The following is a 72,089-nucleotide window of genomic DNA, read 5'->3' on the forward strand; positions in this document are numbered from 1 at the left end:
AAGATCTGTCCCTGTTCATGTTCAGGCACACAACGTATAATAACACCATCTACTCCTTCCTTATAAAGGTGAGGATCATCCCAAAAGTAGTGTCTCAAATCAAAGAAGAATTTCTTCAGATGCTGATAGGTGAAACTGGGTGGTATGTATTTGGCTACGATATAGTTTGCGTAATCGGCATACCACGGTGCACTATGTGAAGTCCGGATGACATTTAATTGCTCATCAGGAAAGTTGTCATCAATAGGTAGTGGGTCATCAAGGACATTCTCTAGCTTGGACAAGTTATCTGCTACAGGGTTATCAGCACCCTTCCGGTCAACGACGTGCAAATCAAATTCCTGTAGCACGAGAACCCATCTGATCAGCCTAGGCATAGCGTCCTTCTTCTCCATAAGGTACTTAATAGCAGCATGATCAGAGTGAATAGTGACTTTGGAATCAACTATATAGGATCTGAACTTTTCACATGCAAACACGACTGCTAAAAACTCATTTTCCGTAGTGGCATAGTTTCTTTGGGCACTGTCTAGAGTTATACTAGCGTAGTGAATAACATTCAACTTCCTGTCAACTCTTTGTCCTAGAACAGCACCAACAGCATAATCACTAGCTTCGCACATGATTTCAAAGGGCAAGTTCCAGTCAGGTGGTTGAACAATAGGTGCGGTTATCAAAGCCTTCTTAAGTATTTCGAAATCTTCCTCACAATCCTCATCAAAAACAAAAGGAAAATCCTTCTGCAAAAGGTTGGTAAGAGCCCTAGAAATCTTAGAGAAGTCTTTAATGAACCTTCTATAGAAACCATCATGACCTAGGAAACTTCGTATACCTCTGATATCCGTGGGGCAAGGCATTTTCTCAATTGCATCAACCTTAGCCTTATCAACTTCAATGCCTCTCTCAGAAATTTTGTGTCCTAAGACGATGCCTTGATTAACCATAAAGTGGCACTTCTCCCAATTCAAGACGAGGTTGGTATCTTCGCAAATTTGTAAGACTCGATCGAGGTTGCTGAGGCAATCAACAACGGAAGACCCGTAAACGGAGAAGTCATCCATCAAAACCTCGACAATCTTTTCACAAAAGCCAGAGAATATAGCCATCATACATCTTTGAAAGGTGGCGGGTGCATTGCATAAGCCAAAAGGATACATCTATAAGCAAAGGTACCGAAGGGGCAGGTGAAAGTGGTCTTCTCCTGATCAGATTGTACAACAGGTATTTGCGAGAAACCTGAATAACTGTCTAGAAACCAGAAGTGTGTGTGTTTGGATAGCCTTTCTAGCATTTGGTCGATAAACAGCAAAAGATAATGATCTTTCCTGGTTGCCTTGTTCAGTTTCCGGAAGTCTATCACCATCCTATAGCTAGTAATAATCCTTTGTGGGATTAGTTCATCCTTTTCATTAGGAACGATGGTGATACCTCCCTTCTTAGGTACGCAATGTACTGGACTTACCCAATCACTATGAGCAACAGGATAAATGATTCCAGCTTCCAGAAGCTTTAATATTTCTTTTCTAACGACCTCTTTCATCTTAGGATTTAATCTCCTTTGATGATCAGCAACTGGTTTGAAGTCAGGATCAGTTTTAATCTTGTGCTGGCATAGAGTAGGACTAATACCCTTAAGATCATCAAGAGTATATCCAATAGCAGCACGGTGCTTCCTCGGAGTTTTTAGTAACTTCTTCTCTTCGTGCTCTGAGAGGAGAGCACTAATAATAACGGGATATATCTCCTTCTCATCAAGATAGGCATACTTAAGAGTATCAGACAATTGTTTAAGCTCGAACACAGGATCACCCTTTAGTGGGGGAGGATCCACAAGGAGTTCAACAGGCAGATTATTCTTGAGAATAGGATATTGTTCTAAGACAATTTTATCTATCTCATCTCTTTCCTCCATATGCATATCATTTTCATGCTCAAGCAGATATTGCTCTAAAGGATCCGTAGGAGGTACGACACTAGAGGCAAGAGCAATGATTTCATCCCTACCAGATGACTCTTTTTCATGGGGTTGTCTTCCAAACTTGGAGAAGTTAAATTCATGAGACACACCCTCGAAACTAACTGTGACGGTCTCCTTAATGCAATCAATGTGAGCATTGACAGTGTTGATAAAGGGTCTACCAAATATTATGGGACAAAAGCTATCTTGTGGAGTACCAAGGACGAGGAAATCAGTAGGATACTTCTTCTTACCACACAAGACTTCTACGTCTCTCACAATTCCCAGAGGGCAGATAATATCTCTATTAGCTAGCGTAATAGTGAGATCAATGGGTTCTAACTCAGCACGTGCAATCTCATCTTTGATTTCATCATATAGAGAACGGGGTATTGCACTAACACTAGCTCCCATATCACATAAACCATGGTAACAGTGATCTCCTATCTTGACAGAAACAACAGGCGGGCCAATTACAAGTCCGTGTTTGTCTTTCGCGTGAGGTTTAGCAATTCTAGTGGAGTCCTCACAGAATTTAATAACATGCCCGTCTACGTCTTCAGCTAAGAGATCTTTGCTAATAGCAACACTAGGTTCAACTCTAATCTCCTCAGGGGGTGCAAGTGGTCTAATGTAACCCCTACATATCACAGTTGGAGCTTTAGAATAATCCTTTATCCTAGCAGGGTATGGTGGTTTCTCAGTGTAACAACAAGGAACAACAGGATCACTAGAAGCAATGACTTTCTCCTCAACTAGATTGGTTTTTTCTATGTTGCTTTCTACAGGAGGATGATACTTAAACCACTTCTCTTTGGGAAGATCAACATGAGCAGCAAAAGATTCACATAGAGAAGCTACTATCTCAGAGTCAAGTCCATACTTAGCGCTAAAATCTCTAGAAGTGTTTGTCTCAACAAAAGATTTAACGCAATCAAACTGGAAATTCATACATGACTCCTTACCTTCCTCCAGCTCCCAATCTTCAGAGTTGCGTTTGATTATTTCCAATAAATTCCACTTGTGATCAATATCCTTCTTCATAAAAGAACTGGTACAAGAAGTGTCAAGCATGGTACGATCTTCATGAGAAAGCCGAGCATAAAAGTTTCGAGTGATAATTTGTCTCGAGAGCTCATGATTGGGGCATGAATATAGCATTGATTTAAGCCTCCCCCAAGCTTGAGCTATGCTTTCCCTGACATGAGGCCAAAAGTTATAAATAAAGTTCCGATCACGATGTACTAAATGCATAGGATAAAACTTTAGATGAAATTCCAATTTCAACCGATTGTAGCCCCATGATCCAGTATCATCAGATAGCCTATACCATGTCAACGCCTTATCCTTCAAAGATAAAGGAAATACTTTCTTCTTTACCTCATCCTCTAGCAAACCTGCAAGCTTAAATAAACCACAAACTTCATCTACATAGATCAGACGCAAGTCCGGATGTGAAGATCCATCTCCTGTAAAAGGATTAGCCAGCAGTTTCTCAAGCATACCCGAAGGAATTTCATAAAAGATATTTTCAGTAGGTACCTCAGGTTGAGGAACAACTCCTCGTGCTTATGTTCGTGGTGAAGATACCCCGAACAAACTCCTCAAAGGAACATTTTCCATAGTGACAAGTGACAATAAATTTCAGCACAATATAAAAATGTTTCCTTACCAGTTTCCACTTACCAAAGGCACGTCACTCCCCGGCAACGGCGCCAGAAAAGAGTCTTGATGACCCACAAGTATAGGGGATCAATCGTAGTCCTTTCGATAAGTAAGAGTGTCGAACCCAACGAGGAGCAGAAGGCTCTGATAAACGGTTTTCAGCAAGGTAATAACTGCAAGCACTGAAAGTAGCGGTAACAAGTGATGGTGTAGTGAGGTGAAACGTATCAAGCGAAAAGTAACAAGTAACAAGTAGTAGCAATGGTGCAGCAAGTGGCCCAATCCCTTTTGTATCAAGGGACAAGCCTGAACAAAGTCTTATAGGAGGAAAAACGCTCCCGAGGACACACGGGAATTTCTGTCATGCCAGTTTCATCATGTTCATATGATTCGCGTTCGTTACTTTGATAGTTTGATATGTGGGTGGACCGGCGCTTGGGTACTGCCCTTACTTGGACAAGAATCCCACTTATGATTAACCCCTCTCGCAAGCATCCGCAAGTATGAAAGAAGAATTAAGACAACGCCTAACCATAGCATTAAACTAGTGGATCGAAATCAGCCCCTTACGAAGCAACGCATAGACTGGGGTTTAAGCTTCTGTCACTCCAGCAACCCATCATCTACTTAGTACTCCCAATGCCTTCCTCTAGGCCCAAATATGGTGAAGTGTTATGTAGTCGATGTTCACATAACACCACTAGAGGAAAAACAACATACATCATACCAAAATACCGAACGAATATCAAATTCACATGACTATTATCAACATGACTTATCCCGTGTTCTCAAGAACAAAAGTAACTACTCACAAAGCATAATCATAATCATGATCAGATGTGTAATGAATAACATCAAGGATCTAAACATAAACTCTTCCACCAAGTAATCCAACTAGCATCAACTACAAAGAGTAATCAACACTACTAGTAACCTTACAGGTACCAATCAAAGTCGTGAGACGGAGATTGGTTACAAGAGATGAACTAGGGATTGGAGAGGAAATGGTGTTGATGAAGATGTTGACGAAGATGCCTCCCCTCCGACGAGAGGAGTGTTGGTGATGACGATGGCGACGATATCCCCCTCCGAGAGGGAAGTTTCCCCAGCAGGATCGTCCTGCCGGAGCTCTAGATTGGATCTACTCAAGTTCCGCCTCGTGGCGGCGGCGAAACCACGAAAAAGCTCCCTATTGATTTTTTCTGGAAAGAAACCCTTCATATAGCAAAAGAGGGGGCTAGTGGGCCGTCAGGGATCCCACAAGCTTGCCATCCGCCACCAGGGGGTGGCGGTGGCAGGGCTTGTGGCGCCCTGGTAGCTCCCCTCCGATACTTCTTTCGCCCAGTATTTTTATATAATCCCAAAAAAATCCACGTAAATTTTCAAGGCATTTGGAGATGTGCAGAATAGTGGACTAACATCCGCTGCTTTTCCAGTCCAGAATTCCAGCTGCCTGAGTTCTCCCTCTTCAAATAAACCTTGCAAAATAAGAGAGAAAAGGCATAAATATGGTACCACAAAGTAATATAACAGCCCATAAAGCAATAAATATCAACATGAAAGCATGATGCAAAATGGACGTATCAGTCAGCCATGTACCAACAAGACCTACGTTGCTATGAGAGTCGTAGGGTTAAAAGCCGTACTTTTTAGGAAGGCTACTTGGTTCTCCGACTAATCCAAGATCAAACAGGGATGCATAAACTCTTGCTACCTTGGGAAGGCCCGTTTATCGTGAGCAAACGTATCAACAATGGTTCATATTACCTGATCGACCAACGACCTGGTAAGAACAATTCTGAAGCAGAGACAACACGGCCCTGGAACATTGCTCATCTACGGCCCAATTATTCGCAAAGTCACCGACCCATATTTTCTTGTACCTCCCCTAGTTCTTTTACATACTTCTATGATATTCCTAAATAAAAGCTCATCTTTTAGTTGTGAATTGAGCAAGAGCCTTTATTTTTTATGTTATGTGGGGGCTACAAGTCCTAATAAATTATCATGACCAACGGAATTAAGCCGGCTTATCTCGGGCTACTGCTCCCAGGTTGTTTAGCAGTAATAGCATTGTCTTGTGCAGTCCTATGATAGTCCTTTCTATTTTGGTCATAGGTCACTTGGTGGCTTCCAACTCATTGAGTTTAACTTTCTCACCCTCTTGATCGGCAAAGACGGCAAAAAATGGTTAAACCTGCCGATGTGTTTGATGCGACTCTGATAAGATAACTCCATGTACTCTTGACTACTCAATCCATTGTGTACCCTGAATTAGCAAGGTTACAACATTGGTTTCTCATGTGAGGGTCGGCATACTGAAAGCAAGGATAAACCATGGGTTATCATACCCGCTTCATTGAAGCAAGGCTTGAGCTTCTAAAGCCGATCTCTTTTTGCGGTGTCTCACTGAGCCGGATTGTTATTATTACCATCACTAGTTTTCCTTCCGGGTACGAATGATTTTTTATTCTTTTGGCTCATAAAAATTTCTGGATTATGAAATCATAATACTCTGACAAAAACAGTCCAAAATGTTACAAATCGGTAGAGAAAAATCACGAAGAAAGGTTACACAAGGCACCCAATAATGACTCACCTCAAGGTGTTTTGGAGCAATCAGTTTTCTGGTTAAAAGGGTCAGTTTTGAAAGGAAAATGGCTTCAAGAGCAAAGTTTATTTGGCTTATATACAACAAAGAGTAAAGGCAAGTTAACAAGGACTTTCCCAAGCATGATTTATTTGCCATTATCACAAAGTTAAAACAGCTCTCAAGTCAAACACAAAATTTGCGGCACAGCCAAAAACAGTCATTGATTCAAATATATTACACATGCACTTCCGACCCAAATATTAGGAATTCAGAATTCTTATAACTCGGTTTTTACAAGGTTCGGGGTTAAGCTTTATCCCTGGGTTGAGTCGCCTTCGGCTGATCTTCTCCTCGAGTCACCGGCTCCATGATGTGAAGATCATCCAAGTTCCAATCGCAATTGGCCAAGGCTTTGAACATGGCTTCCTCATTGAAGACAAACAATGGATCAACATCGGGGGCAAAGAGTTGCTTGTGGCGTTGTGGAATCAGACTAACTGATTTAAATTGGGGCAATTGAATTTTTGTGTTGTTTCAGTCATAGGCGGGATGATAGCTCTTCAAGGACATATCACTTACAAGCTGGTTGGAAAATTTACAAGCCTCTAGGACACATCGATGATAATCATCATCAATGAAGGATGAGCCATCTGCCTTCAGTTTTGGAAACCCTCCAGAAAATTCTACGAGGTCAAATTCTGATGAGTAAGCCAAAGCACGACTCAAAGTTTATGTGGCTCTAGAAGGAGCAGTTGATCTCTGCAGTTCTCCAATATGTTTGGGGATGGTGGAAAGGAACGCAAGCACATATTTTATAAGCTTGACCAGCTCTTTATTCCCTATGCCGGCTTTGATTGTGCACAAGCTCCCAGTGTACAGCTGCTCAGTTAGAATGTATACAACTTTAAGCTTTAACAAGCAATTATCTTGGAGATTGTGTGTACGTCGGCCTGCAAAGAACCAAGCACATAAGTCGCCACATATTTGGCCTTGGTTAAACAGAAGTTCAGTGGATTAAAGAGGAAGTTTCATAGACACGTACCAAAGATAGCATGAGTCATCTGATCAATATGCCTCTTTAACCCGGAAAGCTCTTCACAGACAATTTTCAATTTATCTTCATCATCATTAGAGCGCTTGGTCAAGATGGTTTTCTCACATTCAAAGGACTCCCTTTCTAGTGCAAAACCGGCCTTGATTTTCTCCGTTTGCTCCAATGATAAATGAAGCTTTTCCTCGAGTTGTACTCGGGCATGTTGTCCTATTTCAAGAACTTTTGATAAATGAGCAATTTTCAATTCGGAGGACTTCAAAGCTTCCTGCACACAAATCAAGATGAAGATAAGCCGTGGGATGAACAAGACAATAAAAACAAGTTCCAAGCAGATTTCAAGAAATATACTTGGCATGTGGGGCTAATGTGTGTCAACTTCTTTCATTACCAAATGATAGAGAAAGACTCGACTCAAAGAAGACGAGCCAACCCTTGGGGCCTACAGGTCGAATTTATCTTCAAAAAATAAAAAAGACCCGACTCATCTCAAAGAAGATGAGCCGGCCCTTGGCGGCTATAGGTCAAATTCATCTTCAAAAAAAAGACCCGACTCATCTCACAGAAGATGAGCTGGCCCTTAGGGGCTACAGGTCAAATTCATCTTCAAAAAATAAAATGACCTGACTCATCTAAAAAAAGATGAGCCGACCCTTGGGGTTACAGAAGGGTACATAGATATGGAATACATAGCATACCTCATATTTAGTTTTCATTGTATTCACAAGTCTAGCTTGCATCTATCGGCTTGAAAAAAGACGTTCAAGATAACCAGCATGCAATTCTTCAATGCTAAAAGCGTCATGATGCACAGACTTCAGTTTAGCTTTTCCTTTGTGAGATTGGACGAATTCCACTTTTGTGGTTTGTTTTTCCAAGACGCCAAAAGGTCTAGGAGCAGTATAACTTGATCCAAGGATGACTACTTCTGTGTTCTATTCACAAGAAACACCTTCAGAAGATTTTTGAGGATAGACGAGGCAACAACTTTTCCTACTTCGAGGTGAGGTAAGTCAACTTGAATATCTTGATCTTTGATTCGTCCTATGGCTCTGGAAGCCGTTGTATACAAATTCTATGGATCACGAGTGGTAAAGGAACCGCCAAGATTCCTCTTCTTGGCCCTCGCACTGCAATATAAGAAGACAAGATGAAGTTTCAGAAGTCTCAACATGCAAACATATGCTACTAAAGAAGGAAAAGCTTACCCTTGATTAATAACAAAAGGAGGAAACTTCAAAGTAGATGAGTCGCCAGATGAGGGAGAGATTCCTCGTAATTTGAGTCAGCACGATTGAGAGGTTATTTAAAAAGACTAGCTTGGGGACAAGATGGAGTTGGACTATGAGGCACCTCATCTTGAAGTTTCCGGGTAGCTGACTAGTCAGATACACTAGCTTACGGAGACTCGCCCCGAAAAGTTGAAGTAGTAACATCCACTTTACTTTTCTTCTTGGAAGGTATGGCTTTCGATTTACTAGCCGGGGCTTTCCTTTTCCTCTTCCGAAATGAAGAAGAAGCCTACAAGACTCAGGTGAATTAAAATAAAATACTTAAATCTTGGAAGGGTTGTCACAAAGATAATGAGGTAAATAGTTGAAAAAGTTTCATACCGGACGAGCCACGTTGAGAGCATTAAAAGGCTTCAAGCCGACTTGGTCGCATGTTGCCTAAGTTTCGCCCAACAGTTTCTTCACAACCTTATTTACATCATCATCTCGCAAAATCACTGTGCCCTATCTCTGAGGGCCATCTACATGACCATAATACTTGCACATAAGAGCGTTTCGATGGCTCAGCGGGAGGATCATCCAGGATGTCGAGCAACATGTCAAGTACACTCCGGTCAAAACCTGAGACCGGAGAGTCACCACTTTTGGAAAAAAAGGCAAACTTGTCACTTTCTTCTTGAGAAATTTGGCCAGGTAGTTCCAAATCCATTGGAAGACGATTTGGTCTATAACCCGATAGGGGATCTTTGTCTGCTGGGATAACTTGGTAGGGCAGCAGAAGGAAAGTTGCCATTTCTGCGTCTTTGAATTGAAATGCCACCCAGTTCTTGGTTGGGGCCATCCATGCACTCAGTGTGGCGGTTCAGATAGAAGAATTCCAAGAAGAGTGGAATAGTGGGTTCCATTTGCAAGTACACCTCGCATAAGACTTGAAATTGGCATAAGTTTGATATGGAATTAGGGGCCAAATCTTGTGGATAAAGGTGAAGAAAGTTGAGCACATCCCGAAAGAACTTTGACCCGGGAGGAGAAAACCCTCTCAGAAGGTGATCTGTGAAAACCACAACTTATCCATCATTAGGCTTTGGGCGTGTCTCCCCTTGAGGAACCCACCACCTAATTACTTTCTTTGAAGACAATAAACCTTGATCTGCATATCCCTGGAGAAGTTCTTCTGAAACTTGTGAAGGCACCCAATCACACATGGATGTATTCAACATAATTACACGTCTGGACATTAGTCACAAGATTGCAAAAACATTCGTGTTATGGTCAAAGATAAGACACTATGGACATCTTTAACAGAAGAGTCGCTACAAAGATGAGTCGGTGCCTGAAAGCCGGCAATATTTACATGTGGTGGGTTGAGACAGTGACAATAAAAGGTGCCTTACGCGAGATAAAATCTCTTTATGATTCTCTTGAGTACACGGAAACTAGTTTCCTATCAAAATTCCTACAACTATGGATCTAGAAAAGGTTTGGAAAAGAAAAAATAATTACTGAGCCTAGAACATGGAAATGGCAGTGCTTCATGTTGCAAGTTCTTAAGAAAGGATATGAGCCTGCTACATCGAGAAAAAGAAACCGCTGGGTGCGATACCCCGTTTATGAAGATTCAAAACATGCAAATAGACACCATGGTGACGAACAGATGCGGCACTCTTGGGTTCTCCAAAAGAAGTTCGAAAGATAACTTAGGCAGAGATTTACAAAGGAATCGAAATGACATACCCTTGCCGGTTGGAGGAGATGTGTAAAGACGCCTGAGATAAACCAGGAAGAAGACGGGGAATGGCTGCAACACGACGCAGTTGTCAAAAGGCAAGCGACGACAATAGCGCGGCTGGGTGCTCAGGCCAGAGGAAGAAGAAGAAGATGATGCGAAGAAGGGGGTAAAAGTGAAGAAGAGGATCCATCCACCTATATAAAATGTTTTGAAGTGCCAACGACAAACAACGAGAATAGAGGAGTCGCGGTAAAATCCTGAAGGGACGACGCCACGGTTTTCAGGATAGGAATGCATGCAGAAACTGGTCGTGATGACACCACACAACATTAAATTCTGGAGTGACATCATGGACACTCAATGAACGAAAGATAGGTAAGACAACAAGAGCTACAAGCCGACATTTTTGAAGAGACTAAGAGGGCGATAGAAGGCAAGGATGGTCGGCTCATTGTTCGATTAAGGTAGCTTGACATGAACAAGTTCAAGTCAACCTGGAGCCTAATGTCGGGGATATAACCCTAGGATATAACCCACCTTAAAGGGCCAGGTCAAATCATACAAAAAGACAAGAAGATGGGCCAGAAGATTTATTGAGTAGATAACCTTATGGCCCAACACCAGGAGATGGCGACTCAGGGCCTAGAAGGCATAAGACGCCAGGAGTTTCCCTAAACTTTGGAAGTAAGATAAGATAGGATTATAGTAAGTTACGGGCACTTATTTGACCCGGACTCTGTTGTAAACTTGAGGCCTCTACCTGTATATAAAGGAGAGCCCTCGAGCTAGAAAGATCAAGTAAGAAACTCTTGAGAGCTAGGTTAGCGATTCTGCATCCTTGTAATCGAGATCCCCATCAATATAGACAGAAAAGAAGGACATAGGCTTTTACCTCCATTAGAGGGGCCGAACCTGGGTAAATCGGTCTATCGTCCCCAATCAACCCCTTCAAGTTTCCACACCGTGATGATGGCGTCACCACTAAGTCCTAACTCAAGGACATCTGACGTGACAAAACCACGACAACCACCAAGGATTATATGTTCGGTTCGACCAAACTATGGTCCAAATGACTTCACAGACAAGTACTAGATATCGTTAAGAATCTCTCAAGCTTCAAGCTCACCCATGGCACGACAGCTTCTCAAGACCCCCTATTCAAGGTCTGCCTGCCAACAATAACCACCTTTAAAGGATACTAACACTCCTTCTAAGAAGTATAGGAGAAACTACGGAGATGGAAGAAGGGCGGACGTCAAGTCACCCATGATAGGCCATGGAAAAGGTCGCCTTGAAATATGTTGTTCAAAACAATAGTTCCCTATAAGAGTTGTCTTGGCACCATGAAATATATTAAATATTATTCATATACTTCTTTCACAAGTATCTTTACATATATATGTGTTCTGCTCTCACAGGGTAACACATGGAAGAAGCAGAAGCGGAAGGCCGACGCATTGGGCAAGGCCGAAGTTTCTGTTGTCCCGGGGCAAGGTCAAAATAAATTCAAGCAGAAGAAAAAGTAGGATTGGGTGGCTAAGAAGAAAACCGAGCCCAAGAGCGACCTCTTGGACCGGTCGTGCCAGATCCACACCAAGACGGATGATGATGGGGATCCCATATACCCCAAGCACTCGAATTGAGATTGTCACCTGCTCTGGCAGGAGATGGGTGGAGAACCCTCCGGGGAAAGGACAAAGGTGAAGATGGAGAGGATGCCCATGGGTTTCAAATGTCGAGAAGGCCGACGTGGAGAGCAAGAGTTGATTTGAGGTCATCAATCGGGAGGTAAACATGGTGGTTCCAATTGTCACAAAGTATCTTGATTGGGCGAATACACCCGTCACATTCCACTAGTCCGACCATCCACTCATATTGCCACCATTGGGCAGCAGGCACTGGTTGTAGACTCGGCTACCAATGGGGTCCGACTACGTAGGGTCCTCGTGGATGGCGGCACTAGCCTCAACATCATCTACACCGACACCCTCAAGGCCATGTACATCTCATTTTCCCAACTAAGCAAAAGCAACATGCATTTCCACGGGGTCATCCCCGGGAATAAGGCCTAGTCACTTGGCCAGGTCGCTCCGAACGTCATATTCGATGGTGAAACAAACTACATGAATGAGTGACTGACCTTTGAGGTGGTGGACTTCCGAAGCGCTTATCATGCCATCCTGGGTAGGCCCGCCTACGCATGTTTCATGGCCATACCATATTACATGTATCTTAAACTCAAGATGCCACGACCGAGAGGCGTGATTACGATGACCAACAATCGGAAGATCGCCGAGGAGTGCCGATTTGCTTAAGTCGAAGCGGCCGGCTACTTAATCTACCTCTCAGTTGGCTAGTGAGACCAAACACGTCCACGTTTATCCCAGCAACCTGAATGCCTTTGCGACGAACATATCCACATCACTCGGTGACAAATAGGAAGCCAAGCTTACCAATTCCTCCGTGAGAACTAGGACATCTTCGCATGGAAGTCGTCTGACATGCCGGGTGTTCCCAGGGAGTTGGCTGAGCACTGCCTCCGAGTGGAATCCAAGGTCAAGCCTCTCAAGGAACACTTGCGTTGTTCCTCCATGGAAAAACACAAGGGGATAGTCAAGGAGATCGCTCAACTCCTAGCTGTTGAGTTCATCCCCAAGGTATACCACTCCGAGTGGCTTGCAAGTGTAGTTATGGTGCCCAAGAAGAACAATTCACTTCGAATGTGTATTGACTTCAAGCACCTCAATCGGGCCTGCTCAAAAGACCAGTTCCCCCTACCTCGCATAGATCAGATTGTAGACTCTACTACCGGATCTGAACGAGTGTCGTTCGTGGATGTGTACTACAGGTACCACCAGATCCAAATGTATGGTCCCGATAAAATAAAAATGGCCTTCATCACCCCATTCGGGTGTTTTTGCTACATCACTATGCCATTCGATCTAAAAAATGTTGGGCTACTTTCGAGTGTATGATCCATAAGTGCGTGCAAGAGCATATCAGACAGAACGTGAAGGCTTATATGGATGACATCATGGTCAAGTCCATGAAAGGTTCCGACCTCCTAAATGACCTCTACGAAGCCTTCAGGAACCTGCAACGCTATGGGATCAAACTCAACACGGCCAAGTGTACCTTCGGTGTGCCAACCGGCAAACTACTTGGTTTCCTCGTTTCTGAGCGAGGCATCGATGCCAACCCAGACAAGATCTATGATATAGTCCAAATGCAATGATCAGAGTGCATACATGATGTGTAGAGGCTTACAGGTTGCCTCGAGGCCCTGAGCCGTTTCATCTCGACACTCGGCGAGAAGGCATTGCCTCCTTACCGACTGATGAAAACATCTAACATGTTCGAGTGATTCAATGAAGCGCAAATCACATTCGATCACCTCAAGACTTTGCTTTCACACCTAGCCGGTGTTAGCTGCTCCGGGTAGCCGGGAGCCCTTACTCATGTACATTCCAGCTACTAGCCAAGAGGTTAGCACTGTTCTCATTGTAGAATGTGAGGAAGCAGGCAAAACATACAAGGTTTAGAGGCCCATCTATTACATCTCAGAAGTTTTGACACCCTCCAAACAAAGGTACCCGGATTACCAAAATGTAGTCTATGGTATCTACCTACCTGCGAAGAAGGTGGTGCATTACTTCAAAGATCACTCGATCACCATTATCAACGATGCTCCCTTAGCAGAAATCCTACACAACACAGACAGCACTGGCCGAATGGCCAAATAGGAATTGAGCTCCTCCCGTTGGAGATCAAGTTGGAAGCCAAAAAAGCGATTAAGTCCGAGGCCCTCGTAGACTTCCTAGCCGAATGGATAGAACAAGAGAAACCGGCCTCGAGTGTCCAGAGCATTGGACTATGTTCTTCGACGGATCCAAGATGCTCCATGGCTCGAGGGCTGGAGTAGTTCTCATCTCCCCTAGGGGAGACCGACTAGCCTACGTGCTCTAGATTCACTTAGATTCATCTAACAATGAGACCGAGTACAAAGCCCTCCTATACGGGCTACGTATGGCCATCTCACTCAGTATCCGACGTTTGATGGTCTACGGTGACCCTAAACTCGTCGTCAATCAGCTCGTGAAGTAGTGGGACATTCGAAGTCCGGCCATGACTGTTTACTGCAATGCGATCAGGAAGCTCAAGAAGAATTTTGAAGGTTTGGAGCTGCACCATGTGCCCCGAGCCAAGAACCAGGCAGCGGACGACTTAGCTAAGACCGGTTCCACTCGACGAGCCATTCCAAAGGGTGTGTTACTCGAACACTTGTGTGCCCCTTCAATTAAAGAAGATCCTTTCACTGAGGGTCCCCCACACACAATCTGTCCTGCAAATCCGACTGAGATTGACGTCCTGGTTGTGATCGACCCAGTCCACAAGATCTTCGTAATCAACCCTGAATGGACTCGACCTTATCTGTCTTACTTGCTCCGGCAAGAACTCCTAGAAGACGAAGCAGAAGCCCGTCGAATCGTTCGGCAGTCTAAAGCTTTTAAAGTTTTGGGAGACAAACTATACAAGAAAAGTGCTACACTAGTCAGTCAGAAATGCGTTTCCCTTGAGGAAGGGCTGCAAATCTTGCACGAGATTCATTCGGGGACCTCTGGCCATCATGCGTCCTCTCAGACACTAGTGGTCAAGGCTTTTCGAGCAGGCTTTTATTAGCCCCAAGCTGATGAGGCAGCAAGAAACCTGGTTGAGCTATGTGTCTAATCCCAATTCTACAATAATCAGTCACACAAGCCCGCATCCGTGCTAAAGAAAATTTCGCTCACCTGGCCATTCATTGTGTGGGGTCTCGACATGGTCGGCCCTCTACGGACTGGGTCAAGTGGATTTTCCCACCTGCTAGTAGAGATGGACAAGTTCACCAAGTGGGTTGAAGCGAAGCCCATCAAAAGCCTGGACTTAGCAAGTGCCATTAGCTTCATTCAGCAAATTATCTTCAGATTCGGAGTTCCACACGATATCATCACTGGCAATGGGTCCAATTACGACTTTGATGAATTTCGCGAGTTCTTCCACTCCCAGGGCACTCGGGTGAATTACGCCTCTGTGGCACATCCGCAGTCGAACGGACAAGCAGAGCGAGTGAATGGTATGATACTTCAAGGATTGAATCCCCGATTGATGAGGGATCTAAAGTACGCTGGAGGAGCATGGGTAGAACAACTGTCGTCCATCCTATGGGGCATGCGAACAAATCCAAATAGTTCCACCGGGCCTACCCCTTTCTTAATGGTGTATGGATCTAAAGCTGTTTTGCCGAGTGAATTACGTCACAACTCCCCCCGAGTGAGCAATACGATGAAGCTAAAGTTGAGGCAGCACGTGAAGACGGTCCGGATCTCTTGGAAGAAGAGAGAGAACTATCCCTCATTCAGTTCATGATGTATCTGCAAGATCTGAGTCGCTACCATGATAAGCAAGTCAAAGGGCGAGCCTTCCAGGAGGGCGACTTGGTCCTCCGGCTGGACCAGCAAAAGCCCCACAAGCTGGCACCTCCATGGAAAGGTCCCTATGCAATCTCCAAAGTCCTGCACAACGGAGCCTATCGGCTTTAGAACTTATAGAATGAGGAGGAAGATCCCAGAACCTGGAACGCGGATCTGCTCTGCAAGTTCTATACATAAAACACATATATTTCTTCTTGTAACGAATCCAAATGATTTGACGAATGAAATGTTCTCTTACTTCACCTTTTTTATCAAATTTCTCACTCCGGTGAAACGCCCTTTCTCATTGCCCCCAGTGGGTGAAAATCCTTAACAACAAACCTGCCTTTTCTTAAGGTAAAACCTGCCCCGAGTGAGGATGACCTCCACACTCAGGGGCTTAGCCATGAACCTGCCTTCGCCCATTACCCATGAAGATTTCACTCTTCATCCTTGTTCTTTCTCCTCAGGTAATCCTTAGCGAAATGCTTCCATGGAAGAGGTCCTCCCTCCACACACGATTCTTCAGTCTCCAATATCGTGCTTTCGGCAGATAAGCCTATGCACAAATACTTAAGTTCATACTCACAGTTCTGGGTTTGAAGGCATAGATGTGCCCTTGAAGCTCGAACACTTTGGTTTCTAGTGCAGATATGATTGATCGCACTTCCTTCATCTCCTCCTCATGTTCCCTCTTCAGCTCGGCGATGATATCACAGTTGGCCACGACACCACGCTCGATCATCAACTTGTACTTGAAGACTTCTTGCTCCACTTCTTCCAGCCTGGCCCTAGTGCTCCCCTCCTTGACTGGTCCCTTCAAATCTTCTTTGTGGAGGACACCATCCTCCACCCAAAGTGTTTGAGGGTGTCTCTTTACCTCTGCAAGGTAAGGGTTGATGACGTTGACGAGGAACTTGTCCTTGGGAGATTTTCGGGAAGCCATGGCACCTAAGTTTGCTGAAAGTTCTCCTGGCACAAACAGATCGAAAAGAAAACGCACGGAATCGCAAGATACAAAGCCGGGACGATCCAGGAAAATATATAGCAAAAATTTATGCACCACAAGGAAGGTAACAAGCCAAAGTAGAGTCGGAGACGAACTCCGAGTGGTCCAGGCGGTGTCCTGGCCCGGCCAGCGGCTAGCCCGCGCCACCAGGTCGCTTGGAGCACCTGGAGCTCCTCTCTAGCTCCGCTTTGGCTCGGAATTTTCCTAATTTTGCAAAACCACATAATACGGAACTTTTATTGATGTTCGCTAAGTTTCCTCACCGTATTTCATACCTATTCTTATTCTGCTTCTGCCAGTGTCTGATACAATGTTGCAATATGTTCTTCGTGAGTGGCTACCTGTATCACATCCACCTCTACATTGACGGGGTCTTCAACCATGTAATGCTAGAGTCTTTGCCCATTCACAACATGTGGTTTTGTGCCTTCAAAATTATTAATCTTGATTACACCGGAGCGGTGGACTTCTTCGATATGGTACGGTCCTTCCCACTTGTAAAGTAATTTACCTGGAGAAAACCTAAAACGAGATCTATACAACAAAACTTTATCACCAACATTAAATTCACGTTTCGAAATTCTCCTGTCATGCCACTTATTTACCTTTTCTTTGAACATTTTTGCGCTCTCGTAAGCTTCACTTCTCCACTCATCTAGAGAAGTCAAGTTCATGAGACGCTTTTCACCAGCAAGCTTTGGATCAACATTAAGCTCTCTAACATCCCAGAAAGCTTTGTGCTCTCACTCTAGAGGTAGATGGCATGCTTTTCCATAGACCATCTTATACGGAGACATCCCCATGGGATTTTTGTAAGTAGTTCTATACGCCCACAAGGCATCTCCTAGCTTGTTGGACCAGTCCTTTCTAGAACTGTTCACTGTATTTTGCAAGATCAGCTTGATCTCTCTATTTGTGAGCTCAACTTGCCCACTTGTTTGAGGGTGGTAAGGTGAAGCAATTCTATGATTAACATCATATTTGGCTAGAGCTTTTCTAAAAGAACCGTGTGTAAAATGTGATCCTCCGTCGGTCATGAGGTACCTAGGTACACCAAACCTAGGGAAGATTACATCCTTGAGCATTTTCAAAGATGTCTTGTGATCGGCACTTTTAGTGGGGATTGCTTCAACCCACTTGGTCACATAATCAACAGCCACTAAGATGTGAGTGTATTTGTGTGAAGGGGGGAAAGGACCCATAAAATCAAAACCCCAACAAACAAAAGGCTCAATGACTAGAGAATAATTCATAGTCGTCTCATTCCTCCTACTAATATTACCTACTCTGTGGCACTTATCACAAGATAAAACATAATTTTTAGGATCTTCAAAAAGAGTGGGCCAATAAAAACCTGATTGGAGAACCTTGTGTGCGGTCCTCTCACCGGCATGATGTCCTCCATAAGGACGGCTATGACATTGTCTCAAGATATCCTTTTGCTCATGCTCCAGTATGCATCTCCTCATGATCCCATCCGCACCTTCTCTAAATAGATGTGGGTCATCCCAAAAGTAATACCTCAAGTCGTCGAAGAACTTCTTCCACTTCTAGAATGTTAAACCTGGAGGCAAAAACTTTGCAACAATAAAATTAGCATAATCTGCATATCATGGATCTGAATTAGATTTCACCTGCAAAACAGCTAACTATTCATCAGGAAAATGACCGTTGACCGGAATAAGATCATGTGGTATGTCCTCCATCCTTGAAAGGTTGTCTGCTACAGGGTTGTCTGCTCCTTTCCTATCAACAATCTACAAATCAAATTCTTGAAGAAGAAGAAGGACCCATCTGATCAGCCTTGGTTTGGCATCCTTCTTTTCCATAAGATACTTAATAGCAGCATGATCATTATGAATGATGACTTTAGAATCAACAATATAAGGCCTAAACTTATCACAAGCAAACACTACCGCTAAAAATTCTTTCTCAGTAGTAACGTAATTCTTTTGAACAGTATCAAGGGTTTTGCTAGCATAATGGATAACATTCAATTTCTTATCAACCCTTTGTCCTGACACAGCTCCAACAGCAAAATCACTAGCATCACACATGATTTCAAAAGGCAAATTCCAATCAGGTGGTTGGACTATAGGGGCGGTTATCAAAGCTTTCTTAAGAACTTCGAAGGCTTCCTTACAATGTTCATCAAACACAAAAGGAATATCCTTCTGGATAAGATTAGTGAGGGGTTTCGAAGTTTTACAAAAGTCTTTAATAAATCTTCTATAGAAACCAGCATGACCGAGGAAACTACGAATACCTCTGATGTCCTTTGGATAAAGCATTCTCTCGATTGCTTGAACCTTTGCCCTGTCCACTGCTATCCCATAGACAACAGCGCCAGAAATTGACACGCTGACAGAGGCTGGGCATGCATTGGTTTTTCCCTTGAAGAGGAAAGGGTGATGCAGCACAGGAGCAGTAAGTATTTCCCTCAGTTTGAGAACCAAGGTATCGATCCAGAAGGAGGGTCTCATCAAGTCTAGAGTACCTGCGCAAACACAAACAAGCTTGCACCCAACGCTTAAAAGGGGTTGTCAATCCCTTCAAGATTGTTTGCAAAGTGAGATCTGAAGGCTGAAAGTGCAACGAAGTAAAAAGTGTAAGGCTGAAAATATGGTGTGGAGTAGACCCTGGGGGCCATAGTGTTCACTATAGGCTTCTCTCAAAATAGCAAGTATCACGGTGGGTGAACAAATTACTGTCGAACAATCGATAGAACCGCGCAAAGTCATGACGATATCTAAGGCAATGATCATACATATAGGCATCACGTCCGAGACAAGTAGACCGATACTTTCTGCATCTACTACTATTACTCCACACATCGACCGCTATCCTGCATGCATCTAGTGTATTGAGTTCATGACGAACAGAGTAACACTTTAAGCAAAATGACATGATGTAGAGGGATAATCTCAAACCAATGATGAAAACCCCATATTTTTACCCTTGATGGCAACAACATGATGCGTGCCTCGCTACCCCTTCGATCATTGGGTGAGGTCACCGCACGTATGAACCCAAAACCAAGCACTTCTCCCATTGCAAGAATCGTAGATCTAGTTGGCGAGACAAAACCCACAACTCGAAGAGAATTACAAGGATATGAAATCATGCATAAGAGAGATCAGAAGAAACTCAAATAAGATTCATAGATAATCTGATCATAAATCCACAATTCGTCGGATCTCGACAAACACATCGCAAAAGAAGATTACATTGGATAGATCTCCATGAAGATCATGGAGAACTTTGTATTGAAGATCCAAGAGAGAGAAGAAGCCATCTAGTTACTAGCTATGGACCCCTAGGTCTATGGTGAACTACTCACACATCATCGGAGAGGTCATGGTGTTGATGAAGAAGCCATCCATGTCTGAATCCCCCCTCCGGCAGGGCACCGGGACCAGCCTCAGATGGGATCTTGCGGAGACAGAAGCTTGCGACGGCGGAAAAGTGATTGCGGTGATCTCCTGATTTTTTCTGGAATTTGTGGGAATATATAGGCGAAAGACCTAGTGCAAAGGGCGTCTAGGGGGCCCACAAGCCTGGATGGCGCGCCCCCTGGCCGCAGGGTGGAGGCTTGTAGGGCCCCTGGGGCTCCCCTGCCTTGGCTCCCAAGCTCCCGGATCTTCTTCCATTCCAAAAAAATCTTTTCGGGGATTTTCTTCCGCTTGGACTCCATTTCAAAATCTCCTCTGAAAGGGGTCAAAAACATGGAAAAACAGGAACTAGAACTTGGCACTGAGTTAATAAGTTAGTCCCAAAAAATATATAAAAGACATGCAAAACATCCAAGGTTTGTCAAGATAATAGCATGAAACCATCAAAAATTATAGATACGTTTGAGACGTATCAAGCATCCCCAAGCTTAACTCCTGTTCGTCCTCGAGTAGGGAAGTGATAAAGAATGAATTTTTGATGTGGAATGCTACCTAGCATAGTTGTCCTTTGCAACTTCTTTCACGTGACATGAATGTTCAGATCCGTAATATTCAAAACAATAGTTTTCTATTGACATGAAAATAGTAATACTTCAAGCAAACTAGCAAAGTAATCATGAACTTTCAAAATAACAAGGCCAAAGAAAGTTATCCCTACAAAATCATATAGTCTGGCTATGCTCCATCATCCTCACACAGCTAATGTAAATCATGCACAACCCCGGAATTTTCCAAGTAATTGTTTTCGCACTCTTACTTTCTCAAACTTTTTATAAATATCACGCAATACATGAGCGCGAGCCATGGATATAGCACTATAGGTGGAATAGAGTGTGGTGGTGGTTGTGAGACAAAAAGGAGGAGATGGTCTCACTGACTCGGCGTATCAATAGGCTATGGAGATGCCCATTAATAGATATCAATGTGAATGAGTAGGGATTGCCATACAAGAGATGCACTAGAGCTATTATTATGTGAAAGCTCAAAAGGAAAACTAGTGGGTGTGCATCCAACTTGCTTGCTCACGAAGACCTAGGGCAATTTTGAGGAAGGCCATCATTGGAATATACAAGCCAAGATATATAATGAAGATTCCCACTAGCATATGGTAGTGACAAAGCAAGAAGCTCTCAATCATGAAGAACATGGTGCTAACATGAAGCACAAGTGTGGAAAAAGGTAGTAGCATTGTCCCTTCTCTCTTTTTTTCATTTAGGCTCTTAGGCCTCTTTTTTTTCATTTCTTTTTGTTTTTGAGCTCGTTGGCCTCTCTTTTTTTCCCTCACATGGGACAGTGCTCTAATAATGATGATCATCACACTTTTATTTACTCACACCTCAAAGATCACAATGATGATGACTCCATAGGAAATTCCTCCGGCTGTGTACCGGGATGTGCAACGATCTAGCATGGCGTATGACGTTGAAACATCTCGCTAGCTATCTTACGATCAAGAAATGGCAATATGAGAGTGACGGCACAAGCCATGAGACAGAACGGTGGGAGTTGCATGGCAATATATCTCGGAATGGCTATGAAAATGCCATAGTAGGTAGATATGGTGGCTGTTTTGAGGAAGGAATTTGGTGGGTTTGTGCACCGGCGAGACTTGTGTGGCACTAGAGAGGCTAGCAATGGTGGAAGGTGAAAGTGCATCTATAACATGGGCTCACATTAGTCATGAAGACTCACATACTTATTGCGAAAGTTTTTATTAGTAATCGAAACAAGGTGCTAAACGCATACTCCGAGGGGAAGGGTTGGTAGGTGTAAACCATCGCGCGATCCCGACCTCAACACAAAGGATGACAATCAATAGATCAATTATGCTCCGACTTCCTAACATAGCGGTTCACCATAAATGCATGCTACGGGAATCACTAACTTCAACACAAGTATTTCTAGATTCCCAACACCCTACTAACATAACTCTCAACATTACCAAATCCACTGCTCAAAACTAATTGAGAGGAATCAAAACTTCTCTTTCTACTCAATGCACATGAAGATGGAGGTTTTTGCATCCTCTTTGGGTACCTAGCACATTTGGGACTACTTTCATAGCATAAGCCAACTACCAAATCATGCACCGCCGTGATCTAAAGATATAAGTGAAGCACAAGAGCAAAAGTATCTAGCTCAAAAGATATAAGTGAAGCACAAGAGCAAAAGTATCTAGCTCAAAAGATATAAGTGAAGCACTATGAGCATTCTAGGAAAATCACGATGAGTGCATGTCTCTCTCTCTCAAAAAGGTGTGCAGCAAGGATGATTGTGACACAACAGAAAGAAAAGACTCCTAAGATACAAGACGCTCCAAGCAAAACACATATCATGTGGTGAATAAAAATATAGCTCCAAGTAATGTTACCGATGGATTGAAGAAGAAAGAGGGGATGCCTTCCCGGGGCATCCCCAAGCTTAGGCTTTTTGGTGTCCCTGAATTTGGCTTGGGATGCCTTGGGCATCCCCAAGCTTGATCTCTTTCCACTCCTTATCTCTTTGTCCATGAGGACATCACCCAAAAATTGAAAACTTCACAACACAAAACTTAAACAGAAACTTGTGATAACATTAGTACAAGAAAACAAACTACCACTTCTTTTGGTACTGTAGAAAACTTGAATTCCATATATATTAATGATGGGCTACTGTATTCTCACTTTTCCATGGCTAGTACCCCCCAATACTAACCATAGTTTCATCAAAACAAGCAACCAACTCAACAAAAAATAGAATCTGTCAAAAGCAGACCAGTCTGTAGCAATCTGTATACTTCTTATACTTCTGGTACCACAAAAAATATTAAAAATTAGGACGGCCTGGAAAAAATGCATATAAATCAGCAAAAAAAGAATCAACTCAAAAGCTCTTTCTGAGTAAAAATGAAAAATCATTTCGTGAGTGGAGAGTTTCTGTCTTTTTTCCAGCAGGATCAAACAACCATTACCAAGACTAGTCATAAAGGTTTTGCTTGGCTCAAACACAAAAAGAAACACAAAAAACACAATCACAACATAATTATGATGGTGTGGACGCAACAAAACAGAAAGAAAAAAGATAAATTCATTGGGTTGCCTCCCAACAAGCGCTATTGTTTAATGCCCTTAGCTAGGCATAAGGATTTTAATGATGCTCACATAAAAGATAGCAATCGGACACAAAGAGATCCTCATGAAACAAGTGAAAATCACATCTAAGTCTAACATACTTCCTATGCATAGGCATTTTATAGGAAAACAGATTGTCAAGGCAACCAATAGTTACCATATGCAAGGAAGAAGAAAGAGACAAAAGCAATCTCCACATAACGAGAGGTAATTAGGTAACATGAAAGTTTCTACCACAGTATTTTCCTCTCTCAAAGAAATTACATGCGGGATCAAAATCAAATTCAACAATATAGCTATCACAAAGGATATTATTTTCATGATCCACATGCATGCAAAGTTGACGCTCTTCAAAAATAGTGGGATTATCATCAACCAAAGTCATGACATCTCCAAACCCACTTTCAATATTATTGCAAATATCATTGCAACAAGTAGTGGACATAGCAAAACTAGCATCCCCAAGATTAGGGTTTGGCATATTTTTAGCATGATTGTCATTAATAGAATTTATAATGAAATCATTGCAATCATGCTTTTCATTCAAGGAGCCCTCGTGAATCTTTTCATAAATTTCTTCATCACGATTTTCAGATTCATGCATCTCAAGCAAAACTCCGTAGAGAAATTCAAGTGCACTCAACTCACTAGCAAGTGGTTCCACATAAGTGGATCTCTTAAAGAGATTATCAAGTGGGTGAGGATCCATATCACTAGATTTTCAGCAAGCGAAGATGCAAGCATATTGAGGGCACAAAGCACACAAGCAAAGGAAAGGCAAACGAAAAAGGCAAACGAAAAAGACAAATTGGTGAAGTGGGGGAGAGGAAAACGAGAGGCAACTAGCAAACAAAGTAAATGCAAGAGATGAATCTGCGACACTTACTTGGATGAGTTCTTGACTTGATCCTCCTCCCACGCAACGGCGCCAGAAATTCTTCTGCTATCCCACAGACAACAGCGCCAGAAATTGACACGTTGACAAAGGCTGGGCTTGTGTTGGTTTTTCCCTTGAAGAGGAAAGGGTGATGCAGCACAGGAGCAGTAAGTATTTCCCTAAGTTTCAGAACCAAGGCATCAATCCAGAAGGAGGGTCTCGTCAAGTCCAGAGTACCTGCACAAACACAAACAAACTTGCACCCAACGCTTCAAAGGGGTTGTCAATCCCTTCAAGATTGTTTGCAAAGTGAGATCTGAAGGCGGAAAGTGCAACGAAGTAAAAAGTGTAAGGCTGAAAATATGGTGTGGAGTAGACCCTCGGGGCCATAGTGTTCACTAGAGGCTTCTCTCAAAATAGCAAGTATCACGATGGGTGAACAAATTACTGTCGAGCAATTGATAGAACCGTGCAAAGTCATGACGATATGTAAGGCAATGATCATACATATAGGCATCACGTACGAGACAAGTAGACCGATACTTTCTGCATTTACTACTATTACTCCACACATCGACCGTTATCCAGCATGCATCTAGTGTACTGAGTTCATGAGAAACAAAGTAACGCTTTAAGCAAGATGACATGATGTAGAGGGATAATCTCAAACCAATGATGAAAACCCCATCTTTTTACCCTTGATGGCAACAACACGTTGCGTGCCTCGCTACCCCTTCTGACACTGGGTGAGGTCACCGCACGGTATGAACCCAAAACCAGGCACTTCTCCCATTGCAAGAATTATAGATCTAGTTGGCCAGACAGAACCCACAACTCGAAGAGAATTACAAGGATATGAAATCATGCATAAGAGAGATCAGAAGAAACTTAAATAAGATTCATAGATAATCTGATCATAAATCCACAATTCATTGGATCTCAACAAACACACCGCAAAAGAAGATTACATCGGATAGATCTCCATGAAGATCATGGAGAACTTTGTATTGAAGATCCAAGAGAGAGAAGAAGCCATCTAGTTACTAGCTATGGACCCGTAGGTCTATGGTGAACTACTCACGCATCATCGGAGAGGTCATGGTGTTGATGAAGAAGCCCTCCGTGTCCGAATCCCCCCTCCGGCTGGGCACCAGGACGTGCCCCAGATGGGATCTTGCGGAGATAGAAGCTTGCGGTGGCGGAAAAGTGAGTGTGATGATCTCCTGATTTTTTCTAGAATTTATGGGAATATATAGGCGAAAGACCTAGGGCAAAGGGCATCTAGGGGGCCACAAGTCTGGATGGCGCGATCCTTGGCCGCGGGGTGGATGCTTGTGGGGCCCCTGGGGCTCCCCTGCCTTGGCTCCCAAGCTCCCGTTCCAAAAAAAATCTTTTCGGGGATTTTCTTTCGTTTGGACTCCGTTTCAAAATCTCCTCTGAAAGGGGTCAAAAACATGGAAAAAACAGGAACTGGCACTTGGCACTGAGTTAATAAGTTAGTCCCAAAAAATATATAAAAGGCATGCAAAACATCCAAAGTTTGTCAAGATAATAGCAAGAAACCATCAAAAAATATAGATACGTTGGAGACATATCATCCACCTCGATTCCTTTTTCAGAAATCTTGTGGCCAAGAACAATTCCCTCATTGACCATGAAGTGGCACTTCTCCCAGTTGAGTACCAAGTTCGTCTCCTCGCATCTTTGCAAAACTTTATTAAGGTTGTGGAGACAATGGTCAAAAGAGGTTCCATAGACGGAGAAATCGTCCATGGAGACCTCCACAATTTCCTCACAAAAACCATGAAAGATAGCGGACATACACACTTGAAAAGTAACAGGAGCATTGCAAAAACCAAAAGGCATACGTCTATAAGCATAAGTACCAAAGGGACAAGTAACAGTGGTCTTCTCTTGATTGGCAGTGTTAACATGAATTTGAGAGAAGCCGAAGACCCATCAAGATAGCAAAAGTGAGTGTTTTTGGATAACCTTTCAAGTATTTGGTCGATGAATGGCAGTGGGTAGTGGTTCTTCCTGGTTGCCTTGTTCAGCTTCCTGCAATCAATACACATTCTATATCCAATAATAATTCTTTGAGGTATTAGTTCATTCTTATCGTTAGGAACCACGTTCGTACCTCCTTTCTTGGGAACACAATGTACCGGACTTACCCACTTACTATCAGCTATTGGGTAGATAATACATGCGGCTAGAAGCTTGACGATTTCGGTGCTGACAACATCCTTCATCTTTGGGGTCAACCGTCATTGATGATCAACAACAGGTTTAGCATCAGGCTCAAGATTGATAGTATGCTGATAAATAGATGAACTAACCCCCTTAAGATCATCAAGGGTATAGCCAATAGCACCTCGGTGTTTACGAAGGACTTCCAATAATCGCTCTTCTTAATATCCTGAAAGGTTGGAATTGATAATAACAGGATATACTTTCTTTTCATCTAGATAATCATACTTGAGCGTACTGGGAAGAGGTTTAAGATCAACCGGGTCTTCTTTTGTTTTCGATAAAATTCCCAAAGGCTCAACCGGAAGGTTATGCTTCAGGATAGCAGGTTGTCTCAAGAATATGTCATCTAGCTCATTCCTTTCCTGCATATGCATATCATTCTCGTGGTTTTCCATAAATTGCTGCAAAGGATCTTTAGGAGGAATAGCAATAGAAGCAATCTCTTCAATAATTTTATCATTACTAGGCAGATCCGTACCACGAGTTTGCTTCGAGAATTTAGAAAAGTTAAATTCATATGGCTCACCATTAAATTCAACAGATACTTTTCCTTTCTTGCAATCTATAATAGCTCGACAAGTTTTGAGAAAAGGTCTACCAAAGATAATAGGGAAAAAACTATCTTGTACTCAACCAAGTACTAGAAAGTCGGTAGGATATTTTACCTTTTCACATAGAACTTCAACATCTCGCACAATTCCAATAGGAGAGATAGTTTATTTGTTTGCAATATGAATAGTAACATCGACTTCTTCAATTTCACATGGTAGAATCTCATTCATGATCTCTTGATAAAGTAAAAAAGGAATAGCACTAGCAGTGGATCCCAAATCACATAGCCCATAATAATTATGATCTCCTATTTTAACAGATACAACTGGAGTACGTGAAATTGGGACTTTATTCTTGGTTGTAACAAGGTTAGTGGAAACAACACAAAAATTTATATTGGAATCCTCAATATTACTAGTAACAAGATCATTGACTAATGCAACTTGAGGATCGACTTTAATCAGGTCCTCATGCTCATTAATCGTTCTTTCACTTTTATTAAGGATGCCTGTGACAAAAGAATGCTCCCTCATCCTTGCGGGGAAATGGGGCTTTTCATATTCAACTGCATGTAAGATAGGGTCAACAACATTAATATCAACAGGTAATTCCTTAAAAGGTTTATGGTGTTGATCCTCCTTCTTCTTAGAAGAGTCAATATGAGAGGCAAAGTCTTTGCAAAAATCAATTAGAAGCTGGGAATCAAGACCAATCTTAGCACAAAAGGTATTGAAGTAATCAGTTTTGGCATAGCTCTCAATGTAATCACGCTCACAATTTATAACGGGTTCAATACCTTTATCAATATCCTAGTCAATAGTGTTCTTCTGGATCCTTTCAATAAGATCCCACTTAGCTTCAGTGCTTTTGTTGGAGAATACCCCACTAGAGGAAGCATCAAGCATCTCTTTATCTTGACGAGAAAGCCTTGCATAAAAAATTGTAAGAACAATTTCTTTGGAGAGATCATGATTGGGACATTTGATCATTAAGGACTTCAATATCCCCCAAGCATGAGCGATGCTTTCTCCGTCACAAGACCAAAAGTTATAAATATAATTCCTGTCTCGATGTATTTCATGAAGAGGATAAAACTTTGCATAAAAGAGAGGCATAAGATCTTGCCAATTTAGTAAATGAGAGTCATCAAGAAGCCTATACCAGTCCAAATCCTTATATTTTAATGATAGAGAGAATAACTTCCTCGTAACAAAATCCATCGATATACCTACAAGCTTAAATAAGGAGCATAGTTGTGAAAGATATAGCAAGTGTTCACCTGGATGTCTATCTCCTACATATCGATTAGCCAAGACACAATCAATAATACCAGTTGGTATTTTAAAGGGCACAATTTCAGTAGGTGGGGGAGGCTTGTCCACCACAATAGCATTGGGGCAGTTCCCCACAAGCAACAAACCAAGAACAGAGTTGGCCATAGGGACAAAAAGCAAAAACAGTAAAACAAAAACAACACGTACAACGTAAAGTTTCCTTACCAATAGCGTTACACTCCCGGGCAACGGTGCCAGAAAATGGTCTTGATGACCCACAAGTGTAGGGGGTCTATCATAGCATTTTCGATAAGTAAGAGTGTGGAACCCAATGAGGAGCAGAAGGTATTGACAAGTGATCTTGAGCAAGGAATAACTGCAAGTACTGAAAGTTAACTTTTTATGGATTTTCTAGTATAAGCAACAAGGAAATAAATGCAAGTAAAGTAAATGGTGCCGAGATGCAGCAAGTGGCCCAATCCTTTTGAACCCAAAGGATAAGTCAAGGGACTAAACTTATAAAGACTAAGGCGTTCCTGAGGACACACGGGAGAGATAGTCAAGTGCTTTCACCATATTCCGTCTAGTACTATGTTTTGTATTGATAAGTGTTATGTGGGTGGATCTTAACTAGTGCAACGTCTAGGCTAAGACAAGTACACTCTTATGATTAATCCCTCTTGGAAGCATCCGTAAATACAAGAGAGAAATTAAGGCAAAGCCTAAACATAGCAATAAGCTTTAGGATCCAATACTCCCTCATGCAAAACTATGGGAACTGGGGTTCAAGTTTCTGTCACTCCGGCAACCCACCATAAGCATTCTTTATACAAGATGCATTCCCCTAGGTCCTTAAAAGGCGAAGTGTTATGTAGTTGACGTTCACATAACACCACTAGAAGAATAACACCATAACTTAAATATCAATCAACACATATTACTTCAACATCATATGACTACTAGCATCAAGACTTTTCCCATGTCCTCGGGAACTAACGAAACTACTCACAAGACATAAAAGAGATCATGATCAGAGGTAATGAAAATATGATTAACAATCTGGTCATAACAACAATTCTCCAACAAAACTCAATAGCATTCACCACAAAAGAGTAATCAACACCGGTAGAGTAGAGGGGATGAATAGTGCAAGGTACAACTCCGATTGCAATGGTGAAGTAGATGGGATGAAGGTGGAGATGGTGCTTGTGATGGTGATGATGATCTCGATGATGCCCATGATGATGGTGATGACAATGAGGACGATCTCCCCTGCTGTTTCGGCACCGGAAAGTTGTAAACTGTGCAAAATAGGCCAAAACACTATAAGTACATCATCATAATGTGAAATATATCAATGAATAGAGACAAATTATGATACAAAATAGTGATGCATTTTCTACGTATCAGATGCGAAGGTGAACATGACAATCATTCCTTAGCCTGTGAACCTGTTTTTGCCTAAGGTAAAACCTGCCTCGAGTGAGGATGTCCTCCACACTCGGGGGCTTAGCCGCAGACCTACCTTCGCCTAAGTAAAAATGGTTCCGAATGAGGGCATGATCCTCACTCAGATGCCAACATGAATAGGACAATCATTCCTTAGCATGCGAACCTATTTTCTCCTAAGGCAAAACTTGCCTCGAGTGAGGATGTCCTCCACACTCTGGGATTTAGCTGCGAACCTGCTTTCGCCAAAGTAAAATCGACTCCAAGTGTGGGCATAACCCTCACTCAGTCATCATGATGAATTGGTCCATCATAAGTTTGAAGACCCAAATTCGAATGAAAACATAGGAAATGAAACCGCATTCTGATTGAAAACAAAGTACACAGATAGCGAGAACCCAAGTCTCACTCACAATTTAAAGGTTACACCAACCACTCGGTATACCAAAGAAAATTAAACTTAATGTCTTTTCCGAGCATCACTCGGAGGACGAAGGATCCACATCTTCCACGAAGGTGTTGAGGTCGATCCCATCACCTATTTGAGTGGAAGCCTCCATGAACATCTCCATGAAGTACTCAAACTTGGCGTTCTTCCTGTTGACGACCCTGAGGTTCTTGAGCCTCTCTTCGTCCACCCCTGTGCAATGTATATGGACGAGCGAGAGGGCGATGTTGGCTCCAGCTCAAGCCACTAAATTCTTCCAAGACTGCACTCGGCTGGGAACTACCTTCACTCAGTCAATAATGGCTCATGCATACTTGGAGAGATCCTTGCTAGGGGTGACCTCTTGGTCAATCTCCAAGATGGCCGACTAAAGCCACTTGAAGCGGACCAACACATATTCGATGCAGTCCTCCAGTGTGAGAAGAGTCAGAGCTGCGCTATCTCTAAAGAGCCCCCAGTTTGGATTCAGCTCCCTCTCGACCCTATCGACCTCCTCAATGACGTCAGCGTAGAATGTTGAACACAAGGAAAGGACAAAGGATATCAACTATCACTTGGGAACCGCAAAGATACTACAAGAAATCACTCGGATCCACGGCATACCTTTGAGTTTTTCACTCATTTCCTTATCGAAGTCCTCGACAAACTACTCCAACTCGAGCTTCTTGGTGGTGACCTGCATGAACTTGCTCTCCCACTAGGTGTAATGCATCTTCAGCTTGACAAGTTCTTGAGTAGACTTCTTTGCGGCAACCTCGAAGAGTTGTTTCTCCTCCTCAAGCTTTTGAACTTATTTGAGTTTGGCTACAATCGGTTTGGTCTTTTGGTTGGCTTCCTTCCAGGCGGATGCCAGATCTTCATCCCTCTTCTCGATGGCCTCCTTCATGCTATCTAAAGAAATAGAAGTCTTCAACCTCTCAGCAAGGCAATCTGGTAAAATAACCTCGGTCAGATGGGGAGAGAGATCATTTTGTAATAAAGTCGGACAGCAAAGATTTACCTTCGAGTGTGTGCTTCTCCTCCTATAGGCGTTCACTCCTAACCTTTTGAGCATCAAGACTAAGACACAGGTCCCACACCTCGTGCTCCATGGCGTCATAGCGACTCACGAGCCCATAGAAGTTTTGTCAACAACAAACGCAATTATGCAAAATCCAAAAATGGTAACTCTAAGACTACCGTCGACTGATTCAGTCCACGACAGTCTCAGGGACTACACCCAGTGGGTGCGCTCAGTGCGCCCCCACTGGAAGGATGAGAAGGGAGACAAGGCGCCTTGTAGCCCATCCGCTTCTCTCAAGTCAATATAGGAACTAAGACCAACACCGACTGCTTCAGTCGATGGCAGTCTTGGGCACTACACCTAGTGGGTGCGCTCAGCGCGCCCCCACTAGAAGTGAACACCCATTGGGTGTGCTTCGTGCAAACCCACTCGGGATCCAGAAAAAATGCAAAGGAAAAATTCCCGACTGAGATCGACATCTACAGAAGAACTTACCCGAACATTCTTCTCCACGGCCTCGCTGGCATCATATGCATGTTTCAGTCGTCCGACCATCAGCCCGAGCTGAGCTAAGGCCTCCTTGCATGCACCTTCTTGATCCTTTGGGATATGGTGCAGCTCAAAGATATTAGCCGTGGGAGGAGTCGATGGAGTGACAGCCGGACCGGTTCCAAGTGATGCCCCAGTCGAGGCAGCACCCCGTGCGGGAGTCGTAGCCTTGGCAATCGAAGACCTAGTCACTCGGCTAGGAGTGGCATTGTGCTTCACCACATCCTCAACAACTGGAGGGCTGATCAGGTCAAGCTCAATCATGTTTCACGGCCCTACAAGTGTTGAAAGGCACTCAGAAGTTATTTCAAAGAGAAATCTCAAGTCCCGAATGAAGCATGGAGGAGTTCAAGAATTACCTTTGGAGGACGCGATGCTGGCATCAACCTATCCTTTATCGGAGGTCTTGGGTTCAAGTGAAGCGGTCAAAGTATCAGCCCTGCGACAAAACCACAAAGAAATCAACTTTCATTTGGAAAACTCTGCTTAGTAAATGCAGTCACTCGACAAGAATACTTACGTCGAATCTAGTGGCACATCGAACTTGATGCGCAGGATAACGGCCTTCCGAGGCTTGGGGACCATGGTATTGGGCTGCTTGGCGGCCTTCTCTGGCGACACCTTAGGCTCACTTTGTCCCCGTTTGGAGCTACGGGTTGGCGCAGCTGACGTAGACCGTTTTGCCACACTCGGGGTCTTCGCACCCCCGGTACACACTCCAGGGTTCTGGTGTGCCTTGGTGCGAGCCTGAGCTGGAACTTCATCAGGCGGGGAGGACTCCACCTCGTTCTCGTGTTTATCATCACTCTCCTCGGTCTCCTCTTCGTCGTCGTCATCTTTGTCACCTCCTGAGCTTTCAGATGCTCAGTGTCACTCGCCACATCGATCGTCGTACGATCAACTGCCGACACAGAACTAACAAACTCCATAAAGGCCTGCCAAGTGAAGAAAGAAAGTTCATGAACATGGATGGAAAGAAACAGGATCAAAGGTCACTCGGACAAAATATGCAAGAGATTACGTCATTCAGTGGGTTTGTTCCTGAGAAAGGGGCACCAGCCTAGTTCCCCTAGGGTTTTCATGCACAGGAGTGATGGCTTTAAGCTTGTTCTCCAGCTCCTCTGCTCGGGTCAGATCTTTCGGCCCTTCGTACCTCCACATGGGGTGGGCCTTGGCTTGAAGGGGCTGGATCCTCCGCTGAAAGAAGACCTTCAAAAGGTCCATCCATTGACACCCTTTCACAATACCAAAACCAGAGCGATCACCAAGATATCTACGTCCGCCTTGTCCTCCTTCGGCACGGTCAAAGAAGGAACCGACTGGACTCGCTCAGCCAAGTAAAGTGGAGGACCCGACTGACCCTCACCAACAGGGACATTCTGGCTGTAAAACCAGGAGTCTTGTCAACCCTTCACAGAATCGGGGAAGGACATTTGGGGTAAACTACTCTTCCCACTAAGCTGTATGCCTAAGCCCCGCAAAGCTCCACTACGTTTATCTCCCCCCCCCCCCCCCGATTGAGAAGATTTCTTCACTGTCATCACTCGGCATGTAAACAAGGAAGTCCCCAATGCGGATGGCATCCAAGGAAGTTCTCACACAAAGACACAAAAGAATCTAAATACGAGATGCCATTGGGGGGAAGATGATGAAATTGTGGACCGAAAAAATTGAGAAACGTGTGGAAGAAGGGATGCCCAGGCATGGAGAAACCTCTCTCCACATGAGTGATGAGGAGCATTGGCTCATCTCCTCATGGAGCATGCTCCCGCTTGCCCTCCTCCGGCAGTCACCAGCTCCCCAGAGCCACGAGCCCCCCTCTCTCCAGATCCAACAGACGGCCTTTGGAGACACGAGTCGTCATCCAGTCGCCCTGGATCCAGCCTGGCGGAATCACTCCGGCACTCAACGAGGAACCACGCAAGCCCTTCTTGGCTCACTTGGCCTTCGCCACCGTGCCCTTCGCCATATTGCATGGTGAGGTGGTCGAGACAGGTGATGGCTGGAGGTGCGGCGAAGCTCTCAAATGCGGCAGTAGGAAATGGGAGGAGCAGGAAATCTCCAGATATCAGAGTGAGATTCTCTCCTCCCTCGGCCCTGGACCTTTTATATGCTGCCCAAGGGGAGTTGTGACAAGCAATACATCTTCAAGGAGGGGATCCACATGATCCCTCAGACAGCGCATCTCTAGCATGTGGCGAAATCTTAGGTGCGGGAATCGAGGCGCCTCACCACTTCCCCCACTCCCCATGACGTCGTCGTTTCCTCTCCCTCGAGTGCGCTCCCACGATTCAAAAACCACAGAATCCCCGTTGTGCTTGCATCTGAATGGATCCTGCGTCCTATTGCTCAGGACGGAGTGGGTCGGACATCCCACAACTCGTCCTTCTGCAAGACTTCGATCACTCGGATACGCATAAAGGTGACCAGGTTTTCCTTACCATGGCACGAGTAGGATCTGTCCTAACTTCCTCTGGTCACTCGGAGCCACAGGCTCGCGTTAATCCGAACCATCAATTCATCTCCTCGAGATATAACCAATTGCTACCGACTATAGGCATGTGGACATGCCCAAAAACTCATAATTTTTCACTCCAGAATCCGTAGTGCCTTACTGAGAGTCTGAGTTAAACAACCCCGAGCTACATCTCCGAGGCCTCCAAGACACCGAGGACACTAAGAAGTGCCTTTCACTTGGCCAGTAAAATCTCAACCGACTTGGTGGCTACTGATGGGGTTATCCATTAGAGGTAGGGCCATGGACCTTCATTCCAAAAACCACCTAGGTCCCCACACAGTCATCAATGTCATCAAGGCTATCGATACAGTCTCGGTCTCACTCGTGTGAATAGATTCTCACTCGGAAACACATGGTCACTCAGACCGTCTTCGGTCAGTCGGGCATGCTCCGACTACGTCGGCGGGCATTTTTACTGTGAGAGACAGGGCGTAGAGGAGGAAGAAAGCAAGGGGGTCCTAGGTCTCTATAGGTGGGTCCAAGGCTGACGACCATGTGGAAAGGAGCAACGTGGGTTAGCGCTAGCTGCTAGGGGTTGTTGTTGCTGGTTGGCTGGGCCGCTCGGAGGGAGAAGGCCCAGGTGGCTGTAGTTGCCTCACTCTCTCTCACGAGGACAAGCTTGTTTTTATTTTAAAAACCATAGAACAAAAGAAAATTCCCAGTGAAAAGAGGGGATTTAAATGGAGAAATGAAAATATATTTGGACTCACAAAATAATACCCTATTTTATAGAACTCATTGGGCATTTTTAAAGAATCAAAATAAATTACACTTAATTAAATCTATAAAGGCATAGGGTTTTTTAACAAAATGGGCAGAGAGGTGCACAAGGCCAATAATAACTTTGAAAACACATTTAGATTATTTACCAGCTTAGCAACATTTTTAGTGAAGGTGTTGGGCAAAGCAGAAAATCACCACATTGCATATTTTGAATAAGAGGAAGGGAGTATAGTCCAAGCATGCATGGAGGGGGTTTTACAAGGAAAATAAGCAAGCACATCATCACACACATCACTCCACTCAAACACATCATAAATAACAAGGAGAAATAAATAGAATGAATGCCATGATGATATGATGATATGATGGTATGATGCAAGGTGAATGGCATGAAGCACCAAACCCTATTAAGCGAACCAAGTAGTCATGGCTTACAAGGTTAATCATGCAAATGTTACAGGGATTGCACTTGGGCTATTACATAGAGTTTATCCTCTGGTCCATGGCCACCATGGCTCCTAGAGAGCAAGAGCCCCTCCGAGAATGGATCTCTCTCTCTATTACTCTCTTATTTTCGCTTTTATTTTTGGCCCTTCACCATTTCTTAAATATCCGGAGATCTGTAACTCCGACCGGGCTAAAACTTTGAGGAGATTTTATCGAAGAATTATCTTTCCTGCAGCGAGAGTAGGGCCCCAACCGACTTAAGGGGGAGGCACGAGTTAACATGGCGCGCCCTACCCCCTGGTCGCGCCCTCTTGCATGGTGGGGCCCTCGGGCACCAGTTGTGTTGATTCTCCTTGCCAAAATTCACATATATTCCAAAAAATACTCCAGAATTTTTTATCGCGTTTTAACTTCGTTTGATATGGAATTTCTACGACAAAAAAATAGGAGCTCACACTCGGCACTAGATAAGTAAGTTAGTCCCAAAAAATAATATGAAATGTTGCCAAAAGTATATGAAAGTGGTAGAATATTGGCATGAAACAATAAAAAATTATAGATACGACGAAGACGTAACGACATCCCCAACCTTTATTCCTACTCATCCCCGAGTAGGTAAATGATAAAAAGACATATTTTGGTGTGCAATTCTACCTAACATAATCTTGGACAAATGTATAATCATGGCATGAATATTAAGATACAAGTGATTCAAGGCAATAGTCTACCATTTGACTTAAAGACATCAATACTCACGTTTACTAGTAAACAATCATGTCCTTTCAAAATGAAAATGCTAAAGAATGTTATCCGTACAAAATGATATAACATTTCATGCTTGGTCTTCCTAGCATAAAGTACAAATCATGAGCACCCTAGTGTCAAACCAAGCAATTGGATCGTACTTTTTAATGCGCTTTAGCTTTTTATTACTCACTCAATACATGAGTGTGAACCATGGATATAGCATAACGGTGGAATAGAATATGATGGTAGGTTTCAAAGGGGTGAAAGTGGAGAAGAAAGTCTCGCATCAACTAGGTGTATCAACGGGCTATGGAGATGCCCATTAATAGGTATTAATGCGATGAGTAGGTATTAAAGCATGTTCGTACTAACAAGCAATTGGCCAATATATTTACCAAGCCACTTGATGAGAAAGTGTTTTGTCACTTGAGGAGCGAGTTGAACATCATTGATGCTTAAAACTTTATATAGACTCACTCGGATGCATGCAAGGGCATGAGCTTACTTGATTATTCCATGATGCTATTGATATGACACTATCTTATATCTTGGAAAACTATGCTCCCTTGTATAGAATCTAACCCTTTGTAGGTACTTGTAAGAACTACACTCCACGATGTTGCCATCAACTCACACCAAACACAATATTGTCAAGGCAAAGTATCAACAGCCCGTTCTTCAGAGATGAAGGAAGAAGACAACAAAATCATATCCTTGACAACTATTTGTTGAATAAATTCACTCTTGTCATTTGGATATATTATGTTCTTACTTGCATGACTAACCTATGTAGGTGAAAAGTGAACCAAAACAACAAGGATAGCTCCCAACTTAAGATGATCTTCATCAACATTGAGCATCCACAAACAAGTTCACCTATATGCCACATCATCACATCATTCGAAGGTATGTGCTCATATCCTTGATAAAGCTTCACACCAAGTCATGAGGTAAAGAAACTCAAGTGATATGAAGATATTAAAATGATTAATGAAAAATGGCAACCCCATTTTACGCTTAACAATGAGTATGACCTATGATCAATCATTCTTGCTTGGCTCCTCAAGTCAATATACTCTAATATAGGTGACTTAGTCACTGTCGAACATCTAGATGAAGTTTCTTGTATGGTTCATATTTTGGTTGCAAATTTACTTGCAACCATTCATTTCTCATATAGTTGTGAAAATTCTTTGGAAAACTTTTTGAAAAATTCCTTCAAAATCATTTGAACCCTCTTTGAGAGATTTGGACAAAATATTTGAGAATCGTTATTGACAAAATGGCCAGGAAGGATCTACGTGTGTCTCAAAGTGATCCCCTCCTTTTTCTAGTAGCTACATTTTCATTTGCAACTCGGTCCCTCCGAGTTCGCAAAATCAGTCTGACTGATTTCTCCTAGAGGCACAAGATCCATTCTCGGTTCTATCGAACTACTTTGCCTCGGAGACACCAAAATTATGATGATGCCAGTGATTTTAATGATAATGTCAATTTTATCAAAAGGGGGATAAAACATCTAGGATCCCTACAGAAAGGGGGAGAAATATCAAGGAACCCTTATCCTACTGCAAGAGGGAGAAAATTTCAAGGAACAATTATCCATATTCAAGGGGGAGAAGAATCAAGGAACCCTTATCAAAGGAAGAAGAATCCAGGATCCCTTACTCTCAAGGAGCGCTTACCCTCTGACCTTTTTGGAAGTTAATGCCAAAGGGGGAGAAATATATTAAAGCCTCTAAGCTTCTAGGGGTAGAAATGTATTGAGGAAGAGAAACATATTCAGGGGAAGAGATATCAAAGGAAGAGAAATCCTTAAGGGGAGAGATATCAAAGAGTTATCTATGATTATGCTTATGCTTACGTGAACTTGTCTCACCCTACCTACTCCCCATATCTACATGCTATGATTCAGGGGGATAGGAAATCCTACATATTCATTCTTAGGGGAGAAAGTTCTAAATTTTCCTGGAGACATATCTATCATCAAATGCTACTTTCAATATGTCTTCCATGCCTTGGTACGTCTGAAGCTCTTTGCATCTTTATAATAGAATACTCTTGTGTTATCTCACAATTGTTTTCCCAAGTGTACTTCTACTGCTAAGATGCTCAAGAACCTCATGGTAAGTATATGCATCATATCCTTGTTCAGCATGATCTCTTGTCTCTTGCGCATATTGTTTGCAAGAGTGAGTCTTGAACATGGAAATCTATCAGTCACATATTGTTTGATGCATGTAGCCAACATATACATCACATATCTTGTCCCTCCTACTATGTGTGAGCCCATGCAGTCCAAAGCAAACATCTCTTAAAAGGGGATTGCACACATTTAGGGGGGCTTGTATTAGTCATGTATCTTTCTAAGCTGTCATATTCTAATGCTTATATCTATTTTAAGCTTTGATTGTATGTTGTCATCAATTACCAAAAAGGGAAGATTGTAAGCACATATGCTCCCTTGGTGGTTTTGATAATTCATGACAACATACATTGTCTCTCGGACTAATACTTTTACCTAGTATATTTAAAATGTAGTCCATAGAGAGAATTGGCTAAGGATAGTGAGGGGAAGCCCCAAGGAAGGAAAGGAATCGGATGGGTCAAGATTCAAGCTTCAAGACCCTACATTTTATATTTTGTGAGAAATCACACTTGAGTCCGTAGGAAAGCCAATACTTTTAAGAGGGGATGAGGTGGCTCTTATGATCTGGTTGCTCAAGTGCTTAGAGATAGACACCAAAAATACTCATGAACTTCTCCCACAAATATTTTGTCAAAATCCACAAACTCCAAAATTTGGTGCCACCAACTTTCCATTCGAACCTATTGAGTTTTCCACCATACAAATTGTGACGCCCTTGATTTTGACCGTGCGCTAATCATCCACGCAATGCGTACGACCAAGATCAAGTACTCACGGGAAGATATCACAACACAACTCTAGACACAAATAAAAGCATACAAGCTTCATATTACAAGCGAGGGGCCTCGAGTGCTCGAATACATAAGCTTGGAAACACACGACTTAGTGGAAGCACTAAAATATGAGTACAAACGTAAAACAATGCATTATCTTAGACAAGTCTAGCACAAAAGACACATAGGTCAAAAGAGCGAGACCTCCTGCTTGGGAACCTCCTGAACCACTCCTTGTCGTCAATGACCTCCATGTATTGGTAGGCATTGTCGGGGTAGTAGACGTCATCGATGAGATACGCCATCTCCTGGGCTCCATCGTCTTGTTACGACAATCGTATCAAGGGGAAAAAGGGGGAGCAAAGCAACGGTGAGTACTCATCCAAATTACTCACAAGACTGACATCAGAACTATGCTAAGTATGCATCAATATCAAAGGAAAGGGGTTATATCTGGACTGACAGCAACAATGCGAGAATAGTGAGAAGGGACTAGTCCTATCAAAGACTAGCATCTTCACAGTCTTGTAGCATTAGACGAGAGTAGAGAAATAACATAATTATATAGTCATATTGTTGCAGCAAATTTAATTAAGTTACGCCCAGAGATTTTTCCTTGACTCCCTGCAAGAAAGAAATCATAGAGCAAACATTCCAGTTAAGTAACAGTTGTCGTTGTATTACATCAGGATACGATTCCAAGTCATCCTGTAGCCATTGACATGGCTATTTGAATAGTTAATTTTCATCCCTGCAGGGGTGCACCAACTTACCCGTCACGCTTGATAAACTCTGGTCGGACACACTTTCCATGGTCATGCCCAACCTCGGAACATCAACACGTCGCAGCCCTACCTAGGCTCAACAGAGAGGCCAGCCCGCCGGTCTAAATCCTAAGCGTGCATGAGTCATGGGCCCATCACCCTTTGCACTCTTTCATGATGCGTGGGCGATCGATGTTAGTCCTAGCACCTCTTATACAAGAACGATGCTAATGCGGACCAGTCGGGCGCTTGCCGCTCCATTGCTAATGTCTCAAGAGCTTCGGTTGATACCATGACATCAAGTACCCATAACTTCTCCCACGTGAAGGTTAGTGCGAAAAGGTCTACTACAAACTCTGATCAAAGACCCAAATCCCATTAGCATTTTAATTAACACAACGATGATGATTAGGAATCCACGATATGTGGTCCCATCGCCCCGTCTCGAGGATGTGTGGCAAGGGCCAAGAATGCCCGCCCATGCCTCATCACATCCACACAGGAATCCACCCGCAACACACCTTTCATGTACCCAGTAGCAAGGTCAAGTAACTATGTGGTTGTAACATCTGAGGGATCCGAAGTATCACCCTCGATGGATTCCGAACGATGTAACCATCAAGGTGGCCAGGGAGGAATCACCCTCGCCGGCCCACACTTGAGGGGTTGTACGATAAATCCATTATCAGAAGTGGTGCAAGAGAAATCACCCTCCGTGCACCACTGTTGGTTAACATTACAGAGCTAACATCAGGAGTATGTAATGAGGTGTCATCGTCGGTACTTGATAGTAGCTCTGCAGCGTCCTATGACAAGGGGGTGAGTGATGTGACGGGTCTTGGCTCGTCGATCAGTAGATCGAGACTTTGATGATAAAGCGGGGGCAACTAGGACTAAGGGGGTCAATGGGGATCACTGAGCCACCTATACAAAGCATTCAAAGTGCAGTAGAAAATAATATGAGTGTATCAAAAATAGGCCATGCATCAGAATAGGAGCTATCTACAACAGTAGCAAAAATCTAATGCAAGCATGAGGGAGAAAGAACAGGCGATATAGGAATGATCAAGGGGGGTTGCTTGCCTTGTTTCTTTGTGGCAAAGGGCTGGTCGTCAGGAGAGTAGTCGTACCCGACAACAGCCTCAGTCTCGGGGTCTAACGGAGAGAAAAGGGGGAGAAACAATAAATATGAAGCACACACATGCATCACGATGCATGACATGGCAATATGCAGTATTAGGCATGAGCTAACGCGGTACTAGACGTCATGGGCGGATCAGAAAAATATCTCACTACATTTCACGGGTCTGTGGCTACTACTCGATGGGCGAAAATGATGTAAAAGTTCCATGTTCGCTATGCTAGGGACATGTGACACACAAACGGATAGCGTATCCGGGTTCATCTTGTTTTTCTCATCAACTTTCACATATAAATTATTCTCATCCGGCTTACACATTATTTTATATTAATTTTCAGAGTTTTATTAATATTCTAATGTTAATATATATTTATTTAATCCAGAAAATAAAACTAAATTACTGGGTGCACCTCGTGTAGTGCACCCGGTGTAGTGCACCCAGAGGTGCAACACGGGCTGACATGTGGGTCCAAGTTGAATGTCGAGTCACCAGTCAACTTGAGACTTTGACTGGTCAAAGTGGGGCCATGGGTCCCACCTGTCAATGACTAGGACTAGCCAAGTGAGTAGGTTGACTCGTCAACTTGGTCCAGTGGGACCGAGTGGTCAGTGAGAGTGGTTAAATTTAGGGGTAGTTTAAATTAACATGGTTAATTAGATGGTGGTGCCCCCTTGTCACTAGTAGAGGGACTAACTAATTCTGAAACTAACATAATACACAATTAACAGGGGCTGGCCCCACCGCCAATGACACAAAGGGAGTCATTAGCGCGGATTCAGGCCCGGATTAGACCGGCGGCTCATCATCGGGAGGCCAGACGCGACGGAGGGCATCGGAAAATGCTCTCTGGCGGCCAAATGAGCGACGGAGAACCGTCACGTGCAGCTGGTGTTGCACGGCATCAAACAAGGCCAACAGCAGGTCGCGGGGGTTGAGGGAGTCCGAGATTCTGGGGTCCTTGGGTGGCCGGTTAGTCAATACCGAGTGAGCCCATTGGGCCGCGCTAAAGAAGACTGGGCCTGATGACTACCGCTACTCTGGAAGGAATATCCCGGAGATTGGCGTGTACTTCAAGCTAAGTAAGAATAGGCTGGCTCATCTATTCCCGATTGTAGTCGGTAACTTATAAACCCTAGGGACCCTGGTGTCTATATAAACCAGGGACACCTATCCTTGTAGGTGACGCTAAATCATCTAGGGTTTAGCATATACGATCTCGAGGTAGATATACTCGGTAATCATCTTCAACAATACAATCAAGCACGACGTAGGATATTACCTCCATAGTAGGGCCCGAACCTGGGTAAACCATTGTCTCTCCCTTCTTCCTGCAACCCATCTATCTAAGGTCAACAGTTCGGGACCGCCTACCCGAGATCTGCCGGTTTTGACACCGACATTGGTGCTTTCATTGAGAGCTCCGTTGTTGGACAGCCAAAGATCGATGCTTCACCTAATCGTCAGCGACAGAATCAGCAACAAAGACATCTTTATCCCCGGACACGTTCTCTCGTTTGGCGGCATTACGCTGCACCCAAACCTAACCGGCCGTTTTGGCAGCATTATTGCGATGTCAGGGAGTTTCGAACTCCCAACCCATCCGCGGACTGATCTGGTCGTCGCAAGAATCCCGACCGCGGTCGATGAGATCAAAAACCCTGAAGCTTTAACTTCGGGTCCCACGTCTGGCCATGTCCTCGCATCCCTCTCTTTCGAAGAGTCAGCCCCTAGATCGGACCTGACCCGTACGCCGGGATCACAGCAAACGGCTTTGACCGAACACGCCTCCCTCACTGCAACCCCGGAGGCTAACTCCGAAAACCATCCGACAATGCATCAGGATGGCCCCTCGGTGTAAAATGAGATGCTCGACTAGATCCAATCGTTGCACATCTCAACCAGCCCGAACCGCTTACAGTATAGCTCGGAATATGGGGACTTTTACGGCCCACCCACCACCCACTTGGTAGCAACCGTCGAAGATTTAACAGATGTGTTAGACTACGGCTCCGAGGAGCTTGAGGGCATGCACGATGAGGCCGAGGAACCCATTCCCACAAATACAGGGCGATGGACCGCAACATCCACTTATGACGTCTATATGGTGGACACACCCGGTAACAATGGTGACCTCCCCCCTCAGCCAAATGATGACAAATATAGGGAGGGGAATTCAAAGCGCCGAAAGAGGCGTAAGCATGCTAAGGCAAACAAGGAAAAGTCTCTGCGCAAGGCATTGGGGAAAATAATACCCTAGAATACCATGAGAACATTGGCATACCAGAACATCCGCTCGAAGATGCGGACCAACCGGAGGAGGAGGACGACCCTGACGACATCAACAGGTGTAACAACGATGATTATCCCCCCCATCGATGACTACCCGGAGGACGAAGACTTCGTAGTACCCGATGACCTTGGAGGGGAGGAAGAATTTTAGCAGCTACTCCTAGCTACTGCTCGAAGCTTAAAGGCAAAGGAGCGTCAACTCCAGGCCGACCAAGACACTATAAACACCAGGTGGACCAACGTACTGGCCGCCGAAGAACGGCACAGCCCTGGATGGTTGGATTAGAAGAAACTTACCCATAGCTGACTGTTGCCACAATTTGATGACGAGGCCCCAAAGCCCACATCCCCCAAGCGCACGGATTATGACCAGCCTGACCGCCCGGGCGCGACAGGGTGGCGCCGGATGTCGTATACTATGCCGGGCCGCCCCGTGGAAAGGTGAAATGGAAACCGCATCCTCGTGGTAGAAACGACCTGTGATACAACCAGGATAAAAGAGAGGATGATGACCCACAAGCGTATGGGATCGCAACAGTTTTCGAGGGTAGAGTATTCAACCCAAATTTATTGATTCGACACAAGGGGAAGCAAAAGAATATTCTCAAGTATTCGTAGCTGAGTTGTCAATTCAACCACACCTGAAAGATTAGTGTCTGCAAGCAAAGTATCAGTAGCAAAGTGGTATGATAGCAACGGTGCCAAAAAAGGATCTGTTGACGGCAGACTATTCCTGACTTGTTGTATCAATGGCGCCAGAAAAGTGTTGCAGCGAGTAAAAGCAAAGGAGCAAGTAACAGCAGTAGTGACAGCAGTAGCAAGGAACAACAGTAGTGACAGCAGTAGCAGCAAAGTAACGTAGCAAGGACCAGTAGTAAAAGACTCGTAGGCAGTGAATCGGTGATGGATGAGTATGCCGGATGTGATTCATCATGTAACAGCTATAACACAGAGAGATAAGTAACTAGCTCCCGTTCGTCAATCTAATGTAGGCATGTATTCCGTATGTAGTCGTACGTGCTTAGGGAAAAGAACTTGCATGACATCTATTGTCCATCCCTCCCGTGGCAGCAGAGTCCTAATGGAAACTACGGGATATTAAGGTTCTCCTTTTAATAAAGAACCGTACCAACGCATTAACACGTGGTGAATACATGAACTCCTCATACTATGGTCATCTCCGACAGTGGTTCCGGCTATTGTCACTCCGGGGTTGCCGGGTCATAACACATAGTAGGTGACTATAACTTGCAAGATAGGATCTAAAACACACATATATTGGCGACAACATAATAGGTTGAGATCTGAAATCATGGCACTCGGGCCCTAGTGACAAGCATTAAGCATGGCAAAGTAGTAGCAACATCAATCTCAGAACATAGTGGATACTAGGGATCAATCCCCGTCAAAACTAACTCGATTACATGATAGATCTCATCCAACTCATCACCGTCCAGCAAGCCTACGATGAGATTACTCACGAACGGTGAATAGCATCATGGAATTGGCGATGGAGGAAGGTTGATGATGACGATGGCGACGATTTCCCCTCTCCAGAGCCCCGAATGGACTCCAGATTTGCCCTCCAGATGAACAACAGGAGGTGGCGGTGCCTCCGTATCGTAAAAACGCGATGAATCCTTCTCCCTGATTTTTTCCGGGCGAAACGGAATATATAGAGCTGAGTTTGGAGGCGGTGGAGCTCTGTGGGCTCCACAAGCCTGGTTGGTGCGACCTGGGGGGTGGCCGCGGCTAGTGGGCTTGTGGCCCACTGGCTCACCCCCTCCGGTGGATCTTTGCGCACGTATTTTTCATTAATTCCAGAAAAATTCTCCGCAAATTTTCAGGTCATTCCGAGAACTTTTATTTCTACGCAAAAACAACAACATGGCAATTCTGCTGAAAACATCGTTAGTCCGGGTTAGTTCCATTCAAATCATGCAAGTTAGAGTCCAAAACAAGGGCAAAAAAGTTCGGAAAAGTAGATGCGACGGAGACGTATCAGAGGACGCAACAGATCCATTTATGGGTCAAGAAGGTACTCCCCCACTAGATGGGATGGAGAGCCACCTCAGGTCCCCTACCATGCCAGAGACAGGGATTCATATCGGACTCAACCCAAAACTGATCTTCGGCACAAGATAGTCCGGACTAGAGGCGCCACACACCCACTATGCTTCATAGACGAAGTAATGCAACATCAATTTCTGCACGGATTCAAACTCGTCAACATAGAACAGTATGACGGAACTACGGATCCTGCGGTGTGGATAGAAGATTTCCTTCTCCACATTCACATGGCGACAGGAGACGATCTCCACGCCATCAAATACTTTCCACTCAAGTTGAAAGGGCCAGCACGACACCGGTTAAACAGCGTGCTCAAGGACTTGATCGAAAGCTGGGAAGATGTCGAAGAAGCCTTCCTGTCCAACTTCAAAGGGACCTACGTCCGACCCCTGGATTCCTCCGACCTAAGAAATGTCGTACAAAAGGCGGGTGAGTCAGCCAGAGTGTTCTGGAGCCGGTTCTTAACAAAGAATAACCAAATCGTGGATTGCCTGGACGCCGAAGCAATAGACTCTTTCAGGCAGAACATCCGAGACGAGTGGTTGGCTCACCAACTCGGATAGGAGAGGCCAAGGACAATGTCCGCCCTCACTTCCCTCATGACCCGCTTTTGCATGGGCGAAGACAACTAGCTAGCTCGGTGCAGCCACAACTCGGACGATCCTGGAACCTTCGAAGTTTGGGACGGGAACGACAAGCCGAGGACAAACAAGAACAAGTGCCGCCTCCGCACAGGCGACGCCGATGACATCACAGTATATGTTGGGTTCCGCAGTTCCAAGCCGAGACAACGGAAGAAACACTACAAAGGGAATGAAGACAGGCCAACTCAATGGGAAAAATTATGTAACGACCTTGTCAAATTCATGGCACCCAAGATAAGTCAGCCACTCACACCAACCATAATTGTTGGGTATTCAAGCAGGCCGGCAAAGCACCGGCCAAAGAACAAGGTCAGAGCCCTTGAAGCAAAGATGACGAGGAGCCTGATAACCCACAAGTATAGGGGATTGCAACAGTTTTCGAGGGTAGAGTATTCAACCCAAATTTATTGATTCGACTCAAGGGGAAGCGAAAGAATATTCTCAAGTATTAGCAGTTGAGTTGTCAATTCAACCACACCTGAAAGATTTAGTGTCTGCAGCAAAGTATCAGTAGCAAGGTAGTATGATAGCAGCAGTAGCAATAGTAACCAGTAGCAGCAAAGTAACATCAGTAGCAGCAGAGTAACAGTAGCAGCAGTGACAGCAGTAGCGGCAGTGGAGGAAGGTTGATGATGACGATGGCGACGATTTCCCCTCTCCGGAGCCCACAATAGACTCCAGATCTGCCCTCTAGATGAAGAACACGAGATGGCAGCGCCTCCGTATCATAAAATGCGATGAATCCTTCTACCTGATTTTTTTCAGGCGAAACGGAATATATAGAGCTGAGATTGGAGGCGGTGGAGCTCTATGGGCCCCACAAGCCTACCAGGCGCGGCCAGGGGGTGGCCGCGTCTGGTGGGCTTGTGGCCCACTGGCTCACCTCCTTTGATGGATCTTTGTGCATGTATTTTTCATTAATTCCAGAAAAATTCTCCATAAATTTTCAGGTCATTCTGAGAACTTTTATTTCTGCACAAAAACAACACCATGGCAATTCTGCTGAAAACAGCGTTAGTCCGGGTTAGTTCCATTCAAATCATGCAAGTTAGAGTCCAAAACAAGGGCAAAAGAGTTTGGAGAAGTAGATACGATGGAGGCGTATCAGAGCCCTATGGCCCGAACAACGCGGGCCAAAAACAGTTCCCTCCCGAGGTAAAAATCATAAACATGATTTATGTGACTCACATACCCAAGAAGGAGCGGAAATGAGCCCTCCGAGAAGTCTATGTCGTAGAGCTTGTAGCACCAAAGTACAATCCATGGTTGGCTTGTCAGATCACATTCGAACGCGGGGACCATCCGACCAGCATCCGTCATGGAGGGTCGGCCGCCCTCGTCCTCAACCCCATTATAGATGGGTACCACCTCACCAGAGTCCTCGTGGATGGTGGACGTAGCCTTAATCTGATCTACATATATACGGTGAAAAAGATGAGCATTGACCCATCAAGAATAAAACCAAGCAACACTACCTTTAAAGGAGTAATTCCAGGTGTTGAGGCTTGTTGCTCGGGAACCATAACGCTGGAAGTCGTGTTCGGATCACCTGATAACTTCCATATCGAAGACTTGATCTTCGACATTGTCCCCTTCCGCAGCAGGTACCATGCACTGCTCGGCCGCATCGCCTTTGCTCGATTCAGTGCGGTGCCCCACTACGCTTATCTCAAGCTGAAGATGCTCGGACCCCAAGGAGTCATCATCGTCAACGGCAACACAGAACGATCTCTCAGGACCAAAGAACACACTGCGGCCTTAGCAGCGGAAGGCGAGCACGACGGCGGACTATCAAGTCACAAGCCGGTCAGGACGTGACAAGTAGATAAGCGATCCCAAGCTCAATCAGGTCCGTCGGAGAACTCCTCGGCCCTGAACACATAAGGACACCCCTCCCACAGGATCTGCCGAGCACCTTCGAGGTATGTCTCTCGTTGTTAGAGCATATATCTCCATATGTGGTTTTGGTAATTGATGACAATTCCTATGGACTAATGGTTGCCTTAAGTTATATTTATAGGATTTGTCCACAGGCACGTCTTGAAGTCCATCTGTTGGGTTCAAGGAGTTTATATGATGACCAAGATGGTATTCAAGGTATTATCCAAAGAATGGTCATAGAGACACTAGGTTGATCAAGATTCAGACAAAGAGTAAATCAAGATGATCAACACACAAAGCGTATAAGATGTACCGAGAGGGATCAAGTGATCCCATGATATGGTAAGCATTGTCAATTCCTATGGACTAATGGTTGCCTTAAGTTATATTTGTAGGATTTGTCCATAGGCACTTCTTGAAGTCCATCTGTTGGGTTCAAGGAGTTTATATGATGACCAAGATGGTATTCAAGGTATTATCCAAAGAATGGTCATAGAGACACTAGGTTGATCAAGATCTCACACAAAGAGTAAATCAAGATGATCAACACACAAAGCGTATAAGATGTACCGAGAGGGATCAAGTGATCCCATGGTATGGTAAGCATTGTCCATTACGTGTTTGTGTACTAACCCATGGTCTTTGTGAGACTCCTATGTGGGGGTTAGGTGTGCTTCCATCGGGCTTGTGTCAAAAGGAAGATCTCATACAACCCATGAAGGATGACGTCAAGTGGTGATCGTCATCAAGATTGTGGTGTGCAAGTTCAAGTGGAGCAGCACGAATATATCATTGAAACTATTGTCAATGATCATGTGTTGATAAGGACAAGCTGAGGTGCTAACAAGGACAAGATCAAGATAAGCATTCCTGAGCACTACATGCTTGATTCTTGTGGATGTTCACATGGTGGACAAATGAAGATGAATACATAAGCTAGGCTTTCCACACTGTGTATGGGAGAGCTACTTGAAGACTTCATCATGTCTTGCTTTCAACTTGAGCCAAGAAGGAACAACAACAACATCAAGCTCAAGTGAAAGGGCTAACTCAAAGGTATCAGTTCCTTTGACGTTAGTTGTGTGGAGTGATGATCAGCGAATAAAAGTATACACTCAAGTATGGATCATCAGTACCCCTTTTATGATTCTTGAGTCGTTAGGGATCCCGCACTATTAAGAGGGGATCACAGGTTTTGCGATGAACTTGCTCAAACTACATCTCCACTGTTCTGCTCAGACCACATCTCCACTGCTCTGCTGTTATCTGAAAACAAAACCAGTGCCTCGGACATCCGGCTTCCTCCGGACGTCCGAGGGCTGGACGACCGACTGCTTCGGAAATCCGGAATCCTATACCAGAGAAATCAGAGCCATATAACTCGGACTTCCGGCTCTCTCCGGACGTCCGAGGCCCGGATATCCGACCAGCTTCGGAATTCCAGAACTATGCACCAGAGAAACTTGAGCCATATAACCCGGACTTCCGGCTCCCTCCGGACGTCCGAGGGCCGGTCAAGGGTCGGACGACCGACATGCTTCGGAAATCCGGAGCCCTGCACCAGAAGAACTTGAGCCCTATAACTCGGATTTCCGGCTCCCTCCGGACGTCCGAGGGCCGGACGTCCGTCCCCTTTCGGAAATCCGGAACCTCCCACCAGTAGAAGTTGAGTCGAATAACTCGGATTTCCGGCCTTCTCCGGACGTCCGGTCGCTGTTCAATTCACAGTATTTTCAGTGATATCTACAGGCCTCGGACGACCGACCCCTGTCGGACGTCCGACCCCTCGCGGACGCCCGGACTTCCGAAAACTGTCGGACGTCCGGACCCTGTGTGACTTAAAGTGTCCCAACGGCTGTTTTTCTCTCCCCCACTATAAATACCCCCTCCCACTTCGTGAGAGGGTTGCCCAACACAGCCTTATCCTCATAAGAACACACTTCTACCTCACACACACTTTCTCACACCAAATCTTAGATCCCAAGAGCATTTGTGAGCCCCTTTGAGAGTTGTTCCAATCAAAAGATAGATCGTCTCCCTCTCCTCCTCTCAACCCAAGCTATTTGAGATTTGAGCAAGTTTTGAGCATTCCCCATGATCTCGTTACTCTTGGAGGTTGGAGACTCCTAGGCGGTAGGAGTTCTTGGGAGAGGAATCAATCCGTGTGATTACCCCCCGGAAAAGTTTGTGAGGATTTGGAAGCCACCTCAAAGGCTTACCACTAGTGGTTGAGAAACGCCTTTGTGGTGTTATCTGAAAGGGAGAATAGGGTGAGCCTTCGTGGCGTTGGTGTGCCTTCGTGGTAACATCCACCTCTCTAACGGTGACTAGCTTCCCTCCAAGGAAGTGAACATCGGGATACATCTTCGTCTCAGTGACCTTGGTTATCCTTAACCCTAACTCCTTACTTGTGGTTTACTTGTGTTACTTGAGCATACATACACTGCATATTGTTTGTGCTCATTATATTGTGTTGGCTATTTCTTGTACAAGATTAATCATTCAAGCATACCCTCTATATCCACACGTTCATACTTGCAGCCTTTGATATATCGTGTGATATAGTGTGATCTAGTATCTTGTGTTCTTCACCTACTTGTCGTGTGATATAGCTCAAGTAAGTTTGTGTAACTTACTTGTGCTTGTTAGTAACTGTATTGTGTCCATCTTGGTAGATCGTGTTGTTGATACACGTTGCAGTGCCTAGTGCATTTAGAATTTGTGCTTGACAAGTACCCTCTTAGTTTATTTCCGCAGTAGTTTCAAGCCAAAATCCGAAGAAGTTTTTAAATAGCCTATTCACCCCCCCCCCCCTCTAGGCGTCATCGAGGTCTTTTCACTCGTGTACACAATTTTCATTCTCCGCATAATATGGGATGTTGTGGGATATCCAAACAAGTACCATATGCTCGGCTAGACCAAACTATAGTGCCAAATTCTTCCAGGATACACACAGGATACCGTAAAGATCCTCCCAAACGTTAAGCTATATTCCATCGACGGCTTCTCATGACTCCTTGATTGAAAACCCGTCTGCCATCTGCAACAACCTTTTAAGGAAAAAAAAACTCCCCATAATATTTCAAGCTAATGCAGCTAGAAGCCAGGTGTATGTCAAGTCACTCGTAAAAAAGTTGCAGGGGAGGCGTTTCTTAATTCTGATAGTTTCATATACACGACGGCCCTGGGAACGAGAATTGTAAAAATTCCTCGCCAATATCTGTCACAGATGCTTTTCTTTTAATGTAGTTATTGTTGGAAATATGCCCTAGAGGCAATAATAAATTAGTTATTATTATATTTCTGTGTTCACGATAATCGTTTATCATCCATGCTATAATTGTATTGATTGGAAACATAATACATGTGTGGATACATAGACAAAAACACTGTCCCTAGTAAGCCTCTAGTTGACTAGCTCGTTGATCAAAGATGGTCAAGGTTTCCTAACCATAGGCAAGTGTTGTCACTTGATAACGGGATCACATCATTAGGAGAATCATGTGATGGACTAGAACCAAACTAATGAATGTAGCATGTTGATCGTGTCATTTTGTTGCTATTGTTTTTCTGTGTGTCAAGTATTTATTCCTATGACCATGAGATCATATAACTCACTGGCACGGGAGGAATGCCTTGTGTGTATCAAACGTCACAACGTAACTGGGTGACTATAAAGGTGCTCTATAGGTATCTCCGAAGGTGTATGTTGAGTTAGTATGGATCAAGACTGGGATTTGTCACTCCGTGTGACGAAGAGGTATCTCCGGGCGCACTCGGTAATACAACATCACACAAGCCTTGCAAGCAATGTGACTTAGTGTAAGTCACGGGATCTTGTATTACGCAACGAGTAAAGAGACTTGTCGGTAAACGAGATTGAAATAGGTATGCGGATACCGACGATCGAATCCTTGGACTAGGATTGGAGGAGGAGGACTCCTCCCCTTGGTTCGGCCGACCCCTTGGGGCTCCCTTGAGCCTCAAGGCAAGTCCCTCCCTCCGATATATACTGGGGTATTAGGGCTGATTTGAGACAACTTTGCCATGGCAGCCCGACCACATACCTCCACGTTTTTCCTGTAGATCGTATTTCTGCGGAGCTCGGGCAGAGCCCTCCTGGGATAGATCACCACCAACCTTCGGAGCGCCGTCACGCTGCCGGAGAACTCATCTACCTCTCCGTCTCTCTTGCTGGATCAAGAAGGTCGAGATCATCGTCGCGCTGTACGCGTGCTCAACGCGGAGGTGTCGTCTGTTTCGTACTAGATCGGGAAGGATCATGATGAGATCGCGGGACGGATTGTGATGAAGTTCGCGGGACGGATCGTGATGAGATCGTGGGATGGAGTGTACGACTACGGTGATTTGAATCACGCAAGCTGTTCCACTACATCGTCCGCGTTTCTTAACGCTTACCGATGTGCGATCTACAAGGGTACGTAGATCGGAAATATCCTCTCGTAGATGAACATCACCATGATAGGTATTGCATGTGCGTAGGAAAAGTTTTGTTTCCCATGCGACGTTCCCCAACAGTGGCATCATGAGCTAGGTTCATGCATAGATGTTATCTCGAGTAGAACACAAAAGTTTTTGTGGGCGGTGATGTGCGATTTGCTGCCCTCCTTAGTCTTTTCTTGATTCCGCGGTATTGTTGGATTGAAGCAACTTGGACCGACATTACTCGTACGCTTACGAGAGACTGGTTTCATCGCTACGAGCAACCCCGTTGCTCAAAGATGACTCGCGAGTGTCGGTTTCTCCAACTTTAGTTGAATCGGATTTGACCGAGGAGGTCCTTGGAGAGAGGTTAAATAGCAATTCATACATCTCTGTTGTGGTGTTTGCGTAAGTAAGATGCGATCCTACTAGATACCCATGGCAACAACGTAAAACATGCAACAACAATTAGAGGACGTCTAACTTGTTTTTGCAGGGTATGCTTGTGATGTGATATGGCCAACGATGTGATGTGATATATTGGATGTATGAGATGATCATGTTGTAATAGTTCATACTGACTTGCACGTAGATGGTACGGCAACCGATAGGAGCCATAGGGTTGTCTTTAAACTAACGTTTGTGTTTGCAGATGCGTTTACTATATTGCTAGGAAGTAGCATTAGTAGTAATAGCATAAGTAGCACGACAACCCCGATGGCGACACGTTGATGGAGATCATGGTGTGGCGCCGGTGACAAGAAGATCGTGTCGGTGATTTGGTGATGGAGATCAAGAAGCACATGATGATGGCCATATCATGTCACTTATGAATTGCATGTGATGTTAATCCTTTTATGCACCTTTTTTTTTCTTAGAACGATGGTAGCATTATGAGGTGATCTCTCACTAAAATTTCAAGACGAAATTGTGTTCTCCCCGACTATGCACCGTTGCTACAGTTCATCGTTTCGAGACACCACATGATGATCGGGTGTGATAGACTCAACGTTCACATACAACGGGTGCAAAACAGTTGCACACGCGGAACACTCGGGTTGAACTTGACGAGCCTAGCATGTGCAGACATGGCCTCGGAACACAAGAGACCGAAAGGTCGAGCATGAATCGTATAGTTGATATGATTAGCATAGAGATGCTTACGACTGAAACGATTCTCGACTCACGTGATGATCGGACTTGAGATAGTGGATTTGGATCATGTACCATTCAAATGACTAGAGAGATGTACTTTTTGAGTTGGAGTTCTTAAGTAATATGATTAATTGAACTAATTATCATGAACATAGTCTAATGGTCTTTGCGAATTAAGATGTAGCTTGCGCTATAGCTCTACTGTTTTTATATGTTCCTAGAGAAAATTTAGTTGAAAGTTCATAGTAGCAACTTTGCGGACTTAGTCCATAAAACTAAGGATTGTCCTCATTGCTGCGCAGAAGGCTTATGTCCTTAATGCACCACTCGGTGTGCTGCACCGCGAGCGTCGTCTGTGGTTGTTGCGAACATCTGACATACACGTTTTTTATGACTACGTGATAGTTCAGTGCGCAATACTTAATGGCTTAGAAGCAAGGCGCCGAAGATGTTTTGAAAATGTCGCAGAACATAAGAGATGTTCAAAGAGATGAAATTGAGATTTCATGCTCGTGCCCTTGTTGAGAGATACAAGACCTTCGAGAAGATTATTTGCCTACAAATTAAAGGAGAAAAGCTCAAAGTCGTTGAGCATGTTCTTAGATTTTCTGAGTACAACAATCGCTTGAATCAAGTGGGAGTTAATCTTCCAGATGAGATAGTGATGGTTCTCCAAAGTCACTGCCACTAAGCTGTAGAGCTTCGTGATGAACTATAAACAAATCGAGGATAGATATGATGATCCTTAAGTGATTCGCAATGTTTGACACTGCGAAGGTAGAAATCAAGAAGGAGCATCAATTGTTGGTGGTTAGTAAAACCACTAGTTTCAAGAAGGGCAAGGGCTAGAAGGGATACTTCATGAAACGGCAAACCAGTTGGTGCTCTAACGAAGAAACCCAAAATTGAACCCAAACCCGAGACTAAGTGCTTCTGTTATGAGGGAAACGGTCACTGAGCAGAGCTACCCTAGATACTTGGTAGATAAGAAGGCTGGCAAAGTCGACAAAAGTATATTTGATATACATGATATTGATGTGTACTTTAATAGTACTCCTAGTAGCACGAGGGTATTGGATATCGGTTCGGTTGCTAAGTGATTAGGAACTCGAAATGAAAGCTACGGTATAAACGGAGACTAGCTAAAGGCGAGGTGACGATACATGTTGGAAGTGTTTCCAAGGTTGAAGTGATCAAACATCGCACGCTCCCTCTATCATCGGGAATGGTGGTAAAACCTAAATAATTGTTATTTGGTGTTTGCATTGAGCATGAACTTGATTGGATCGTGTTTATTGCAATACGATTATTCATTTAAAGAGAACAATAGTTATTCTATTTGCTTGAATAATTACCCTCAATGGTTTATTGAATCTCAATCGTAGTGTTACACATGTTCATAATATTGGTGCCAAAAGATACAAAATAATAATGATAGTACCACTTAGTTGTGGCACTGCCAATTGACACATGTTGGTATAAAGTGCATGAAGAAGCTCCATTCCGATGGATCTTTGTTCTCACTCATTTTTGAAACGTTTGAGGCATGCAAACCATACCTATTGGTATAAATGCATGAAAAACTCCATGCGGATGGATCGTTTGGACTCTCTTGATTTCGAATCACTTGAGACATGCAAATCATGCGACATGAAATAGGAGAGTAACTTGTTGGCAGTAATACATTTTTTATGTGTGCAGTCCAATAAGTGCTGAGGCATGCACTGGATATCGTTATGTTCTTACTTCACTGACGATTTGAGTAGATACACGAGTATTTACTTGATGAATCACAAGTCTGAAATATTGAAAAGTTCGAGGCTATTTCAGAGTGAAGATCGTCGGGACAAGAGGATAAACTGTCTACGATATGATCATAGAGATGAATATCTGAGTTACGAGTTTTGGTACGCAGTTAGGACAATGTGGAAATTGTTTCGCAGTTCATGCCACCTGGAACACCATAGTGTGATGATGTGTCTAAACATCATAGCCACTCCCTATTGGATATAGCACATACTATGATGTCTCTTATAGAATTACCACTATCGTTTATGGGTTATGCATTAGAGACAACCGCATTCACTTTAAGTAGGGCACCACGTATTTCCGTTCAGATGACACAGTAAAGAATATGGTTTGGAGAAACTTAAGATGTTGTTTCTTAAAAGTTTGGGGTTGCGACGCTTATGTGAAAAAGTTTCAGTCTCATAAGCTCGAACCCAAAGAGGATAAAATGCATCTTCATAGGATATCCAAAACAGTTGGATACATCTCCTATCTCAGATCCAGAAGCAAAGTGTTTGTTTCTAGAAACGGGTCCTTTCTCGAGGAAAGGTTTATCTCGAAAGAATTGAGTGGGGGGGTGGTGGAACTTGATGAGGTTAGTGAACCGTCATTTCAACCAGTGTGTAGCAGGACGCAGGAAGATGTTCGTGTGGCGCCTACACCAATTGAAGTAGAAGGTGATGATGGTGGTCATTAGAGCTTCAGATAAAGTTACTACAAACCTCGTAGGTCGACAAAGGTCACGTACTACTACAGAGTGGTACGGTAACCCTGTCTTGGAGGTCATGTTGTTGAACAACAATGAACCTACGAGTTATGGAGAAGCAATGGTGGGCCCAGATTCCGACAAATGGCTGGAGGCCATGAAATCCGAGAGAGGATCCATGTATAAAACAAAGTGTAGACTTTGAAAGAACTACTTGATGGTAGTAAGACTATTAAGTAAAGATGGATCTTTAAAAGGAAGACAAACGATGATGGTGATAAGTCACTATTAAGAAAAGCTCGAATTGTCGCAAAGATGTTTTCGACAAGACCAAAGAGTTGACTATGATGTGACTTTCTCACTCGTAGCGATGCTAAGAGTCTATTGGAATTATGTTAGTAGTTGCTGCATTATTTGTGAAATATTGCACATAGGAAGTCAAAACATTGTTTCCTCGACGGTTTCCTTGAGGAAAGATTGTATGTGATACAATCAGAATGTTTGTCGATCCTAAGGATACTAACAAGTATGCAAGCTCCAGCGATCCTTTTATGGACTGGTGCAAGCATCTCGGAGTTGGAATATACACTTTGATGAGATGATCAAAGCTTTTGGGTTTGTGCAAGGTTTATGAGAAACTTGTATTTCCAAAGTAGTGAGTGGGAGCACTATAGAATTTCTGATAAGTATATGTGGTTGACATATTGTTGATCGGAAGTAATGTAGAATTTCTGTAATGCATAAAGGTTGTTTGAAAGGGGTTCTTCAAAGGAAGACCTGGATAGAGCTACTTAAACATTGAGCATCAACATCTATGGAGATAGATAAAAAATGATAAACAGAACTTTCAAATGAAATGCATGCCTTGACAAGTTTTTGAAGGAGTTCAAAATAGATCAGCAAAGAAGGAGTTCTTGGCTGTGTTGTAAGGTGTGAATATGAGTAAGACTCAAAAGCCCGACCACGACAGAAGAAAGAGAAAGGACGAAGGTCGTCCCCTATGCCTTAGCCATAGACTCTACAGTATGCCATGCTGTGTACTGCACCTGATGTGTGCCTTGCCACTAGTCTGTTAAGAGGTACAGAGAGTGATCCAGGATTGAATCACTGAACAGCGGTCAAAGTTATCTTTAGTAACTAATAGACTAAGGATTTTTTTTTCTCGATTATGAACGTGGTTGAAGAGTTCGTCGTAAAGGATTACGTTGATGCAAGCTTTGACACTAATCTGAATAACTATGAGTAGTAAAACGGATTCGTATAGTAGAGTATATATTTGGAGTATTTCCAAATAGCATGTAGTAGCAGCATCTATAAGATGACATAAAGATTTGTAAAGCACACACAGATCTGAAAGATTCAGAACCGTTGACTAAAACATCTCTCACAAGCAAGACGTGATCAGACCCCAGAACTATATGGGTGTTGGATTCATTAGAATCACATAGTGATGTGGACTAGATTATTGACTCTAGTGCAAGTGGGAGACCATTGGAAATATGCCCTAGAGGTAATAATAAATTAGTTATTATTATATTTCTTTGTTCATGATAATCGTTTATTATCCATGCTATAATCGTATTGATTGGAAACACAATACATGTGTGGATACATAGACAAAACACTGTCCCTAGTAAGCCTCTAGTTGACTAGCTCGTTGATCAAAGATGGTCAAGGTTTCCTGACCATAGGCAAGTGTTGTCACTTGATAACGGGATCACATCATTAGGAGAATCATGTGATGGACTAGACCCAAACTAATGAACGTAGCATGTTGATCGTGTCATTTTGTTGCTACTGTTTTTCTGCGTGTCAAGTATTTATTCCTGTGACCATGAGATAATATAACTCACTCGCACCGGAGGAATGCCTTGTGTGTATCAAACATCACAACGTAACTGGGTGACTATAAAGGTGCTCTACAGGTATCTCCGAAGGTGTCCATTGAGTTAGTATGGATCAAGACTGGGATTTGTCACTCTGTGTGACGGAGAGGTATCTCGGGGCCCACTTGGTAATACAACATCACACACAAGCCTTGCAAGCAATGTGACTTAGTGTAAGTCATGGGATCTTGTATTACGGAACGAGTAAAGAGACTTGCCGGTAAACGAGATTGAAATAGGTATGCGGATACCGACCATCGAATCTCGGGCAAGTAACATACCGAAGGACAAAGGGAATGACATACGGGATTATATGAATCCTTGGCACTGAGGTTCAAACGATAAAGATCTTCGGAATATGTAGGATGCAATATGGGCATCCAGGTCCCGCTATTGGATACTGAGAGAGGAGTCCCTCGGGTCATGTCTACATAGTTCTCGAACCCGCAGGGTTTGCACACTAAAGGTTCGGCGATGTTTTATGCGTATTTCAGTTATATGGTTGGTTACCGAATGTTGTTCGGAGTCTCGGATGGGATCACGGACGTCACGAGGGTTTCCGCAATGGTCCGGAAATGAAGATTGATATATAGGTTTGTCTCATTTGGTTACCGGAAGGTTTTCGGGCATTACCGGCATCGTACCGGGAGTGACGAATGGGTTCCGAGAATTTACCGGGAGGGGGAAACCCACCCGTGAGTGTCCCAAGGCCTTAGGGGTGACACACCAGCCCTTAGTGGGCTAGTGGGACAGCCAAGAAAGGCCCATGGCGCCACCAAGGAAAACCAAAGAGAAAAAGGGAAAAAAAGGAAGTGGGAAGGTGGACAAGGACTCCACTTTCCACCTCCACGGTTTTTCCTCTAGATCGTATTTCTGCGGAGCTCGGGCGGAGCCCTGCTGGGATAGATCACCACCAACCTCCAGAGCACCGTCACGCTGCCGGAGAACTCATCTACCTCTCTGTCTCTCTTGCTGGATCAAGAAGGCCGATCATTGTCGCGTTGTACGTGTGCTGAACGCGGAGGTGCCGTCTGTTCGGTACTAGATCGAGAAGGATCATGATGAGATCGCGGGACGGATCGTGATGAAGTTTGATACGTCTCAAACGTATCTATAATTTTTGATGGTTTCATGTTGTTATCTTGTCATCTTTGGATGTTTTATGTACCTTTTATATCTTTTTTGGGACTAACTTATTGATTCAGTGCCAAGTGCCAGTTCCTGTTTTTCTGTGTTTTTGGCTCTTTTCAGATCTGATTTTGGAACGGAGTCCAAACGTAATAAAATCCCCGAAATGATTTTTTCCCGAACAAAAGAAGATCAGGGGGCCTGTGGGCCAGGCCAGGAGGGCTCCTGGGAGCCCACAAGCCCCCACTCCGCCACCAGGGGGAGGCGGCGGTGGCACGGCTTGTGGCCTCCCTGGCCGCCCCCTGACCTAGATCTTTGGCCTATATATTCCCTAAAATACAGCAAAAAATCGGGGGATCCACGAAAATACTTTTCCGCCGCCGCAAGCTTCCATTTCCGCGAGATCTCATCTGGAGACCCTTCCCGGTGCCCTATCGGAGGGGAGTTTGGAGTTGGAGGGCTTCTTCATCATCATCATTGCCCCTCCAATGACTCGTGAGTAGTTCACTTCAGACCTACGGGTCCGTAGTTAGTAGCTAGATGGCTTATTCTCTCTCTTGGATCTTCAATACAAAGTTCTCCATGATCTTCATGGAGATCTATCCGATGTAATCTTCTTTGGCGGTGTGTTTGTCGAGATCCGATGAATTGTGGATTTGTGATCAGATTATCTATGATATATGTTTGAGTCTTTGCTGATTTCTTTTATGCATGATTTGATATCCTTGTAAGTCTCTCCGAGTCTTGGGTTTTGTTTGGCCAACTAGATCTATGATTCTTGCAATAGGAGAAGTGCTTGGTTTTGGGTTCTACCATGTGGTGACCTTTCCCAGTGACAGTAGGGGCAGCAAGGCACACATTAAGTAGTTGTCATCAAGGGTAACAAGATGGGATCTGTCGTTGATATGAGATTGTCCATCTACATCATGTCATCTTGCTTAAGGCGTTACTCTGTTCTTTTGGACTTAATACACTAGATGCATGCTGGATAGCGGTCGACGTGTGGAGTAATAGTAGTTGATGCACACAGTATCGGTCTACTTGTTTTGGACGTGATGCCTATAGATATAATCATTGCCATAGATATCGTCACGGCTTTGCGCGGTTCTATCAATTGCTCGACAGTAATTTGTTCACCCACCGTCTACTTGCTTTCATGAGAGAAGCCACTAGTAAACACTATGGCCCCCGAGTCTATTCACATCTATCGTTTCCACTTTCGCTTTTACTTTGCTTTGTTACTTTGTTGCTTTCAGTTCTCACTTGGCGAACAATCTATAAGGGATTTACAACCCCTTCATAGCGTTGGGAGCAAGCTTTTTGTGTTTGTGTAGGATCTTGTGATACTCCTCCACTAGATTGATACCTTGGTTCTCAAACTGAGGGAAATACTTACCACCGATGTGCTACATCACCCTTTCCGCTTCAAGGGAACACCAATGCAAGGCTCCAAGGCCACGGGGGAAATCCTTTGCATATTTGCCTAAGAAGTCCCTTAAGGCGTAGCCGCAGCAGAAGGATTCCTGGTGCCGTCGACACGACTATTCCTGTCGCCGTTGCCGGGGAAGCACAGCTGCCATGAAAGTTCGCGAGACGGGTCGTGATGAGATCGTGGGATGGAGTGTACGACTACGGTGATTTGAATCACGCAAGCTGTTCCACTACATCGTCCGCGTTTCTTAACACTTACCGCTGTGCGATCTACAAGGGTACGTAGATCAAAAATCTCCTCTCGTAGACGAACATCACCATGATAGGTATTGCGTGTGCGTAGGAAAATTTTCGTTTCCCATGCGACGTTCCACAACACTTATTCTTATCCATGTTTTATGCTCCATGGCGCTGACAGGACAAACTTACTTTATAATTGCTAAAAAAGTGTGAACGGCTACTAAACCGGGGGCTAGGATACGTTGACCGCCCCGAGCACCTCAACGTCACTCTTACTCGTATACACGTGTGTGATCTCTCACGATTTTGCATTATATGCACCGGTTCCAAATTATGTCTCCTGTGCTTACCCCCTTACGTTCCGCTAGTTCGGCTAAAGGGGTAAAGCGAGAACCACTGTGATTGTATTCCCAACTTCCGTGGTCTTGAAATACCTCAATGGAGAAAGCCGAAAATTGAACGTCATAATGAGCGACAACTGGTCTGCAATCCGAGATTATTTATATAGTCGATAGAGGTTGTCTCCTGTTATACGCATGGGTTTGCAATTCAACAAACCTCGCGGTAGTCATTCTGATCTACCGCAACAAGGGCTGGGGGCTTGTCATTAGCCCCCGCATTATAACACTCCTAAGGCTAAGTGAAAGAGATAAATCCTCATAGTCCGATTGCCTCATCTCCATTCTACACTACCACCTTCGGGCACCGACTAAATCGGCTAAGGGATGTGCATGGACGATGAAACACCCCAAGTAGTATCTACATGGGGGTTGAAGCCAACGACTGGAAACTTTGAGGTTAAAACGGCCACAACATGAATCAAAATAATATAAAACATAATTAACTTAGGACATATACTGCTTCAGGCAGATCGTTCTCAGTTACATCAACATAAATCTATTCTAATAGAACATCCTTGGAGCATTGCGATTCGATCGCCCCGAGAACCCTTCATCGCAGAAGTGAAGTACAACTCGGGGCACTTGTGCTCCTTTCCGGCAGGCGGCGGATTAGTGGCCATTTTCAGTGGCCTCATCCCTGGGAAGTGCACAATCGTCCATGCGAAGGCCATCCGAGCCCCCTCTATACATGTTGAGCGTTGCAGGGCTTCAATCCGAGGTGCATATTTGATTAGCTTCCGCACCAGGGCAAAGTAGTTGCCTGTCAAGGGCTCGGCAGACCACAGTCGAACACACAGGTCTTTCATAGACGGCTCAGCCATCCTGTGTAGTTCAAGGAGTTGCTTCATTTTGTAGCCCAGACTAGGGTTAGCCTCAGGGGCCTCAAACTGAGTCCAGAATAGCCGCTACTCGGCATCCCCGTCTTGAGCCGCACAGTACTTGGCCGCATCCGCCACACTCTGTGGGAGGTTGGTGAAGGCGCCTGCGGAACGCCATATCCACGTAAGAAAGGAAAAACGGTTCCCACCAAAGGCACACTACAGTAAGTATGGCTTACTAGTTGCCATAATCTTAACATGGCGCACTTCTTCTTCAAAGAGCCGCCGCTCTACCTGCTCTGATTGGAGCTCGACGGATAGCTTGGTATGCTCGGCCGCTTGATCTTTGGCTTTTTGCTCAAAGGCCTCGCACTTCAAGCTCGCCTCCTCCCACTCTTGCTCGACTTCCGTCACCCTAGCCTCATAATTCTTGCTCACGGCCTTAAGGGCGTCCATCTTAGGGGTTGTGTGTTCGGTCGCCGCCTTGTGGGAAACGACCTCTCGTTTGGCGCTCTCCACCTCAGCTCGGAGCTTTTCAAGATCTTTGTCTTGAGCTACTAATCAAAGATAAAACGGTAAAGGTCAAATGGCATGGAGAGGGCATTTTGTCAGATATAATTAGAATGGCATACTCTTATACAAACTCACCCTACTTCTCGTCAAGCCAACCGTTGAGGCGGTCAAGCTCTTCATCTGACACTCACAGTTTCCGATTGAGTTCGACTATTTCCAATGCGTTAGCATTGGCAGCCGATGACGAGGCCTGCAAGGTGCAGTATCCGTTAGCACGGTTTCAACCTATTGAGCCTACCCTGCTTGGTCAAGTTTCTTAAAATAAGTATTCCAAGCATCATTTTCGGACATTTTTTGTGCATTTCTCTGGGCCATGGGTTAGGTTTTTAAACTCCCCTTGGCTCGGGGGCTATCATACCAGTAAGAATATATTTCAAATATAAAACGATATTAGCAAATGGGTGGTTTACCTTAAAGCCCATCAATAAGCCTGTAAAGGCATCATTCAGTCTGTTGTTAACAGACTGAATGCTCCGCAAAACCACATCCATTAAGGTGCGGTGTTCATCAACAATGGAGGAATCAGCTAGGATCTCCTCCATCACTGTCAACCCCCTGACTGTGGCCCGTTCTAGCATGGGCGGCAGCAAGGGGGGCTTCGAGGATGTTGGAGGGAGATCAGTCGAATTCTGAACCTCCTTTCCACCTTCTGAAGAGTCGATCTCCCGGGTAGTATTGACCGGGAAGTTGGCCCCAATCAGAGCCTCGTGGCTCACGGTCGCGGGCGCATCTTCGGTGACCGGGACCTCGTGGTCCTCAGCTTCCGAGGTATTCACCTCGGCCATCACCTCCTCGCCCCCGCATTAAGCGAGGTTGCGTGGAAGGCCACCTCCATGGCCTCCTCGGAGGCTTGGGGAAGGGAGGTGTGGGATGCATTCCCACTCTCCGCCAGCTCGGCTGGTAGAAAATCCCCCTCTGAGACCTCATCTGTTGGCAAATCTCGTACGGGGCTGTGATAAGCAAAAAATACATGCCGACCAATTAATATAGGATTCGGTATAAGTTCACTCAATGAAGTCATCCGAGCTCGTACCTTCGGGCCAAGGGCTTGACCCTGGGGGCTCAGCGGGCAACCATCTCGAACTCCCCGATCTCGTCATCGGAACCTGGATAGTTGCCAAGGGAAGAGGCCTTGCCTTTACAAGGCTACTTCGCGGCCCTGGGAGGCAGGGTTTCTTTCTCCGCCTCCTGCACACTCTCTTCTTGGACTGGGAGGCGTCCATATCTTCCTCCTCTTCTGCGTCCTCCACCTCTCGGGTAGACGAAACACACGTGTCCTCGAATTTAGTGTCCGGGGAAGCCTGGAACGAAGACCTTCGTGAGTCTCCTTCTTCTTCGGCTCAGGTGCGTTATACGGCTTCGAAACCAACATTGCGGCTAGCAAGTCTGATCTTGGCTCTTCAGGGAGAGGGGCTGGTTCATCGATGTTCTTGGCTATGGCGAGCCACTCCTGTCGAAACCATTTGGGGAGAGGTGAGATCTATCAAAAGGAAATCGGAAATTTGGGACAGAAATAATATTTGGACATACCTCGGTCGCTGGCGTTTTGTCGTCCAGACCTCTGTCTTCGTCCTCGGCTGTCCACACTTGTTGGGGCTTGAACAAAGCCCACCATATGTCCTCGTTTGTCGTACGGAAGAACTCGCGTATGAACTTGGGTTCTCGGGCTTGTAAATCCACATCGGATTCGCCCGGTGCTTACATGGTAACATGCGCCGATGTAGAGCGACTTGGATCACATCGGTCAGTTAGATGTTTGCATCCACCATTTGCTTGACGTATTTTTGCATCATCTTCACATCCCTAGCAAACCCCCAATCCATGTTTTTCTTGACCCACGAGGTTAGCCTCTTTGGAGGGCCGGACTTGAAATTGGCAGGCGCCGCCTAGTTCGCCTCGTGTGGTTTGGTGATATAGAACCACTCCTTCTGTCGGCCCTAGATAGTGTCTATCAAGGTGCCCTCTGGCCATACCACCTTGCAGAGCTTGCTTATCACCGCCCCGCCGCAATCAGCATGCTAGCTGCTCACCGACTTTGTCTTGACGTTGAACGTCTTGATCCAGAGCCCGAAATGCGGATGAACCCGCAAGAACGCTTCGCACACAATGATGAAGGAGGTAATGTGGATGATGGAGTTTGGAGGGAGATCATGGAAATCCAACTCGTAATATAACATGAGGCCTGTGACGAAGGGGTGAACGGGAAAGCCTAGACCCCACAGGAAATGGGGAATGAACACTACCCGCTCACCCGGCCTTGGAGTCGGTATCATCTTGCCTGCCTCCGCCTCCCGGTGGGCAATGTGAGAGGAAAGGTATTCGGAGTGCTTCATCTCCCGGATGTCAGCGTCGGAGATGATCAACACCTCCAACTTTCCATGAGAACCGGCCATGGTGTGGTGTCGAAGACGGCGACGGAAAAAGGATTAGATCTGGGCGCTCGAGCTTGGAGGAAGGCAAGGGAGAAGCCGAGGATGCAGGTGGTAGAGACCTTTGGATCTTTGTTCCTTTTTATAAGGGACTATAATAACAAGGGTCCTTTTTACTGCACCGGTTGCTCCGCCACCCTCCCCCAAAAAATTATTGAGTCGTTGTGCGCATGGCTAAGCATGTGCAGTTGTTCATATCCCACTAATTGGGGAAGCATGATCTCCTCGAGAGGATGTGCCCCTTGAAACATGGCCCCAAGCCGTAGTTCGAGGCGACCTTTTGTCAAGAAAGCCTACCAATTGAGGGACTATTCACATGTGGGGGTTTTAATGCCTCCGTTAAAAAAGATGCTAGATTTAAAAGATGTGCGGGTTACTGAAGCAATCAAATGAGAGTAAGCCGAGCATGAGTGGAACTCACCTTGCAATCCAATTACTATCTATATGAGGAGTGCTACCTCAAGAGCTTGCGTTGGTTTTTCCCTTGAAGAGGAAAGGGTGATGCAGCACAGCAGCAGTAAGTATTTCCCTCAGTTTGAGAACCAAGCTATCAATCCAATAGGAGTATCAAGGCAAGTCTTCAAAGTACCTGCGCAAAAGCAAACAAACTTGCACCCAACGCTATAAAGGGGTTGTCAATCCCTTCACAATTGATTGCAAGGTGAGATCTGAAGGCGGAAAGTGCAACAAAGTAAAAGTGTAGAGCTGAAAATATGATGTGAAGTAGACCCGGGGGCCATAGTGTTCACTAGAGGCTTCTCTCATGGTAGCAAGTACTACGGTGGGTGAACAAATTACTGTCGAGCAATTGATAGAATCGTGCAAAGTCATGATGATATCTAAGGCAATGATCATACATATAGGCATCACGTTCGAGACAAGTAGACCGATACTTTCTGCATCTACTACTATTACTCCACACATCGACTGCTATCCAGCATGCATCTAGTGTATTAAGTTCATAACAAACGGAGTAACGCCTTAAGCAAGATGACATGATGTAGAGGGATAAATTCATGCAATAGATATAAACCCCATTTTTTACCCTTGATGGCAACAACACGATGCGTGCCACGCTACCCCTTCTGTCACTGGGTGAGGACACCGCACGGTATGAACCCAAAACCAAGCACTTCTCCCATTGCAAGACTTATAGATCAAGTTGGCCAAACAAAACCCACAACTCGAAGAGAACTACAAGGATACGAAATCATGCATATAAGAGATCAGAGGAGACTCAAATAACATTCATAGATAATCTGATCATAAATCCACAATTCATCGGATCTCGACAAACACACCGCGAAAGAAGATTACATTGGATAGATCTCCATGAAGATCATGGAGAACTTTGTATTGAAGATCCAAGAGAGAGAAGAAGCCATCTAGCTACTAGCTATGGACCCAAAGTTCTGTGGTGAACTACTCACGAATCATCGGAGAGGCAATGGTGTTGATGAAGAAGCCCTCCGTGTCCGAATCCCCCCTCCGGCAGGGCACCAGAACGTGCCCCAGATGGGATCTTGCGGAGACAGAAGCTTGCGGCGGCGGAAAAGTATTTTCGTGGCTCTCTCCCGTGGTTTCAGATTTTTAGGGAATTTATAGGTGGAGGAAGTAGGGCAGGGGAGCCACACGGGGCCCACAAGCCTGCTAGGCCCGCCCCCTAGGCCGGGCCTGGGTGGCTTTTGACCTCCTCCGAGGTCCCCTGCCTTGGTTCTCAAGTTTTCTGCGTGTCTTTTGTTATGGAAAAAATCATTCCGCAGGTTTTAGTCCGTTTGGAATCTGTTTAACATTCTCCTCTGAAAAAGGTCAAAAACACGGAAAAACAGGAACTGACACTTGGCACTGAGTTAATAGGTTAGTCCCAAAAAAGATATAAAATAGCATATTCATGCATGCAAAACATCCAAAGTTGACAAGATAATAGCATGGAACCATAAAAAATTATAGATACGTTGGAGACGTATCAAGCATTCCCAAGCGTAACTCCTGCTCGTCCTCGAGTAGGGAAGTGATAAAGACTGAATTTTTTATGTGGAATGCTACCTACCATATTTGTCCTTTGTAACTTCTTTCTTGTGGCATGAATGTTCAGATCCGTACGATTCAAAACAATAGTTTGCTATTGACATGAAAACAATAATACTTCAAGCAAACTAGCAAGGTAATCATGAACTTTCGAAATAACAAGGCCAAAGAAAGTTATCCCTACAAAATCATATAGTCTGGTTATGCTCCATCATCCCCACACAACGAGTTTAAATCATGCACAACCCCGGTATTGGCCAAGTAATTGTTTTCGAACTCTTACTTTCTCAAACTTTTTTCAACTCTCACGCAATACATGAGAGTGAGCCATGGATATAGCACTATAGGTGGAATAGAGTGTGGTGGAGGTTGTGAAGCAAAAAAGGAGGAGATGGTCACATTGACTTGGCGTATTAATGAGCTATGGAGATGCCCATCAATAGATATCAATGTGAATGAGTAGGGATTACCATGCAACGGATGCACGACAGCTATAAGTGTGTGAAAGCTCAAAAGGAGAACTAGTGGGTGTGCACCCAACTTGCTTGCTCACGAAGACCTAGGGCAATTTTGAGGAAGCCCATCATTGGAATATACAAGCCAAGTTATATAATGAAGATTCCCACTAGTATATGGAAGTGTCAAAACAAGAGACTCTCTATCATGAAGAACATGGTGCTATTTTGAAGCACAAGTGTGGAAAAAGATAGTAGCATTGTCCCTCCTCTCTTTTTCTCTCATTTACCCCTTTTGTTTGTTTGTTTGGGCTCTTTGGCCTATTTTCATTTTTTTTGTGGGCATCTTTGGCCTCTTTTTTTTATTTTTCCTCACATGGGACAATGCTCTAATAATGATGATCATCACACTTTTATTTAGATGACTCTATGGGAAATGCCTCTGGTAGTATACCGGGATGTGCAACGATCTAGCTTAACATATGACGTTGAAATATCTCGCTAGCTATCTTACGATCATGCAACGGCAATATGAAAGTGACGGCACAAGTCATGAGATGGAACGGTGGGAGGTTCATGGCAATATATCTCGGAATGGCTATGAAAATGCCATAATAGGTAGGTATGGTGGCTGTTTTGAGGAAGGTATATGGTGGGTTTGTGCACCGGCGAAAGTTGCCCGACACTAGAGAGGCTAGCAATGGTGGTAGGTGAAAGTGCATCTATACCATGGACTCACATTAGTCGTGAAGAACTCATATACTTATTGCAAAAGTTTTATTAGTAATCAAAACAAAGTGCTAAACGCATACTCCTAGGGGAAGGGTTGGTAGGTGTTAACCATCGCGCGATCCCGACCGCAACACAAAGGATGGCAATCAATAAATCAATTATGCTCTGACTTCCTAACATAGCGGTTCACCATATGTGCATGCTACGGGAATCACTAACTTCAACACAAGTATTTCTAGATTCACAACGCCCTACTAACATAACTCTAATATCACCAAATCCATGTCTCAAAACATAATTGAGAGGAATCAAACTTCTCTTTACTAATTGATCCACATGAATATGGAAGTTTTTATCATATCCTCTTTGGATGCCTATCATCTTTAGGACTACTTTCATAGCACACGCCAACTACCAAGTTACTTAGAGAGAGCACTCTCAAAAAGATATAAGTGAAGATCGAGAGTTTTTATTTCTCCAAAATATGACACCGCTGTGCTCTAAAAGAATCTACGTGAAGCACTAGAGCAAAGTTATCTAGCTCAAAAGATATAAGTGAAGCACATGCGAGCTAAATTGCCTAACTCAAAAGATATAAGCGAAGCTCAATGAGTATTCTAGCAAATTCATGATGAGTGGATGTTTCTCTCAAAAAGGTGTGCAGCAAGGAAGATCGTGACACAACAAAAAATAAAAGACTCCTATAATACACGACGCTCCAAGCAAAACACATATCACGTGGCGAATAAAAATATAGCTCCAAGTAACGTTATCGATGGATTGAAGACGAAAGAGGGGATGCCTTCCCGGGGCATCCCCAAGCTTAGGCTTTTTGGTGTCCTTGAATTTGGCTTGGGATTCATTGGGCATCCCCAAGCTTGAGCTCTTTCCACTCTTTATCCCATTGTCCATGAGAACATCACCCAAAACTTGAAAACTTCACAACACAAGACTTAAACAGAAACTCGTGATATCATTAGCATAAGAAAACAAACTACCAACTATTTAGGTATTGTATCAAACTTGATTTCTATTTATATTGGTGTTAGATTACTGTATTCTCACTTTTCCATGGCTAGTACTGTTGGAATTATGCCCTAGAGGCAATAATAAATATAGTTATTATTATAATTCATGTATCAAGATAATCGTTTATTATCCATGCTATAATTGTATTGAATGAAGACTCATTTACATGTGTGGATACATAGACAAAACACCGTCCCTAGCAAGCCTCTAGTTGGCTAGCCAGTTGATCAAAGATAGTCAGTGTCTTCTGATTATGAACAAGGTGTTTTTGCTTGATAACTGGATCACGTCATTAGGAGAATCACGTGATGGACTAGACCCAAACTAATAGACGTAGCATGTTGATCGTGTCATTTTGTTGCTACTGTTTTCTGCGTGTCAAGTATTTATTCCTATGACCATGAGATCATATAACTCACTGACACCGGAGGAATGCTTTGTGTGTATCAAACGTCGCAACGTAACTGGGTGACTATAAAGATGCTCTACAGGTATCTCCGAAGGTGTTTGTTGAGTTAGTATGGATCAAGACTGGGATTTGTCACTCCGTGTGAACGGAGAGGTATCTCGGGGCCCACTCGGTAATACAACATCACACACAAGCCTTGCAAGCAATGTAACTTAGTGTAAGTTGCGGGATCTTGTATTACGGAACGAGTAAAGAGACTTGCCGGTAAACGAGATTGAAATAGGTATACGGATACTAACGATCGAATCTCGGGCAAGTAACATACCGAAGGACAAAGGGAATGACATACGGGATTATATGAATCCTTGGCACTGAGGTTCAAATGATAAGATCTTCGTAGAATATGTAGGATCCAATATGGGCATCCAGGGCCCGCTATTGGATATTGACCGAGGAGTCTCTCGGGTCATGTCTACATAGTTCTCGAACCCGCAGGGTCTGCACACTTAATGTTCGACGTTGTTTTATGCGTATTTGAGTTATATGGTTGGTTATCGAATGTTGTTCGGAGTCCCGGATGAGATCACGGACGTCACGAGGGTTTCCGGAATAGTCCGGAAACAAAGATTGATATATAGGATGACCTCATTTGATTACCGGAAGGTTTTCGGAGTTACCGGGAATGTACCGGGAATGACGAATGGGTTCCGGGAGTTCACCGGGGGGGCAACCCACCCCGGGGAAGCCCATAGGCCTTGAGGGTGGCACACCAGCCCTTAGTGGGCTGGTGGGACAGCCCAAAAGGGCTCTATGCGCCAAGAAGAGAAAATCAAGAGAAAAGAAAAAAAAAAGGGAGGAGGTGGGAAGGAAGGGGGACTCCCTCCCACCAAACCAAGTCCAACTCGGTTTGGGGGGGAGTCCTCCCCCCTTGGACTCGGCCGACCCCCTTGGGGCTCCTTGAGCCCCAAGGCAAGGTCCCCTCCCTCCCACCTATATATACGGAGGTTTTAGGGCTGATTTGAGACGACTTTTCCACGGCAGCCCGACCACATATCTCCACGGTTTTTCCTCTAGATCGCGTTTCTGCGGAGCTCGGGCGGAGCCCTGCTGAGACAAGGTCATCACCAACCTCCAGAGCACCGTCACGCTGCCGGAGAACTCTTCTACCTCTCCGTCTCTCTTGCTGGATCAAGAAGGCCGAGATCATCGTCGAGCTGTACGTGTGCTGAACGCGGAGGTGCCGTCCGTTCGGTACTAGATCGTGGGACTGATCGCGGGATTGTTCGTGGGGCGGATCGAGGGACGTGAGGACATTCCACTACATCAACCGCGTTCACTAACGCTTCTGCTGTACGATCTACAAGGGTACGTAGATCACTCATCCCCTCTCGTAGATGGACATCACCATGATAGGTCTTCGTGCGCGTAGGAAAATTTTTGTTTCCCATGCGACGTTCTCCAAAAGCATCTTCACTAGGAAGGCCAGAAAATTGCTCTTTCATAACAAGATTCAACAAAGCAGCATTGATTTCATATGATTTCGCACTAGTGGCGGGAGCAATCCGAGTACTAAACGAGAGAAGTCACAAAGTTTGGTGTTTTCAGTCATGCTGACTTCAGCAAGCAGACAAGCACACAAGCGAACAAAAAGCAAGCGAAACAAAAGGGCGAACGAAAAAGGCAAATATTTTTGTAATTTTTGTTTTTCAGAAGTGGGGGAGAGGAAAACGAGAGGCAAAAGGCAAAAAAGTAAATGCAAGAGATGAGTTTGCGACAGTTACTTGGATAAGCTTCACTTAGAATAGTCCCCCATGCCAGAAATTGACACGTTGGAGGAAGACTATTCTTGACTTGATACTCCCCGGCAACGGCGCCAGAAATTCTTCTTGCTACCTTTGAGCTTGCATTGGTTTTTCCCTTGAAGAGGAAAAGGCGATGCAGCATAGCAGCAGTAAGTATTTCCCTCAGTTTGAGAACCAAGGTATCAATCCAGTAGGAGTATCAAGGCAAGTCTCCAAAGTACCTGCGCAAAAACAAACAAACTTGCACCCAATGCTATAAAGCGGTTGTCAATCCCTTCAAAATTGATTGCAAGGTGAGATCTGAAGGCGGAAAGTGCAACAAAGTAAAAGTGTAGAGCTGAAAATGTGATGTGAAGTAGACCCGGGGGCCATAGTGTTCACTAGAGGCTTCTCTCATGATAGCAAGTATTACGGTGGGTGAACGAATTACTGTCGAGCAATTGATAGAATCGCGCAAAGTCATGATGATATCTAAGGCAATGATCATACATATAGGCATCACGTCCGAGACAAGTAGACCGATACTTTCTGCATCTACTACTATTACTCCACACATCGACCGCTATCCAGCATGCATCTAGTCTATTAAGTTCATAACAAACGGAGTAACGCCTTAAGCAAGATGACATGATGTAGAGGGATAAATTAATGCAATAGATATAAACCCCATCTTTTTACCCTTGATGGCAACAACATGATGTGTGCCTCGCTACCCCTTCTGTCACTGGGTGAGGACACCGCATGGTATGAACACAAAACCAAGCACTTCTCCCATTGCAAGAATTATAGCAAGTTGGCCAAACAAAACCCACAACTCAAAGAGAATTACAAGGATA

This window comes from Hordeum vulgare, chromosome 6H, assembly GCF_904849725.1.
Source record: "Hordeum vulgare subsp. vulgare chromosome 6H, MorexV3_pseudomolecules_assembly, whole genome shotgun sequence".
In the NCBI taxonomy this organism is placed as follows: Eukaryota; Viridiplantae; Streptophyta; class Magnoliopsida; order Poales; family Poaceae; genus Hordeum; species Hordeum vulgare.